The following is a 63792-nucleotide window of genomic DNA, read 5'->3' on the forward strand; positions in this document are numbered from 1 at the left end:
TCGTCGCCATAGCTTCCCAAAGAACATCCCCCGAGTCTTTATAAATTTCCTGTGTGTGCTCTTTCGTTTTATTTTGACAAAAATAACTATATTTTCTTGTCATAAAGTAGTTTTTGTATAGCAGTTTGTGAAATCCTTTCACTCGTGTCTTGTAGAGTCTCTCTGATGAATGTGGAGGTCTCAGTAAGGATTCCTGGTCGGACTATTGCGTTTTTCGTGTTGAAGTCATATTTGACACCCGAGTATATAATATAAACACTGAACTCATATTTGTCTGAAATATTCTGAGATGGTTGTATATTTGAAAAATTGAGCAAGTAAAGTTAGTTAACAAGTATAATTTTCTATTTCTAGCAAGTTCGAGTCTGGCCCAAGTCACTTCAACTTGCTTACAAAACTGATGGACGAACGTGTGAATGATGAGGCATTTTCTCACTGTAGCTTACCTGTAGGAAGGTGCACGTATGATATGGTGCTGCATCCGTCCGACTGGTTCGTTGAGATCGGCTCATCGGCAGACGTCAACTTTTCCCTTTAAACTTCTCAATATTGGCCCGTGGTATGCTGGGGTGAAGGGCTACCAAGTTTGTTCAAATGAATAACCTTGACCTATCACCGATGCCAAATGGGTCAAATATACTAAAAGGACTTCTTCCCAAACAACAAAGAGTATAGGCCATGTTCTGGGGTCAAGGGCTATTAAGTTTATTGAAATGAATGATCTTGATCTACCATCAAGCTCACTTAGGTCAAATATGCTCCAATATTCAAATGACTTATCAATAAACAACAGCCCCAATTACCCGACATTTAGCCTATAGCATGATGGGGTCAAGGGCTGTCAAGTTTCTTGAAAGGAATCATCTTTATCCATTTTCACTGGAGTCAAATCTGCTTCTCAATAATCAAGAGGCCAAGGGCGGTGATAACTGGCCCGTAACATACTGTAATGAAAGTTACCCATTTTGTTCAAATAACCTTGAGATAGTTTCAAGGTCACGGAGGTTAAATGTAATAATGTCTTTAAGTGACGATATCCCAATAAACAAAATACCCTCAGACCTGATTTTGGTCCAGTGGTATGCTTGAATGAAGGGTTACAAAATGTATTTAAATGAATTATTTATGTCAGCCCTTATATTAGTAATTACCTTGTAGCTTAGTATCTGCATATATGACCTAGATTTGCATTAGAAGCAGGTGGAAGAAACAGGACCATTGGGTCTCTTGTCTGTGAAAAAGTAATGAAATAATTGATTCAATAACAAGAGATCCCAGCTTCCACCATTAAATGATCCTCATTGGTTAAATATCAGACTGTCTTCTCTCTAATTTTCTCTTATTTCTTGTTTTCCTCTTATCAATCTGATATCATAAACAAGTGGAAGAAACACGTAAAGTTTGAGAAACATCCCTCCAGTACTTTTCAAGAAATAGTGATAGCAAATTTCAATTCTCGAAAAAAAAAAAGAAAAGAAAAAAAAGATGGTCACCTGTCAGCCATTTTGTTTCTCTGATCAAAAATCTAACTTCAATATGTACACCTAGAAACTAAGGGGAACTACACATGAAGTTTGAGGAATATGCCTCCAGAACTTTTCAAGAAATAGTGATAACAATCTTAATTCATCAAAATTCAAGATGGCAAATTGTGACCGTTTTGCTTCTCAGATGAAAAATTTAAATTCAATTGGTACAACTAAGGACCAAGGTGAATCTGTGCATGAATTTTGAGGAATATCCCTCCAGAACTTTTCAGGAAAAAGCGATAACTTCAATTCTCAAAATCAAAGATGGCCGCCTGTCGGCCATTTTGCTTTTTTTTTTTAAAATCAAAAACCTAAATTCAAATGACACAAGAAAGGACCAAGGGAAACCTTAACATGAAGTTTGAGGAATATCCCTCCAGTACTTTTCGAGAAAATAGGCATCACATTCTCAACATCCAATATGGCCGCACTGACCAGCTGTCTGCACTCTATGCCTGGTGGGTTTTCATTATAAGTTGTTTTAAGGTTTTAAACATATTTAACTCCTATGACTTTCATCCATTTGTAAAAGTTTATTAGCCCTTCATTCAAGCATGCTAGTGGCCCAATAGCATCACCCTTGATCCCTTCATCAATGAAAACTTGATTTAAATATCAAACGTGATACATAAATGTATCTGTGACCTTGAAAGCAAGTTAAGTTTAGTCATTTGAGCAATTTGATAATGTTCCATGCCAGTATTATTCTGGCCCATTATAAAGATACTGGACCTTTTGGTTTAAAGAGAAGATGTTTGAATATTTTCACAAGGAAATGTAAACCTGAAGGAAGATTATCCACACCTGTAGGTCAATCCAATAGTTACGGACAAGAACATTTAACTCTAATAACACAAGAACACAGTATATCTACATAATAAGTTTAATATGTGAAAAAGCACCAATCTTTGGCCATTAAGCACTAACTCATAAAGTATGAAATTGTGAAGAACAAATGATATCAGATACATATCTTCATTTAGAACTAATCAAAATAATTAACCAAAACCAAGAATTACATGCATGTAATCACATATATCTTCCTTAATTTGTTCTATAGTAATTTCTGAATCAAGAACCAAATTAGGTAAACATAATTACACATGTTATTCTGACATCATCGTATTTTATATTCTGGTATAAATAGTTGATTAATCAAAATTGGGAATACTACAGATATATATGTACATGTCTGGCAGGAGTGGAAAAATGCACGGGCAGACAGGGGTTCGAACCCGGGACCTCTGACCACTGGCCGATGCTATACCAATTGTGCGACCTGGTCACAAATGATCGACCAAGTCCAGCTCCGCTACACATGTAGGTACATATAGATACTAAATTATGTGAACACCTATTAATCACTGTAAAGTTACTTATTCCAGCAGTACTCTTTTAAGCAGCTTTCACTCAGGAACCATTGCGCTATTTATAGCACTATCAACACGATCTGTTTCCATAGAAACTACATTTTCGGTAATTCAATCACAGTCATCAATGCACTTCCTTGTGAAATTTTGTGAAATTTTGTTAAATATGCTAAAAGAGCATGCCAAATAAAGCAAGTTTACAGTATAAAAGTATAGAATTTTTAAGTCACCAATGTAAATTAATAGTTGATAAAACATCAAAACATAGTTATTTAAGCGGTAATCTTGTTTTAGTGTTTTTATGCTGAAAGCATTTCACTTAATTATGATTGCACTATTAGCCCTTTCTATATATACTATTTTCATCAATGCCCTTAATTATCAAAAATGTGTAAAAAATTGAGTGCACCAATAAGTCTTTCTACAGTATAAAGGTAGACATAGGCAGGTAGACCAATTAAGACTAGATGTTTTTGAGATAATCATATAGTATTATTTTCAATGAGTTTACTATGTAAATCTAACAGAAAAAGGCTACACTAAAGGCAGCATAATTATTAAGCTAGCTGGCATATCTTGACATCACTAACATTTGACCTCCTCTCTATCTCGGCCATCCTGAATTTTGTTGCTATTTGTGAATGAGATTCTTTGATAAAAATAATTCATCAAACTTTAACAGAAAGCTTTGAAGAAAATGAAAAAGTTTAAAATATGACTAGATACTACTTGAGCACTACATTTGGTGAAACTGATAGATCAAAAATTTCTGATAAAGAAAATAGTACTGTATTTAGTGAAGAGGACTGTTATGAAATAAGAACTTTTCTACAAAATGGTAATATAAAGTCAATATTGTGTTTCACAGACCTCTATTTCATGTGCGCTTCATTAAATTTGCCTTTGTCCAGTTGGCATTCATCAGCCCATAACTTCCAAATGAAAGCAGTTCAATGCTTATATCTAAATTTGACAACGAATTTGAAAGACTATATCCAGGAATTTTACTCTGATAATGAATGAACAAATTATTATCGTCAAAGACAGAACAGCCTTTTCAACAATATCTTTCGTTATCGCCGACGTGACAATTATGATGTCACTATAATAATGACGTCATGATAAAGATTTGGAAGTTATGGACTCTACTTCCAAGTGAGCTTGGTAAAGTTATATAGTGGGGCTGTAGTGTAAATGTTAATACTGCATATGATTATAATCTGACCAATGAGACTACAGGAAGTAATGGCATTTTCCAATATGAGGAATTAACAGAATCTTTTGACAAATCTTAACACAGATCAATTTTTAATAATCATAATTAGATATTTTATACACTTTGTTAAAAAAATTTCAGGATAAAATTTGTATAATGAATAATTTTGAAGACAACTACTCAATAGTTTTACTTTAAGATAAATAAACAAGTATGTATATATATATGCATCAATGTGGATAAGTAATTCTTGAGTTCACGACAAACCAGAAAATATTGTCTTTCGTGTCGATCAACAGTCCTCTTGCAGCAGTACACTATGCTTCAGCTAGTCTGAAGTATTTATGAAAAATCCCGAACAAACAAATCCCTTCGTCCCCACTCTCCATATTTCTAGCATGTTTCCATTTTATGGAATTGACAATAAAAATCATCGCTTTTCAAGTTTGATCCATATTTCTTCCTCTGGATGAGTGACCAGTCCATGAACGGGGTTGACCACCTGACCGTCAACTAATTTGATTTTGAATTTTCTTAGCAAGGTCACCAGACAGACTGTTGCCTCTGCATATGCAAATCGATATCCTGGGCAAACACGTTTTCCGGCAAATCCAAATGGCTGGAACGACAAGGGCGGTCTATTCTTTATGTTTTCAGGACTGAAGCGATCCGGGTCAAATCTGAAATACAAAATTTTTGTAATAAACAACAAAGAAGATTAAAACACAAGTGTTACTAAACTTTTTGATTCCATGCTTGTTACTGTGAGTTACTTTACAAAGGTAATCCAGGAAAATAGAAATTATTAAATATATCCAAGAAAACAAAAACTGAGAGTGAATACATGGGAACCCATCTTTCAAGTATATCTAAGACCTGGAATTTCTCTATAGGTAAGCTTTTTTTTTTACCTCCATTTTTTTTGGAAGATGAAATGCTTACTTAATACAAAATATACCATTATATTTACATTCTGTGTTGCATTTGGCTATATGTCGTTAGTAAACCAAATTGTATTCATGAGACTGTATACTACAATTTACAGTGATTCGGTCAGTGTAGGAATACAGCTTCAGGTATAGGTTAAAACAATGGTCCCCAGTTACATTCGGCCTAGAGAGCTTTCGAATGCTAGCATTTATCTACATAAACCACTACAAAAAAGCAACGCAAGTTATGAGAGTAAAATTTAATAATAAAAAAAATGAAGTTGACCGACTCCACACAAAATTATTATAAGCTCTATATTCCTGATCTAGGCCTATAGGAAGGAATCAAATTGTCACTGTCGTCACACAGGGGCTCGTCGAATTGTCAGAAATGCTAGACACGACAACATTTAAAGTCCAGCATTTATATAAAAAAAATCTTGCGAATAATCGGCAGTATCGACATGGTTTCTGGTTGTGTATGCATACTGAATTATAGTTATGTGGTTATTCACTGATGTCAAAGGCCTACCTTACTCCAAAATCGAGCCCCTGTGAAGTTGAACATCGTCTGCTAAGTTAGCAACACTGATGTGGCCGGTTAGACTGGATTCTGTTTCTAATAAAATATTCTGAGAATCGTTTTCACCTACTGTCAAGACGACGTTCATTTCGAATTTAAGAGATGATATTCCTCTGAAAATAACGTAAATCCAGTCGATAGAAACATAAGTGTTTCCGAGGAATCAAGTCTGTCCTGTGCAATACCCCTTCAACGCTGCATCACTTCTAAATGTTAACCGTATATCATTGCGCCGAAAAACGGCTTTATTTTTAAACAATCAGAAATTATGCAAATGTGAACAATTTGAAGATATCTACAAACGTTTATAAAATATAATATAAAGCCAAATTGTGCAAAAAACATTTCATGTGATTGCTATTGATAACGACATGAGGGACTATATTATTCCTTCTGGAAATTTCGGTTGTTCCGGTATTTGAACTTGATGATGTCAGTGATGGGAGAAGCGGCAAATTTAAACGCGTCTTAAGCTACAGTAAATAAGATAAAATTATGAATGTAAATATAAGCATTGAACTGTTACCAAACGGGCGACATTCTATTTATCTGTCACCCAAATTGTATTCATATCGACTGTATACTACCATTTGGTAACAGTTCAATGCTTAAATAGCTCACTCTTATAATGACATGTCCACATTGGATTTTGATAATGTCAAATTTCAACAAAACAACTTTAAACTTTCATAATTCTTTTATAACTGCAAATAATTTATTTTGAAAACTCTGTTCAGAAAGCATTTTCATTATCCAAGGATTATAACAATCATTTATTATCTTGTGCAGGTATTTTTTATGAATAGATCCCCTAGAACTGTGAATCAATTGTTTAAGGTAATCAGACTACATATGCAAAAACTGATCACTTACTTATTTGGCAGGGGCCAATACTTTTCATTACTCAGTGATACTCCTAAGGCGTGGATCACAGGCGTCTGTGGAGAGTTGAAAAATTAACAACATCATAAGTCCATAAGACATGTTTCTGATAAATCAAGGTTTGACAATTACAGGTGGTGAGCTCAGTCTAACAAAAACAGACCTCAGAGGCATTTCTTTGTTTCTGATGATAAAGAACCTCATCAGTACAAACTGGTTCATTTATTTTGAAATGTGAATTGGGTGAATTTAGTCAGCTTGTCATTCCATGAAAGCCAGAATATTTTTCAGAAGGGGATATCATTGTAGTAGCTGGTCGCTACCTCAACTAATTGTATTCTGGAGGCAGTGTGCCTTGCCTGACCGTAACAGAACAGGACCGTCTGTTGTATCAGCTTCTACCAGTAACACAAACAAGTTAGGCAGGGACTGAACTGTTGACTCGCCTTAGATCTTCAGCTGAGGTTGCATTGACTAAATGCTCTGTCAACTGAGAGGGGGCTCTGACAGCTCAGTCAATACCAGTGCTAGCCACGTAATCTGCTGTCATGGTTGTGTTCTTGGGCAAGACACTTTACCCTGAATGATCTTGATGACATGCGATGGGCCTCCCATATATTGCTAAGTGAGGTAGTCACCAACTACTACAAGGAAACCCCAACTCAAAATGAACCTGGCTGTTGTGTGATAAACACAGCAAACAAACAGACCAACTTAGACATCACTGCCCCAATTTGGTTGTAGAAGCATTACCAAATAACAACTAATAAAATTAAAACCATGAAATTGAAATTGGCAGCGAGAGCTAAATCCCTGTTGAGTTTAGGCAAATCATCAATTATCAGTTTAACATAAGGATGTAAAATACAATAAATCCTTAAACATTTCCTATCACTTCAAATCTTACATTCTTTGGAATCTTGTGTCCTCCAAGTTCCGAATCAAAATCTTGAAACCGAGCAGCATATGGGGCGATAACAGCACATCGTAATGTCTCTTCTACAATCTGTCGTATATAGCTACAAAATAACAAATTAGTATAACTCGCCGTGAATAGAAGTTTGCAATGTCTCATCTATAATCTGTTGTATATAGCTACAAAACAAGAGGCCCAGAGGGCCTGTATCGCTCACCTGGTTTCATGAGATATGAAACAAGAATGATGCTTAAGTATATTTGTCGCTGGTATTGCTATGTCAATGTATATCATAAGCATTTTATATGGGTACATGTACATTGGTTTTATTTTAATACTAAAAATGCCAAAAAGTGCATTAATCCATGAAATGAAATTGACTTTTGGCGCGACCCCATAGGGATGCTACCACACAAATGTGAGTGATATCCATTGCTTAGTTTCAGAGAAGAACTTGTTTAGACCAATTGACCCCTTTTGACCCTGCCCTCTGCCCCCTGGGGGGTCAGCTCCTTCCTTTATGCAATTTTGAATCCCTACCCCAATAGGATTCTACCAGTCAAACCATTGCTAAGTTTCAGAGAATAAGTTGTTTCAATCAATTTAGCCAAATTGACCCCTTTTGGCCCCACCCCTAAGCCCCCTGGCGGCCCGGGTCAACCCCAACATTTTTACAATTTTGAGTCCCCACCCCATAACCATGCTACCCCATACAAATGTGAGTAATATCCATTGCTTAATTTCAGTTAAACAAATTGACCAATTTTGGCCCCTCCCCTCAGGCCCCTGGGGGGTCCGCCCCACCATTTGTACAATTTTGAATCCCCACCCCAGAGATCGATGCTACCAGGCAAATATGAGCGACAGCCATTGCTTAGTTTCAGAGCAGAAGTAGTTTATATCAATTCTGCAAAACTGACCCCTTTTTGCCCCGCCCCTCAGCCGGCAGGGGGGTCGGCCCCGTCATTTGTACAATTTCAAATTCCTACCCCAAGGTGATGCTACCATTAAAATATGAGAGATATACATTGCTTGGTTCCAGAGGAGAAGTCAATTATATGATTATAGCCCGATTGACCACATTTGGCCCTGCCCCTCAGGCCCCTGGGGGGTCAGCCCCATCATTTGTACAATTTTGAATCCCCACCCCATAGTGATGCTACCAGGCAAATATGAGCGATAGCCATTCGTTGGTTTCAGAGAAGTCGTTTATATCAATAGCGCCAAATTGACCCCTTTTGGCCCCGCCCCAGAGACCCCTGGGGGGTCAGCCCCATCATTTGTACAATTTTGAATCCCCTCCCCATAGTGATGCTACCAGGCAAATATGAGCGATAGCCATTTGTTGGTTTCAGAGAAGAAGTCGTTTATATCAATAGCGCCAAATTGACCCCTTTTGGCCCCGCCCCAGAGGCCCCTGGGGGGTCAGCCCCATCATTTGTACAATTTTGAGTCCCCTACCCATAGGGATGCTTCTGACCAAATTTGTTCAAATTCTGATCAGCGGTTATGAAGAAGAAGTCAAATAAGTCAATTGCTGACGGATGGACGGATGGCCGGACGACAGACAGACGGACGGACGGACGACGGACGCCACGGTATGGCATAAGCTCACCTTGGTCCTTCGGACCAGGTGAGCTAATAACAAATCAGTATAATAACTCATTGTGAATAGAAGATCATATCAAAATCTGACACATTTCTATGCTTCATATCAAATTTCATTCAATAATCCTTCTTCACGCATTTCAATAGATAAGTCTTGATTGTAATTCTGGGAATGATTCTAATTAATAATCATAGAAAACTTAAAAATTGTGATAGGATGCATTGTTATGATGCATACGGGGGTACATACAGAATCATAAGAAATGTCTATTGCACACCTATACCCATGCAACCACATTGAGTGTCTGGGTAAAGTGGTAAACAAACTAGGTGTGTGAGGAAAGAGAAACATGAGGCCCAATGGGCTTGTATCACTCGCCTGGCATCAATCCAAGAAGTTCCATTCAGGTGAAACATTTACATATATTTGTGAAGTATTATGAGTTAGGTTTGTTAAGTAGAAGTAATTAACCTGAGATTTTTCTCACTGGTTTGGGATGGGGCCCTTTGTCTCATTCTGGGGAGAAAATTGGTGAATTGGGAAAGACTTTTTCAGGAGTAAACTGCAAATTTTGGGAATTTGGCTTAAATACGAAATAATTTCAATTGGAAATGGGGCCCATTAACAGTCTGTCAGAAAAAATTCTGTTGACAGTTGATTGTTGTGGCTTGTAACTAACGGGAGACTGTCTGTGTTGGTATGATCTACATCGTAACCAGACTTAGGGGAGACTGTCTATGTCAGTATGATCTACATCGTAACCAGACTTACGGGAGACTGTCTGTGTCGGTATGATCTACATCGTAACTAGACTTACGAGAGACTGTCTATGTCAGTATGATCTACATCGTAACCAGACTTACGGGAGACTGTTTATGTCAGTATGATCTACATCGTAACCAGACTTACGGGAAACTGTCTATGTTGGTATGATCTACATCGTAACCAGACTTACAGGAGACTGTCTGTGTTGGTATGATCTACATCATAACCAGACTTACGGGAGACTGTCTATATCGGTATGATCTACAACGTAACCAGACTTACGGGAGACTGTCTGTGTCGGTATGATCTACATCGTAACCAGACTTACCGGAGACTGTCTATGTCAGTATGATCTACATCGTAACCAGACTTACGGGAGACTGTCTATGTCAGTATGATGTACATCATAACCAGACTTACGGGAGACTGTCTATGTCAGTATGATCTACATCGTAACCAGACTTAGGGGAGACTGTCTGTGTTGGTATGATCTACATCGTAACCAGACTTACAGGAGACTGTCTGTGTCGGTATGATCTACATCGTAACCAGACTTACAGGAGACTGTCTGTGTCGGTATGATCTACATCGTAACCAGACTTACGGGGGACTGTCTGTGTCGGTATGATCTACATCGTAACCAGACTTACAGGAGACTGTCTATATCGGTATGATCTACATTGTAACCAGACTTACGGGAGACTGTCTATGTCAGTATGATGTACATCATAACCAGACTTACGGGAGACTGTCTATGTCAGTATGATCTACATCGTAACCAGACTTAGGGGAGACTGTCTATGTCGGTATGATCTACATCGTAACCAGACTTACGAGAGACTGTCTGTGTCGGTATGATCTACATCGTAACCAGACTTACGGGAGACTGTCTGTGTCGGTATGATCTACATCGTAACCAGACTTACGGGAGACTGTCTATATCGGTATGATCTACATCGTAACCAGACTTACGGGAGACTGTCTATGTCAGTATGATCTACATCGTAACCAGACTTACGGGAGACTGTCTATGTCAGTATGATCTACATCGTAACCAGACTTACGGGAGACTGTCGATGTTGGTATGATCGACTTCCTGGTTTCGGAGTTCCTTTTTGATTTCCTGGAACGCTTTCTCCTGTACCTCGGGGTGGGTAGCCAGGAAATAGAAACCCCAGGTAAGTACTGAAAAAAAATAAGGAGTAATTGCATTTGTCAGTATAATGAAACAACTATACATACCAAATTCCATAAAGATTGGACAATATCTACATGTTTTAGCAATCAGACGCTTTCATTTCATTTACTTGCCAACCAAACTTTTCGAAGCTGTTGCTACCATGTTCATTGCTCAAAAAAACCCTATGTAACTACTCTTGGAAAAATCATGCATCATTTCCTATGTACCTACTTCTGGCAAAACTAGAACTGTCGCCAGGATGGCTGACTGATACCCCCGCAATCTACACCTACCATTGTTGTCATTTTATCACCTAAAGATACACAAACCGACTATTGTTGCCATTTTATCAACTAGAGACACACAAGCCTACCATTGTCGTCATTTTATCACCTAGACACACAAACCTTCCATTGTCATCATTTTTTTTGCCAGATTCACTTAAAGATACACACAAACCTACCATTGCCTGTTGTGTGAAAACCTCCGACAGTGTAAGTGATGGCATCACTAGTAATTAGCTCGTCGTCACCACCGGAATGTTTAATTACAAAGTCTATAAGTAGTTCCTTGCCCTGGATTGGTGGATCGTCACGACGATGTTTTACAACCTTTGCAATAAGAGACTGAGCGTTCTTAAGTGCTGCAAAAAATAAAACAATACATGTCATGACAAAGGCCCATACATGGTCAACTGAAGTCTGATGTGTATATATCAATGACAGAGACGTAATGCCTCATGCGACCTAAATAAATCTCATAATACTTTAAATCTAAACATCTGGTATTACTTTCTTTCTTTGAAAACGCTACATGTATCGGCACATTTCTACACATTTACTTACTCAGAATTTCTATTTATTTATATGTACAGTCAAACTTCGATGTTTCGAAGTTCAAGGGACTAACAGAAAAACTTCGAAACAGCGGGACTTCGAATTATTCATGGTTGACAATAGATCGATGTTTTCTTGATAATGACCATATCTGTTAACGTTACATGTCCTCAGTGTCTTCGTGTTGATCGTCGCCTGTCAGGCTCACATCGAAAAGTTTAGTTAATTTATACCTCAAACACAACAAAATAAAAATTCTTTTCATTAATTATACCTAAGCATTTTATTAATTAAACAAAATATGTATCGGTTACAAAACACTTATATCGCGTTTAACAGATAAAGCAAAAGAAGTACAATGCACACTTACGTAAGTCGTTAGGCTTTTCTGCTAAAGATACGTGCGTTTACGTTATGTGCATATAAAATACGGAATGCCAATCGGTTGGAGAATGCATGATTGAATGACAAATAATCGATTTACTTGGATATTTATGTATAAGTTTGAAACGTGACACCTTGAATATGAATGAAGCTATCGCTAATTGTTTGTGTTTAAAATTGGTCCGGTTGTTTTATGGTTCCGTAAAATTTATTCACCGACCGCTGATTTCAATGGCGGCGGAGATTATCAGAGACGACTACCGAAATGTTTTACCGGAGTGATTAAATGTCATGAATTCTAAATACACCTTTTATCTATCAATTTGGTCTGATTATTAATTAACCCCATGACCGGGAGTGACAACACACGCTATCGTTATCCCTATTGTCAGTCAGGGCATTTGGGGGAGAGGTGTGAAATCTTTCCGCAGGGGTCACGACAAACACCCGTCCAGTGGTCAGTACAGGTAAATTTTTTGTTCGAATCATGAGATGTCAATTACCTATAATATCATAGCTAACGGGTCATGAAAAAAGTTCGATACATCGAAAACTTCGATTTATAAAAATTCGAATCATACATAGGTTCGTTAGTAGTGTTATATAGTGAGAAAATTCGGGACCAAGCAAAAAGTTCGATACAGCGAGAAATTCGAATCAACGAAGTTCGAATCATCGAGGTTTGACTGTATATAAATACATATATATTATCTGATTTCTACCTAAAATTCTTGCTAAACTGTTTTTCCAAATTAAATATGAAATGGTAACTTTGGATATCCCCGGAGTGTGTATCTTAATCAAGCATACCAGGTATTGCTAAAGCAGTACAAGGCCCCTACCAGCCCCTCCTGCTATTACACTGTAATGATTTTTGAAGAAACATGGATTTTCTAAATTTAATGGCGATGACCTTGACATTGACCCAAAAACCATGAAACATAAACTTGATATATTATGGTCCTTTGCAATTGTGTAAAATTTGAGCAAAATTCCTCAAAGGAATGAAGCCATTAGAGTGCTAGCTGTCAAAAAATAGTAACAGTGACCTTGACCCCACAGCCCTGAAACCTGAACTTGAGATATTATATGTGTGAGGTTTGTCCAAAATACCTCAAGGAATGAAGCTACCAGAGTTTATAACAGTGATCAGATTACACATATAACGAGTTATAGCTTTATTTACCTTCCTCAAATGCCTTTGCCCTTGGACTGCCCTCCTCCGGTTCATTTTCTGTCAATCGTCTCTCCATCTCTGACCAGACCTGTACACACATGTCCAACATATGACCCAGATCTGCTCACATATTTATGCATTTTCTTATTATAATATTACAATTTTGAGTAATTATGATCAATTGAAAACAAGAATACACAATTGTTTAAATATATGGTATTTTGCACCATAACCATCATTAAAAGCTTTGAGCTTCTGACTAAATCTTTTCAATTTAAATGGATAAATAATTGTATCCTAACGATTTTACTCTAGACTCGAGCTCCACTATGCATGCAGTTTTGGGTCTTATAAACAATCATTACTATATATGATAACGACCCTGTTATTATCTAATTTTTGTCATTTGTAAGTGTTAGGTAGATATCTTTCTATTAAATGGATGCCATTTTACAATATGCTACTTAGGATGTACAATGTCATTAATGTAAATGTAGTCATTCTCAATTTTCAAGGTGTTCTATTATAATATTTAGTCTCAACTTAACATACTTCATTTTATATAGTGAAATATAGAAATTTATCAACCTAAAAAAACGTATATTTTCACTGCTCATCGCTGCAGTTTTGCAGTGAAATATATTAAGTTTTCCGTTTTTGACCAATGAAAGTGTACCTTTCTATTCACCTCGATGAAACTTTCCGGTTTTTCCAATCGAACAGCAGATAGATAAAATGGTTATTTTGCTGTATTTATGAAACTTTCAGACTAGATTTTGACAAACACTCACTTGACGGTAGCTAGTCATGCACATGCAGATTCTCTTATAACAGCAGAAAATGCATTGATCAGTCCTTTCAAAATGGCGCCGTCACGTTGACGTGGAGTAACGTCACAAATAGATGACGTCAATACTGTTTCCCGCACTTTTTGACACCATTAATTTTTCCATGTTTTTAATTTTGATTTAAGTTTATGAAATGCAATAAAAAGAAAATTAAATTGAATGGTTTCCCGTTAAATATAACATATATTTCACCCGTATCACAGAATACTTCGTTATTTTTCACTCTTGCTTGACACTCGGGAAAATATTGATATTCTGTCATACTCGTGAAATACATGTAATATTAAACCGAAAACCATTCATCCTCTATATAGTCTCTGCTAAAGTTACAACACTATTAGGTCCACATCAAAGCTAAACTTACAACATCATAACAGTGCTGAAACTCTAGGATGTCTTTATCATCAGAAAATGTTTCTCCAAACATTGTGAGGAGGGATATCTTCAGAGAGTACGCTAACATGTGGATCGACAGTGGAACGTGTTCTTCCTTGACCAGGGATGACCACTTCTTAGTCAGCGCGTCCGAAACCTTAACACAGGAAAAGTATTTTAATACAATTTTTTTTATATATATCTAGATAGACACAACCAATTCAAGAAATTGGGGTTTTAACAAAAGTTTACATCAATTCCTATAGGAATTCTGTACCTTTTAAGTGCCTTTTTTGTAACTTTTTAGTACCTGGTACCTAGAAAAAGTTATAACTTTTTAAAAACTTTTTAGTACCTAGAAAAAGTTATAACTTTTTTGTACCTTTTTCATACCTTTTTTGTAACTTTTCAGTACCTAATAAAAGTTAAAAAAATTTTGTAGCTTTTTTTGGTATGGGTATGTATATAAAGTATAACTAAAACAGATTCAGTTCACATTTGCAAATGGTTCAAAAAAATATTTATTTTACATTCATAGATTTTCAGTCATGATGTCACCATGATCATCAATAGAATAAATATAAATGCATCTAAGATGTCAAGAGATATCCTGTACAAAACAATTTTTATTTCCAAAGTAGTCTAAAAATGACCTTTGACTTTCAACCTTGACTGATGATTACCAAAATCTAATCATTTCTTAGCCAAATAATCCCAAATATCATCAACATGTACAATGATTTGGGCTTTTGCTGTCCTTTTCACATATTTTGTTGACTTGTTTCAAATACACTCAAAATACTTTTTTTTCAAATCTGACAGTATCTATTTACTGTCTGCCATTTTGTTTGATATGATTATCACAGAGTGATAGACAGTCCATCTGTGATTGGTTAAGATAACGATGACTCAGGAAATTCTCTGTTACTATTTATAGCCCAAGTAACTGGACTGCAATGCACAGTTGGAACAGGTGAGAAGAAGTTGTTTAAAGGTAAAGTTGGTGCCGGTCAGTCAGACACCCTCAACGAGCTAGTCAGAAAGATACAGCACCCTGGCATGAGTGCAACTTCAGGCAGGTGAGCTAAACACAAAGCAAATTCTTCTAGTACCGAAATAAGTTCAAAGGGCCAAAAGGTCAAATTTTGGAACAGTTGTATGACTTGGGACATGGAGGTAATCTATAGACGCCCCTCCTTTTGTTTGTTATACTATAGAATACATTTACCAGTACTTCTGGTTCTCACTTACATCCTGGTAGGTTTGGTAGTAACTTTTTATCGTGTCGTGGGAGAATGCTCCATCATACACATGGCGTCTTGTTCTTCCATCACTTTTGTTAGCAAACTGAAGTGACTTTGGGCCGATCAGAGGCTCAAACATTTTGAACAAGCTTGCTGGAAATAAAAAAACAAACTTGTCACACAATGTTTAATTTTTACATGCTCAATTTTCACAAAGATACAACTTGCAAAGGATATTTCAGACAAAGAGGATTTTGATTTTGACTTCGTAAGATTGAAGTATAAGTCCCTTTACCTGTACTTTCTGTGAGTACATGTACAGTGCATATTATTGTCAGGTATCAAAAAATAAACATGGCTTGTTTCAACAAGATTCCAAACTGAGACCTTCAAATTCCTCAAAGAGACTCTATTTGAAAGGGCAACCATGGAACAAGTGAAAGGATATAAGACCAACTGTGCATAACAAAACTACAACATAATGAAAAAATAAAGTTATTTTTCTCAAAAAATGACAAAATGCAAAGCCAGACTCACGAGGTCTATCAAAGACTCCCTGATGTTCTTTGAAGAGTTCTGGTGAAGAGATACTGACGATATATTCTCGGCCGATCCAGAATGAGACTATGGAACCAAACTGCTTATGTAAGTCCAACAAGAACTCGTGAAGACTTCCGGCCCGTTTGATGTCTGACATGTTTCCATCTCTGTAGAAAGTAAATAGATATATATTATATAATCATATACAAGATATACACTATAGACATTAACATAAATCCAATCGTACAAGTTAGCTTTTGCTGAATTGTTTTGTGCCTTATTTTTTTTTCAAATACACATTTTTGTGTGTGTTTATATCATCAACCAAACAATAGGCCTAAAAGGCATGCATTGCTCAACTGGCCATTTCAGAAACCATTCGATTTCATGATGAGTCGAATGTATTAGAAATGTGTTTTGGGTCCTGCGAATGCCTTACAGTATATTAAATGGTAGAAGGGATTAATAGAATCTTTCACGTACACCCCAGGATGTTATGATATATAGAGGGATCTAATTCCCTGGAGAAGGGTGGGGGATATACAAGATATATGGATTTCAATGCTCAGGACAATATTTTAACCTTGACAAACACAGGGGTTGGCAAGTTTAATTTGACAATTATGAGCTAATCCCCAGGACCAAGATCACTCCGTCTGAGCCTAAATTAAATAAAGGGTCTCAAGGAAAATTACTACTTTTTTACCCTGACGGATCTATCGCATGTATTGCAATGTTTTCATGTCAGAATGCAAGACATTACTGATATGACTGATATTATTGAATTGTCAATTTCAATGTATATCAAAATGTCATGACATATATCATACAATAGTTGTTAATGAGAAATCAGGGCATCCAGCTGAACATAGCTTTATTTTATATCTAGACACAACAGCAATATCACATGTTCAAGGCTGAATTAGGACTGATAGGTATATATGTATATGAGATATAAAATTTATCCCAACACCTACAGTACATCAGTTACTGTAATATCTATGCATATACATGTATTAGATGCAGAGACAGGCAGATAGTCCACAGGCTATGCATGATATACAATAATTATACATGTAATACAACAAGTTGTAACAAGTGCTGAGATTTTAGAGATAGATCACATGCATGTACATGCATATGTCTAATGCAGTAGAATTAATCCAGACAAGCCAAAACTGAGTTAATTATGCATTTGTTTACTTGTCGTACTTTTAAAAGCATATTCATACCGGCATGGGTACAGAATACATTTAGAAAACATAGATGATTTACAAAATAAAATTCATTTTGAATAATTAATGGTGGTTGAATGGTAAAATCCAGGATAGCTATAATTAAGACATGCATGTTTAAATTTATTGTTAGAATTTTATGATTTTAAAAACACCCCTAAAATAAGACAACCTCTCTTTTTGTGCAAATCTTTTTTTATATAGTTATCAAATTATTAAATATTTACTGGTAACTTACGCATGTGTTGTAGGCTCCAAACCAGGAATGGTACTCGGCTTAGCAGATCCCTGTAATCACAAACAGATAGTTAATAGATCTGTCCCTTTAATCCCAAGAGATAGATCTGAATTAGAAAGTCAAAAAACACTCCCGAGGGTTTAGCACAGCTGGAGCCCTTCACATACAATACCTAGTCATGTCTTACCTATATGCATTTCACTGTTGATAAATGCTATTTTTCAGTGTTGTGAAATAAGCCCACCTCTTTTATTAATTACTTGGAGTCAAAATTGCTATGGAGCTATAGTCGACCCTCTACAGGCTTATTACAGGGTATATACACTCATTGCATTTCATATTCTCATCTTGGGAAAGACTTCATTTGAATGTTGTCATTCATAACAAAATCTTAGAGATGACATTGTGGTTTATATCTGAGGATTCTAATAAGTTATTAAAACGATTTTCTGCCCCAATCGGCTATGTACCAAGCTTATAGCTTATGATTTACCACCATGAAATAAAGGGAAGAAACTCTTGACAAATCGGAATGACTAATAGCAAGAATACAGCATCAATCCTTAGGGCCTCTAGAGCTCCCTAGTGTAAAAGTCACAGGGCAAAGTTATATGAACACATGTTTAGCTTACTACATCAAATTAGTTACCAGTAATTAATATGCAAAAATTAAGAAGTGTATAACCTGTGGACAGAGGCTTATTTGTGGATAACTATATGGTATACACTTTTGTATAGCTCAAACTCACAATTTTGGACTGTTTCCCAGAATCCAGGTGGACATAGTACAGCTTAAGCTATTTGACATGCTGAAATTTTATTTCCAGTGCAAGTCGCGAATATTAAAATTGCAAATCATATAATAGTGGTTAAATATTGTTTAAGTGTCAATCATACAAGCTGAATAATAAATAAGTCCTGTACTTCAAACTAATAAGCCCTTATCCTTAATACTTTAACTTGGATATAATTATCTTTATCTAGAAATGTGCAGATGAACAGTTTTAAAATTCATTGCTTCTCAGTAAACAGTTAACCCATTAAATTTTCATATTGGTGTGGTGAGGCAGTAACGTCGACAGGTACTTACCACTTAACTATTAAACTGTTTTAAAATTGTAGAAAAATAGATGATCTGCAGAAATGCTAGTCTTGTGGTGGATGAGGAAACGAAATAGCATATTAATGAAAAGTTATGGTCATACAATTAATTCACACAAAACAACAGACAAATTGAATAACAAGTGTTATCTAAATGGTTTGACTTTTTGGCTGAAGAGTTAGAGCTGTGGCCTATCACATAAGAGACCTGGGTTTGATTCCTGTCATGTAGCATGTACGACGGTAATCTGGCACTTAACGAGAATCAGATGTGTTTTCCATGCTCTTTCACAATTAAGTGCTAAAGTTTAGCGACTCATCCGATAGCTTTCAATCAGTTCCATATTTAATAAATTGTAACAGACAGCTGATGAATTGGTTGATATCGATGATAATGATACTATTGTTTTCTAAACTAATATGTTCAGGTTGGGGAAAAAATACCAACTTGCATACAATAGGGGAAATCGTGTATTATACGCGAGTTGGAGTGTAGGGATTTAATTGTCACTAAAAATAGCCAAATTCTATCAAACAATAAATTTTGAAATATATTAGTTAAAGGCAATTTAATTTTTCACCTGGTAAATAATATTTTACAAAATATGTTTACTGAAAGCATTGTCTATCCAGAAACTTGATGTAACTTTACTAGAAATGTATTGCAACAAATTTTGGTACTTTCCAAAGTACACATAATTTTTATTATTGCATTTTTATGATGTTTCAAGACAAAATGAATCCAATTTTTGTAAAAATTTAACTATTTCGAATGACTTTCGTTATTTTTAGCAACAAAACTTAACTTCTGTTGGCGTATGATAGGCAAGGGTGCGTATCACATACGCAAGTTGTTGGTTTTCCCTAACTTGATGTTTATAATGTATTTTTTTAACGAAAGCCGTATTAATTACAATTAAGGCTTTCAGGTAAGTAACAGAGTTACACAGTGAGGTGAATCGTCTTAAGGTTACTAGCTATATATAGAGATAGGTATATATATATATACAGTATATATATATATAGCTAATGAGTGTCCAGCCAGTTTTCACCCGCCCGTGACCACCTTGAAGACTTGCTGGACGACCTACCAGCGGAGAACCTCCCAGGCATTGACTGGAAAAATATGCAACTCAAACCAAATTGTGCTAATCAAGCTATCCATACAGATTTCCTCAGCCTTTTAGACGACACTGGACTTACCCAGCTGGTAACTGATCCCACCCGAAATGAAAACACTCTTGATCTCCTCATCACCAATTCATCCACCCTCTTCCAACGTTTAGAAATCATGCCCGGTATCTCAGATCACGATATTGTTTTCGCTGAAATGCAGTGTACCCCTAGAAAAATAGCCCAGAAACCCCGCCAAATTCCACTCTATAGAAAAGCAAACTGGGACCAAATTAAAGTTAAATTGAACTCTACATTTGTATCTCTCCCAAACGGGGACCAGAATGATGTTAACTATCTCTGGAATCACTTCAAAAACACTGTCTCTGAATGCATAAGGGAATTTATTCCACATCGAAACGCCAAAAGCAAAGATGGAAACCCATGGATAACACCCAAAATTACGCGCCTGATCAGCACCAAATTTAGACTTTACAAAAAAATGAAAAAATCAGGACGCACAGAAGATAGAGACAAATACAAATTACGGTAAACCTCCGGTTAGTTCGAACAAAATTAAATAAATATTGACGAACCTGTTCGAATTATTCGAAATTATGCTTCAGAACATATGCGCGAGTTCGAACTATTCGAGACAATATCGGCGAAAATCTCTGCCGAGTAAAATCATTAGACACAAACACATCCATCGTAAATCTGATACGTAACAACGGCGGCCTGAGCAATGGCACATTTATAAGTAAGTAAAATGTTAGTTTTTTTATTTAATTCAATATTAATTGATCGTTAAATGTTCTTCATTTCGCGATAATTATGATGGTTTTTGCGCGAAGCCGCTCGCGGATCGGGCAATGCTTATACAGTAGCCCCAACACGTTTCATTTGTGACACAAAAGTTAAACATTTGTACAGTATAATCTTTGCATGATTATATTTTTTATCTGAGAAACTATCAATTTATTATTGTAATAAATGGTCTCTTAAATACATCAAAAGCAGTCTTCATAACCTGTTGCGTTTACGAAACCACTACTGTAAAATAGGCGATATGTGTTGGTAAAATTAGGTCAGAACATCATCATGTCTGCTTTTAAATATGCCCAGTCGTATTATCTACAAAACATAGTTGATACCTGCAAAATTATCCTTCACTAATTGAGACACCTGCATGGATTGTTTTGACTGGATATGAATGCTCTTCACGTCACTCGGCACGATCGGGCAGCCGATCCTTTCAACTTTACCGCAAGCGACACCTCGCGTGGCCTGCTTACCCAGCGTGAGGTCGCAGGTTTTCAGGTAATAGATCTACCTTGATTGGCAATACTTAAGAGATTGTCCAGTCACAATTAAATAATCATAATGCTTAGTTAACACTAGTTATATGTGAAAATACACGGACGATTCCTTAGTTTGCCATACACAGCGCGAATACAAATATCGCATGTTATTTATACATTGTCGGGGCCTAAATTTTGCAATCAGCTGTCTCGTGCGTGGTGTATTTTGCAATGTAACAAAAACTGAATTAAAGCTAAAATATGTGGCATATATTAAATCACAGACGCTCTAATGATCACGCATACAATCTTATAACCTAAACGTGCTTGTTGATCAAATTTAAATCTTGTTATTTTTTCTGGGCCGGTCATCGGGGCCGGGTCGTCGCGATCTTTCAATTGAGTTTGCCGATAAAAAAACCTTACTTTACGTTCTTCATTTGACAAGTTCGAACTATCCGAAATGGTGTCAGTTATAAACAGCCAGAGTTCGAACTATTACTAGCTAAAAAATTACTGTTTTTCTAGAAAAAAATGTGTGTTCGAACTATCCGCGTGTTCGAATTAATCGGAGGTTTACCGTACTAAAGAGCAACACACAAAAACTCATTAGGCAGTCATATTGGAAATATATTGAAGATGTTGTCTCCCCCCCTATTTCTTCTTCTGGCGAAAACGACTACTCACCAATGAAACGCTTCTGGACATACATTAAACACAAAAAAGCAAACTATTCAGGTGTCCCCTCTTTAAAAAGTGATGGGAAACTAATAACTGATCCCTCAACAAAGGCAGACATCTTAAATAAACAATTTCAGTCTGTGTTTACACCATCAGAACACTTCTCAGATGCACAGCTCACACAAAAATATAACCTGGGCCTTCCAACATTTCCACCCATTGAAGACATCACCATCACTGTAGAGGGTGTAAAGAAACTCCTCCTAAACCTTAAACCCGCAAAGGCCCCAGGCCCAGACGGTATCAAACCAAAATTTTTGAAAGAACTTGCAACAGAAATAGCTCCAATACTGGCACACATTTCCAACAGTCTCTAAATACTGGCGTAGTCCCTCTTGACTGGCGTACAGCACATGTTTCTCCTATATATAAAAAAGGTTCAAAGTATGATGCAGAAAATTATAGACCTATTTCTCTAACATGTATTTGCAGCAAACTCCTTGAGCACATTATTGTCAGCAGCATAATGTCTCACGCAGACCAACATAATATCTTATACCCTTTCCAACATGGTTTTCGGCAATTTCGATCTTGTGAAACCCAACTCCTAGAGTTTGTGGAAGACATTACAAAAACTATTGACAAAAATAAATGTACCGACGCCCTCATCCTTGATTTCTCGAAAGCATTCGACAAAGTCAGCCACAAGCTCCTATCTCACAAATTGAAACAGTATGGTATTGTGGGTAATACACACCGCTGGATTGGAAATTTTCTAGAAAACAGACGCCAGTCAGTAGTCCTCGAAGGCGAACATTCTTCACTTGTACCAGTAGAGTCAGGGGTACCCCAGGGGTCGGTCCTTGGACCAAGTCTGTTTCTATTTTATATAAACGACATGCCCCAAGGTTTATCCTCCTCTATCAGACTTTTCGCTGACGACACTATTGTTTATATCACTGTCTCCTCAGACAGGGATGCACAAACATTGCAGTCTGACCTAGACAAACTGGCAGCCTGGGAATCTAAGTGGAAAATGGCATTCCATCCTAAAAAATGTAATGTCCTCTCCGTTACCCAACGTAGAAACCCAGTGCAACATGAGTACTATCTCCATGGCCATTGTCTAGAACATGTGGATAAAGCTAAGTACTTGGGAGTTACCATCCAACAAAATCTTAATTGGGGCCCCCACATACAAAACATCTGCAATAAAGCCAACAAAACACTAGGTTTTCTAAAACGAAACTTAAACATCAATTCCATTTCTGTGAAACAGCAAGCATATAAATCATTAGTTCGGCCTTCAGTAGAATATGCTTGTACAATTTGGGACCCACATCTAAAAAACGACATTGACAAACTAGAAATGGTCCAACGACGAGCCGCCCGCTTTGTGACACACAGGTATCACAACACATCCAGTGTTGGCGATATGCTCCAAAGACTAGGCTGGCGTAGTCTTTCAGACAGGCGTAGGGATGCCAGACTCACTATGCTGTATAAAATCACACACAGCCTTGTTGCCATCAACAAAGACAATCATCTCACCACTCAAAACCGTCAAACTCGACTATCACACTCCTTTTCCTATCAAATCCCGCACTGCCGCACCACCTGTCGTAAAGAATCTTTCTTTCCAAACACCATATCCGAATGGAACAAACTCCCTCCTGATCTCATCTCTGCAAACACTATTACTGCCTTCAAATCCCAGCTCTCTTCCTACAAATATTAATTTCGTCCTCAATGTACATAGTTTTAACCTGATAATTTAGTGCTACTTCTTATTTTTCCCTTTAAGCATAGCGCAGATCATTGACAGCATCTTCATAATGTTGAAGGAGGTCAACAATCGGTAGAAGTAGAAGTAGAAGTGAGAAAACTAGCTGGGCTACGGTAGGTGAGTAAATCCAGAACTGAGAAAATTTTGTATCAGGGGTTCTACAGCATTACTAAAGTACATCTCTGGGGCACTACATTACTTACCGGGTAGAGATATATCAACAATCCGAGCAATGCCACCAAAAATGTCACTGCAAATATAGCAAAATCCAACATGATGATAAAGTTTCGACACGAGCTGCAAGCTGGCAGAAAAATCAGCTACGTGCTTTGTTGTCGTCTCGGTCTGTCAGAAGCTTCCAAGTCCCGGTGAAAGACAAGCTTCTCATCGGAGCATTCGGGGGTCATTTCAAAATTCAATATCTGCGGACCATCTCAAAAGGTATATCTGCAAGGGAGTACAGCCATTAAATTCAAGAACAAAATGTCTTAAAATGGCAAATACTATCAAACAATGATAATATATAATACATGTTCTTTGTAACATGAGAAAAATGTATATAGCAGGAATGAAAAACGTACATGTTAGAAGTATGTTTTCAGTCTAAGTACTTACAATGTACGTTAGATGTTGACTATTTTCAACAAGAGATTAAACGTGTGTGTATCGCTTACTTGGAGTTAATCCGAGATGTGGTTCCCAAGCACATGCTACAACAAATAGTTATTCATGGAGAAGTTGTTAAAAAATTTAGCATACATGTATTTGACCCATGTGCCATAGAAATTGACAAAGGTCATTCCACGTAACAAACTTGGTAGCCCTTCAACCCAGCATACATGTACATGACCACTGACCAGAAGTCTTCGCTCTTAGCCTGTTCGGTTTCAGAAGTTGATTCAAGGTTTTAAACATATTTGACCCCTGTTGAAAATAAGCATGCTCATGACATTAGAACATGAGTATGCTTATTTTCAAGGTCACAAGGGTCAAATATTGCTCATGACCTAAAGTCATAAGGCATGAGCCTTGACCTCTTGGTCAATACGAGAAATCGTTTAAAACATTTCAAATTTGACATACATTGTATGTGACTTTGAAAACAGGTTCAGCAATTTGAGCAACTTGATAGTGTTGCATGCCAGTATTATACTGGTCCATTATAAAGATACTGGACCTTTTTGTTAATTAGAAGATGTTTTTGATTATTTATAACAAATTTGACCCGTGTGCATTGAAAGTAGGTCAAGGTCAGTCAGTTGAACAAATTTGGTAACCCTTCATTTCAGCATGCTACCGACACAATATCATAAATCTGGACCTCTTGGTCAATGCGAAAAATCGTTTAAATATCTTAACACTGTTGACCCTAACCCGAAGGTTTGTGATGTTTTATTCGCCTTGTAAAATAGTATAGCCGGCCAAAATCATATTTTAAAAAGGCCGATAAAGCATCAGAAACCTTCGAATTAATTTGACCCCTATGACATTGACAGTAAGTTAAGGTAATTTATCTAACCAAACTTGTGTTAGCTCTTTATCCAAGTATGCTACAGGTCCAATCCAATGACCTGGGTCTCTTGGTTATTGCAACATTTTAACAAATTTGACCCCAACAATCATTTGATCAAACTTGGCAGCTTTCATAAGTAGCATGAAATGTCGCCCTTTACCTCATGTTTAATGAGAAAAGTCGTTGGATTACTGTAACAAAGAGGTATGGCGCATATAACCTTGTTTCGACCAAACAGTGACCATTTCCAAAATCAATAAATAACTGTTAAGAACTGAGTTTTTGAATACAAACCTAAAAATCTATAACATATAATTTTTTTTTTTTTTTGCGGAAAAAAAAAATTGTTAATTACAATCTCAATTTCATTTAATGACCGTAGAGTTGCATCATGGGGCTACTTGTAACTTTTGAGGGTGGAGGGTGGTTAGGGGTTGGGGGTTATTGGCGGGGAGAGGGTTTCCCCGCATTGCAATCATTTTTTTTACACAGAGCGCATCGGAAAACCAATTTTTTACAGTGTCTTATTTTACTCTGTATACCTATAGACAACTCAAATCATATTCCTAAAAAATGGCCCTCGGGCTCCCATGCGCTGGTATCGAAAACTTGCGAAAAAAACCGTAGTTGATGAAATAATTTAATTCAGCATTCACTAGATTGACTATAACTGATAACATAAACTTACCCTTCAATAAGTCCGCATAACACATATGGTAAAACCATCGCTAACTGTGATACATTGTAATTTTTGTTTGCACGCTGAGGAATTTCAACCCCTTGGGCCCTATGTTTGGGACAATAAGACTTTAACAAGAAATATCTTTAAAAAAGATAAACGGCATAGTTTTAATGCTGGTGATCATAATGTAAATCTAAAGCATTTCAGCACTGATAACAAAATGATGAATCATATTTGGTGATAATAAGACTGCATTTGAATCAGGAATATAATTTTATTAATGTGTCATTTGAAAAGATACACCCACTTATTTAGCCCTCCACCTCTGGGTTGCGAATTCGAAACCTTCGTGGGTCAGTTGCCAGGTACTGACCGTAGGCCGGTGGTTTTTCTCCGGGTACTCCGGCTTTCCTCCACCTCCAAAACCTGGCACGTCCTTAAATGACCCTGGCTGTTAATATGACGTTAAACAAAAACAAACCAAACCAAATTTAGAACGAATATTCATACCCTGTATACACTGCTCTGACGACGACCATCTGTCAGAAATTGTCCGTCCGTCGCCCAGAGCTACGTTATCGCAGCTACCACTTATTCAGCTTGCCTTCAGTCTTAACTTGTTTCGTTTTTAACTGCATATCTACATTTTGCATCTACCGCTACATTGACCAATCACATACTTTATCTTGACTAGTAACGCCACTTGTCGCGTCATATCCGGGGCCAAAACAATATCATACGGCTATGCAGAAAACAAAATTCACTTTTATTATATACATATACATATATAACCGATTTACATTGTATCGTTCAAAGTAAAATGTAAACTACCATTGTAGGCAAGAGACATACATGTATGGGTAGCGTAAAACTCCTATTTAATAGGTCAATTTTACTTTATTTTATATGGTATTTATTAACTACATACACGCTACGCGCCAATGAAGTATTGCGATCAATTTTGGTGCCGTGGGAATCACTGGAGTCACGTGATATTTTACCTGGATTTTAGTCCAGACTATCGATGTACGTGGCCAAGGTCAGGATGGCCTTTGTGACTCAAGCAACTCAATAACAGTCATTTGAACAGACTTCGGTAGACTTTAACCCAGCATGTTGTTGGCCCGTAAGAACTGCACCCACTGCCCCTATTGCATAATAGTTAGGTGGCGACCTAATTTGAGATAGTATCTTTTCTCTCATATCTCGCCATGTTGGATAGAGTTTGCCCATGTAAGATAGCTATGTAAGATAAATCTATCTTACATAGCATTTCACGCGCGCGGATTAATCTGCGTTCAAGGGGGACAACTCTCACAACGTCGTCTGCTTGTGTTCACATCCGACAGTCCTTATCGTCGGTGTCGGTTTTGAAACGTTGGACTTAACTATAAAAATACATACATTCTTAGATAAATATATATCATATCAGCAGTAAATCAATAGGGCTACACGGTTAAACGATTAGACATTTCATCTGAGCGAACATATAACTCCGTTACTGTAACAAACAGTTAGACTACGCCTAACGTTACAGGCCTGTTGTAACAGTTACAGTACAATACAGACTTGCCTACCCGACAGATTTGTCATTTGTCATTAAAAACATGTAAACACACACAATCACCTGGCAATGACAGGAAGTAAAATAAAAGCCATACATAAAAAAAATATAAAAAAGAAAATGTCAAACGTCACAACCTATGAAATGGTTCCGTTTGCGTCAGCAGGGGGCCCTGGAATTTGTTTACTCTACGGTACTGTCAGTAACAGTTAGGCCTACTCAGTAACCTGTGTATTTGGAAGTTGGGAATTGGCTCTTAAATGAACGAACATTCGGTAAAAATGACACCCCTCGATGTTCATGTAAGAAATATTTATTTCAATTGTAACTCAGAGTCTATATTTGTGTAGAGTAACCATGAAAACTAACTGTCATCCTAGCCTTTCAATATGATCATCGTTAGCCTATCGACTGACCTACCTTCGTCATTCCATCAAGACAACCGGTTAAACACATATAATCCTATGTCACAGAAAAGATCGAATACTCGTATAGAGTCACTGTTCGCTGGTTCACACACGAAGTTGCCAAAATCACAGTGAATTTAAAATTACCAGCCACGAAACATCGCCGCGTCATGGCGATCGAGATCGACATCACTCTCATTGAACTATGAATGGAATTCCAATGACAGTCGTGACGTCATGCAGTGACGTAGTATTTTATAAAAAAAAATTTGACTTGACATTTAAAAGTACAGTGTGTTCTGTGAAATGATTAAATATGTCGAGGTGCAAATCAAATTATATGTGAAGTTGGGAAACTCATTTCAGCGTTGGCTTTCAGTATTGTTGATAGAACTTCTTTTTCTCGGATGTTGACAATTTGATCACGGCCACGTAAAAGTCGGTCAAGTTACGGTAATTTTTATCGGCGAATTGTTCATTCGTTCATCACTTAACCACAAAATGAATGAAATTTGTGTGCAAACATTGTTTGCCAAAAATAGGGTATGATCTTTCAGAATATCACAAGTATATTTAGTAAAAACGTCAAATAAAGAAATTAAAAAATTGAAGAAAATGGATGGCTGAGGGACACTTTCGCCAGAAATTCGGTAATGATATGAGAGAAAAAGACTCTTTCATTATGTGTGTATGTAGGATAGGGATATTCCACCCTCGGGATCACAAAATGTGGTAAAACCCTCGGCAAGCCTCGGGTTTCACCACATTTTGTGACCCCTCGGGTGGAATGTCCCTATCCTACATATACACATATGAAAGAGTCTTATATTCTCTTCTTTTAAGCAAATTTGTCCTTGTTAATGTCTCTTTTGACACTGCCTCACTTTAGTTGAGCGACCGTTTCTATGAGGGAGTCTTTAGGTTCTGTCCCCTGGTCGATATATACATACCAGAATCTGTGAAAATTGGTAGTTTCTTCTCCTGCTTATATATAATATAGCGCTCAGCATTTTGGGAGTGAGAACATTGGTTTGTCCGTTTTCAGTATAATGTGACCGGGTTGGGTTTCCTGCAGGATGTTTTCGGCAGTATGTTTCAATGAGGTAGCACTATAAAGTCGGCATCAGTTGCGCGCTATTACAAGGAGACACAAAAAAAAAAAAAAAAAAAAGAATATGCCACAATCTCATGGGGGACCATCCATAAACGACTATAGCTGTTTAACAATACAACGCGCAGCATGGTAACCATAGCTTTGTGTTTGTCTATTTTCTAAATAATCACAGTATACCTGCCATAGGATGGATGAGACACCGCTGGTATTACCATACATCACATAAGTCGCCCACGATTGATGTCATCCAGTGATTCCAGTGATCATGATGTGGTGTTGCTATTTCATGTATCATCTATAAAGTTAGTTTCACAAAATTCATTCACTGAAATAGCAGTTATGTGACTATTTTTGAAGCACATGCAAAGTGTACGGTTTTTAAAGAGTCTTATTATATGATCGGTATGTAACCCTATCACTCATTGGTCCAAATGAGATCACATGACATCCTTAGAAGAAATGATTTATAGCATCTCCCCGAAGTCAATATAACGTTTCGCCAGGTCCTTGGAATGTTATATTGACCTTTGCACAAAATAGAAACAAATAAAAAATAATTCTGAGAGTATTTCCCTTATTCTTTTAATAACCGTTTTTCCATACAGACGACCCATACGGTATTTACTTTTTGTACATGTATGCCTCCAGAAGAACGCACAGACAGCCTTTTCAAAGTCACTAAGTATTACATTCCTTAAAAGATTATGAACATCATCATCAACAGCTAATTGTCACAAGGTGCATGGCTGTATGGAGGACCAACACATGACGTACATTATTAACAAATATAGCAATTTCATCGAAATTGAAGCCTCTAGTACATTTTCATTTTTGAAAGACCTACCTGCTACTAATAAAAATCAAAATATATTGCATGCAATATCTAGTTATTTTGCAACAAAAAAGTAACAAAATTAGAAAGCATACAAATAGGTTGTACAAAGGATGTTCGACAATATGCTACAATAAGTGAACCTTACATCATTCCAAAGCAGACAACACCTAAGTCCTATTCTTCTACATAATGGTAGAAGGGCAGATACCAGCATTACGACCTTACCATTCAGAGGATCCGAGAATTGGGATAAAAACTTTCTAAACTGTGAAACATCCGACATTGTTACATTGGTGAGCCATAACAGTAAATAAGTTACATTCAGTCTGCTGCAAAAACCGAACAGTACAGACTCATTCTTTTCTCGCACCACAATTGAAAGGAACCACTTGTAAAACAGCACTGTCTCTAGCGTCCAATTCAAGCTCACCCTGGCGTGACACTGGGATTCAATTTCTATGGCAAGCCAAGTTGTCATTTATTCGCGGATCAATGTTGATCCAGTATTTTACCAAATTATATAAGATATCTTATATGTTTGAGATATCTTATATTTTTATTAGATATCTTTAAATATTATGTTTTGTATGTTGAGGACAGGGAATATACAATGTATGATGTAAAGTGCAACGTCCCTCACCCGCCAGAGATGTACAGATTCGATATTGAAGTTGTCGCCTACTGAAGAAACTAACAGCATAAGGGTTCGAGAGACTCAGATTGATAAAGACAACGAAACCGTTGTCACCATCATAGTCCTCATTTTGAGAATGTGACTTAACCCGGATATGACCCCGAATTGTATGGCAGATAATGTCGACGGAGCAGAAGACGCTTGCTCTTCGGAACACCTAGTCTTATTCTGCCATTACTTTTAAAGTGTCCAAATACAAATCTATTATGTTTGTTTCTATTTCCCCTTCGTTTTATTATTTTTTTTTGTGTTTGTTAGAGATATGGTTTCGTTCTTACAGTATATCGGCATTCTTTATTTGTTGTGATAGGTTGGAATGTTATCGCAAGCCATGTTGTCATTTATTCACGGGGTAACGTTGATCCAGGATTTTACCACATTATATAAGATATCTTATATAGTCATATACGATTTTTATATACTTTAAAAGATATCTTATATACTTTATAAGATATCTTATGTGATAAATTAGATATATACTTTTCTTTATAAGATATCTTATATGATAAATTAGATATATACTTTTCTTTATAAGATATCTTATATAATATATAAGATGTCTCAAAAAATATAAGATATCTGATATGTTATATGAGATATCTTACATATTATATAAAATATCTTATAAAGTTAATTATGTAAGATATCTTATATAATTCGATTAAAAGATATCTTATAAAGAGGGAGATTTGAATTTGAGATAATGTTAACCCTCCTCCACTCGATGAAGGAGCCGAGATTAAGCTGAAACTACATACATTGGTTGGAAAGAGATTTATGATAGCTATATATTCATGTTTGCTCAAACTCGACATCTGCTCCGTGCCTAGCCGATCGTGGTCGAGCCTTCCAACAAAACGGAAGTTACCTTACAGAGGGAGCAGTCATTTTCGAACGTTTAGGTTTTCCTTTCTCACGAGAGTCTCGTTCTTTATAAGATATCTTGTTAATTTTTCTTTACAATATATCTTATACATTATATAAGATATGTTTTATCTTTTATGAGATATCTTATATACTTTATAAGATATCTTATAAAGAAAAGTTTATAAGAAATCTTATAAAAGATATAAGTTACCTTATAAAAGATATCTTATAAAAGTTATGATATTTTATAAAAGATATAAGATATATTATATCTTTTATGAGATATCTTATATATTATATGATATCTTATAAAGTTTAAGTAAGATATCTTATAAACATAAAAGATATGTGATATATTATATAAGATATCTGATATAATTTGGTAAAATACTGGATCAACATTGCTCCGCGAATAAATGACAACTTGACTTGCCATATAATGTAGTGCGATAAATGTATATGTGACCGTAGGCAAATTTTATATACATTTTTCTAGTGCGGACTTAGATAACCAAAGAAAGTCTGTGTTAATACCCAGCAGCGATCATTTCGGAGAACATATAAGTGAAATGTTGCTTTGTCTAGAATAGATAAATATGAAAAATATGTTATTACTGTGCTTCAATTAAGAAAGGAGTATAGATTGTACCAATCTCATCTTTCACATTTCTAAAACACAGGATTGTAGTAACGTTTTCCAGATAAAGCTACCTACCACACAAACAAAATGAGTATAATATACTTTTCTTTTCTTTATCCAGACAAAAACCAGATGCAGCTATTAAAGCATTTCGAGCCTTTCTCACAAGCTTAAAATCATACTGCCATAGAACATGTAAAATAATAGCAAGTTATTCAAATCAAATCACCCGGTACATTGGCCGTCCGCATGCCTCAACGCACATGACTTCAAAATGTTGTGATATTTGGGTTAGGTATATACAAGAAAATAATAAGTGTTGATATACTAAATACAGTATATAGATATTAATATTAATTGTAAGTATTTACTACCGGTTTATGACATTCCTTCTTCACGTTACATCGTTGGATAAGGGAATCATGTGATGGCTTTGAAGGGCTATAAATCGCTACTCTGGTGCAATTGAACAGATATGAATACACAATTGAGACATCATAAAAATCTAGTTGATGATATGATTGCAAAAACGTTAAACGGGAATCTGCTCTAGGTTAACATACACTAGCTTGAATCATGGTCAAGTATACTTGTTTTAGTGTTCGATACATTTTGGAAGCCACCTAGTTTTGTTGACCATATTGCTAAATCATGAAATGTGTGTATACCAGTAGCAGTCAAAGACGTCGGCCAGTCTAAAACGCCCATACATTTCTATCAATATGACCACACATTCGAGCAATAAATATTAAAAAAGTTAAAAACAAAAATGTATCCTGAAGAGAGCCTTTCAATTAAAATAATTATATACGTGAATCTTGGCCTGCTTTTTTTGGAAAAAGTAATATATCAAACTAATATTGCATATCATTAATCCGCCATATGGTTATTATGCTTTGTCAAATAAAGAATTTTGATGCCTATCTACTTTTGATAATCATAATTAAATATTTTACACATTTTGAAAATATATCGGTCAGAAGAGATTTTTTACATTAAATAATTTAAAAGACATTTTAAGTATACTCTGATTGGAATATATAATAATTGCAAAAACACTTTGTGTCAATCAATATATACCATGTACACTCCTCATATATATGTAGATCATTATAGCAGTACATTATGCTCACGGTACGAAATGTCTGTTACATAAAACACAAAAATCTCCCTTCATCATCACTTTCTATTTAAAGCCTGTTTTCATTAGATGCTATTGACCTATACAAATCATCGCTTTTCAATGTTGACCCATATTTCCTCCTCTGGGTGAGTGGCCAGTCCATAAACGGGGTTAGCCACGTGATCACCCACTAATTTGATTTTGAATTTACTTAGCAAGGTCACCAGACAGACTGTTGCCCCTGCATAGGCAAACCGATATCCAGGGCAGACACGCCTTCCGGCAAATCCAAATGGCTGGAACGACATAGGTGGTCTATTCTTTATGTTTTCTGGGCTGAAGCGGTCCGGGTCAAATCTAGAATGTAAAATCTTTACAATGTTTACAGAAAAAATAAGATTTTGATACCGATGTATTAATCAACTTCTTACCTGTAAAAAATACTACGATATCAATGTTCCAAAGACCCCGGCAAAAATAAGGATCTACCATTGAAAGTTATGGTCATAGAGCCATTATACATAATGTCTAAAATTTTGTTTCGTTACCAAGGAAAAATAGATTTGCTTACACATATTTTTTGTCTTTCTTAATTTTGTAAAAAAAAACCTCTCTGAGATAAGAAATATTCATACGTGTTTTCATAATTTCTACAACGTTGGTGTCGGATTGAAAGACTGCAGTAATGTCAGATTTTTCTATCTACATGTATATCAAAGGAAATAACTTAGATTTGGACCATCAGTAGGCAATTCAAGTATCAATATCTTTGGGTTTTTTTTACAATTCATTTTACAAAACAAAAAAAGCTTTACAACTCTTAAAAAGTACATAAAACATATTTGAGGTTATATGTAGCTGTAAAAGACAATCTGATTTAATCATTAGTTTTATTTTTGTAAAATGTGAAAATATCTTTATTTCAGTTGAATGATCTGTGGAAATTGCCATGGAATATCCTGTCCTTGGGGTCCTTATATAAACTTTAAATAAAAAATTGCCGTCTTTGTCACAGGATAGTACAGTAAGTCTAAATATTATGAATTAATAAGATACATGTCATTCTTTGACCAACAGATGAACTGGTATCGTAAATTTTGCAAAATAAACAGTCAAATCGAAACCATACTCTCATTGATCCTCGAAAAGCCATGATTTGAAGAAAGGTTAGATTCGCTTTCTGGCCTTTCTTTGAATGATATTGCAGTTTTGACATATCTGTCAAAGAGCGTCTTGATGGCAATCAGACAAACTTACTCATTTGGGAGGGGCCAATACTTCTCGTTCTTCAGCGCTACTCCCAAGGCTTGGATCACAGGCGTCTGTGGAGAGAGATTTAAATAATTACATTCAAAGTGGACAAGGCGTGCTTTTGATATGCATTTTGTATCAAGATCTGACAATTATAGGCATTATGATACATTTTTTTGGGTATTTCAATCGGCAGAAGATCTAAGGTGTGTGGTTTAACCTTTTATCAAAGGCTTTTTGTTTTTCGGTTGATGAAGGGTTTGATTTCTAACTGGTTTATCTTTATTTATATTTCTTTTTTATTTTCTAGATTTGTCGCAACTGAACAACTATCGTCATTGTAGTCCTTGTAGTTGTAGTAGAAAGTGGCTTCTTCACTAAACAATATACTAGAGGCACGTTGCATCCTATCCAGTAAGATATTGGGGTAAAGTGTCCTGCTCAAAGAGACACCACAGTCTGTTTCAACTTTTTTGGTTCATGAAAAGTTGCCAGATTATGCAGCTGACAACTGATTAGATGACTGGAATTAAACAACTATCAATACTATTGCCAGTGTGAGATAATACCTTTGTCAGTTGGGTAAGGCAAATAATAATATCTGTTCAAAATATTTATGTAAAGCACAGCCTTTTCTTAAATATTCTCTTTCCTCTGATTAATCTTACATTCTTTGGTATCTTGTGCCCTCCGAGTTCCGAATCAAAAACGAGCGGCATACGGGGCGATGGTGGCACATCTTAGCGTCTCATTCACAATCTGTCGCATATAGCTACAAAATCATTAATACGAATTCAAATCACTGAATCGTCAATCAATACAATCCTTTATTTTGTAATGCATTTCTTGGGCACTTTTTAATTCGTATTGCAATCGTTAATGTTGTCGTAAATACAAAGGGGTGAACCAAAACCGATATGAAGCTGACACTATTTGGTTTTATTAGGTTCCGCACCGTAAGTGGCGAGGGTTTCTTTTCTTCGAGTTGCGAGTTGCGAGTTGGAACATGCGAGTTGCGAGTTGCGAAATGCGAGTTGCGAGTTACAAAATGCGAGTTGCGAGTTGCAAAATGCGAGTTGCGAGTTACAAAATGCGAGTTGCGAGTTGCAAAATGCGAGTTGCGAGTTGCAAAATGCGAGTTGCGAGTTGCAAAATGCGAGTTACGAGTTACAAAATGCGAGTTGCGAGTTGCAAAATGCGAGTTGCGAGTTGCAAAATGCGAGTTGCGAGTTGCAAAATGCGAGTTGCGAGTTACAAAATGCGAGTTGCGAGTTGCAAAATGCGAGTTACAAAATGCCATTATTAATGTTTCTTTAAAAAAAGTGTTGGTCTTTAAAACATACATCCCCAGAAAGCATGTGATTGTCATCGTAGGCTTCATTTTATCGCTAAAACTTATAAACTGGTAATAAACAAATGGGCAGAGCTATGTGCCAAAACAAACTAAAATCCTATTTTTAAAGAGTGGTCATCCGATGCCCTGGTATCTAAAATTGAAAAAAAAAGTAGGTGATAAAATATTTCAATTTTCGCATTAACCAGACTGACTAAAATTGATTACATGAGCCTCTCCTAGATATAAGTCCGTATAGCTCATATGGTAGAACCATCGCTTTAGTGACCCGAAGGTTCTGGGTTCGAATCAACAAAATTAATTTTATTCACATGTTGTTATGTTTTAAAGAATAATACAATTTAATTTTTCTTGGTCATTTCTAAAAGATTTTTTTTCAACATTTAATGCATATTTAATATTGATTTATTTTAAAATTAAGTACATGTATTTAGTTCTGTGTCTGATTATATTCGGCAGTTATTACGAGAAAAGTTTGCTAATATATTGAAATATATGCTAAGGCAAGTTCACGTATACACGGAATGTAAACAACGGCCATGTGTGTAGTTTATGTGTAGTGTAGTATAGTATACGTTTTTGTAGTTTGGTTGTTTCCGGCTTCGTGAAAAATCTCCCGATAAAAATATGTGCGACGAGTGATTTTTATACACTGATGTCTCAAGGATTTCCCCAGTCAAGCGTCGAGGACAGCGGTCATTTTAATGTAAGGAGAGGCTGAATGAGCACCTTGGATTGCCATGAACACATGTGTTCCTCTTCCTTAAAGGATGCTTGTGACCTAATTGGGTCAACACCCGCTCACGTAATCTTTCAAATGAATTGATTTACAAAGAAAGTGAACGAGACAATAAGTACAACTACTGTTCGCCCCATCCAATGGTAAGGTGTGACAATCTTTTGTTAACTGATACAATAGAAAATTCTACTTTCACTTAACAATAATTAATTCCGGCTTGTGGAAGTCATTTCGACTCATTACATGTCAAATCAAAATTCCTGACATGATACAACAGATACAACCATGATACTAACTCTGTGATAGACTTTTTTACTGTAACGTTATGTTGAATTCAGTAACCGAAGTAATACAGATATAAGTAGACTTTATGACTACTGATTATTAAAAAAACATTTCTATGTTTTTCTACGTATATATGTGAAAGTACACAAGAAAACAATGTCGGTTGCACAAAGTTTTAGCGATAAAATGAAGCCTACGATGACAATCACATGCTTTCTGGGGATGTATGTTTTAAAGACCAACACTTTTTTTAAAGAAACATTAATAATGGCATTTTGTAACTCGCAACTCGCATTTTGCAACTCGCAACTCGCATTTTGTAACTCGCAACTCGCATTTTGCAACTCGCAACTCGCATTTTGCAACTCGCAACTCGCATTTTGTAACTCGCAACTCGCATTTTGCAACTCGCAACTCGCATTTTGTAACTCGCAACTCGCATTTTGCAACTCGCAACTCGCATTTTGTAACTCGCAACTCGCATTTTGCAACTCGCAACTCGCATTTTCTAACTCGCAACTCGCATTTTCAAAGAAACCCTCGATTCATCTTATCTTTACCGAAAGTGGTATACAGAGAAAGAAAATATGTATTCAACAATTGCCTTCGGAGGTGCTATATACGGTAATAATAAAAACTATATAAAAATATCAGCGTTCTTCCTTTGGATTTCCTAAAATATACAGTAATTATCATCTTTAAGAGTTGCTTTCCTCCGTTTCACTCCGAAAGTGCCAGTCTTCTTTCAAACCTGTCCAGTCACCCATTGTTAATTACATGGACACCTGTGCTTACTGTTTTCTTTGAGATTATCATTTTAAACAGTGAAGTGTATCCCCTAACCGAACTTCCCACTGTGCGACTTCTTCAGGAAGACCGGTCATATACACATGTACACATTACCTGTATGTTACCAGAAACATGGACACAAACACACATCAGTGACGACTGACCGAGTTTGGCTGGGTGGACCCGGTCAGACGCTGGAGCTGTCACCTGTACACGTGTACCGTTACCTGTATGTTACACCAGTAAACACACTTACCTTTGCAGAATATCACGCCTATATGTCTGTATAAGCATAGCTAAGGCCATGATAAAACATTTATGTTATAAGCAATTACACTGTCGTTATACTTATTAAAAATTATGTCAATTACTTTTATCAGAGACTTGTATAGGTATATGCAAAGCCAATAAAATGAAAATAAAATAAGAACTATATGAGAATTCTGCTGATAAAAGCGGGTCCTCTATATACTCCCTACACGTATATATACATACAATATGTATATATATATTTATCAAAAATCAACACATATGCTCGACCGCTAGTACGGACGGAGACGGCGTTTATTCAAAAATCGTAAGTAAAGTACATTGGACACGTCTCAATGTTTCTCCTTCTCATTCCCTCTCACAGGTTGTCGCATTAAAATCCTAAAAAACCAAGCGCGCCACCCAAACTGAAACCTATTTATAGGAGAATAGAAGGTGTGCCAGCCCGACAATGCTTAAGTTTTTTTGTTTTTTTTTCAGCTGGGATTTCTAACCATTTAGCGACACCCAAACATGCCTCTATAAATGCAATATATCTACTGTATGCAAAATTTCCATTTTGCCGTACTACATGTGCGACGTTCTGAGCTAGAATGACTACCCAACCTATACCCGATCTACACCTAACCCATGGCCCTATCTGATTGGCTATTGCCAACGCACGAGGCAGACAACCTGTCAACATATACTCCGTGTATTCTCCGAAACCGGGAAAAAGATATACTTTTAGCAGACTCTTAGCAGCAAATAAATGCAATGTATCATTGGTTACTAGAACGTGAAGTAAATTATCTTATGTCCTTATATGGAAATCAGTTAAACCTGAAAAATAGGGAGTCGACATGTGACAAAAACTCTATGCACAATCCTGAACACAATTTACTATTAATCGAGGATATGCAGGATATACAACTCGGATTCGGATATTTTGCAATTTTAAGAAATAACTGCGGCCTTCGTTATTTATTTAAATACAAAATATCCGAATCCGAGTTGTATATCTTACAACAATACACGAATCATCGTTAATCGTTTCTGAATTATTAGATACAACTCATAGCGTCAATAGCTTTTAATTATTGAACATAAAGACATAAAATGATTCATCCTCAAGATAATTTCATTCGTATCAAGAACAGAGACAGTGTAAACATCGGTTCTGTACAGGCGAGCAATAGGTGAAACACTATAGGTAGAAGTTATCTTAATCTGAAAAATATCCTCTAGATTTTCACATCCGCATGTTGTATTCTCGGAAAACTTTTGTCTTTTGCTCTTAATTTGAAAATTCATATTTTCATTTTGTTAATATGGAGAAAGAGCAATCGTTAGCGGCACGGTAACAAACACAATTGATACAAAGTACATTTTGTATATAAAATCCAGCAGAAGATTTAGGCAGTAAAATGGTATACACCGTCCATATTTTCAAACTATCACGCAAATCCTGGCTATACATTTTGATAAAATAGAATAAATTATTGATGTAACAAGAGTTCAATTCATTGTAATTGATGTATTTTCTGAAACGTTATTGTTTCTCAGTAAAGGTACAGTCCATATCCTGTTCAGTCCTGAAGCGATATTTGTTGTATTTTGTCTGTATGAAACAATAAAAGTTAACACTAAATAAAAGGTGGAAAATGCATGAAAAAAAAAATTACACTTCTGGCACGGTGCTAGTAAATGTACATGTATGTTTCATAGAAAATGACTAGCGACGACGACTGCCATTTCCTAGTTACAAATAGTAGTTTACTAACTACGATGTACGGTAAACCTCCGATTAGTTCGAACAAAATTAAATAAATATTGACGAACCGGTTCGAATTATTCGAAATTATGCTTCAGAAAATAAGCGCGAGTTCGAACTATTCGAGTCAATATCGGCGAAAATCACGGCAGAGTGAAATCATTAGACACAAACACATCCATCGTAAATGTGATACGTAACAACGGCGGCCTGAACAATGGCGCATTGATAAATAAGTAAAATAATAGAATTTTATTTAATTCAATGTTAATTGATCGTTAAACGTTCTTCATTTCGCGATAATTATGATGGTTATTGCGCGAAGCCGCTCGGTTAATGCGTAGCTTCAGTAGGCCCCAAAACAGTACAGTACACGTTGCATTTGTGACACAAAAGTTAAACATTTGTACAGTATAATCTTTGCATGGTTATATATTCTATCTGAATCAGAAACTATCGCTATATTATTGTAATAAATGGTCTCTTCAATATATCAATATATACGATGACAATCACATGCTTTCTGGGGATGTATGTTTTAAAGACCAACACTTTTTTTAAAGAAACATAAATAAGGCATTTGTAACTCGCAACTCGCATTTTGCAACTCGCAACTCGCATTTTGTAGCTCGCAACTCGCATTTTGCAACTCGCAACTCGCATTTTGCAACTCGCAACTCGCATTTTGCAACTCGCAACTCGCATTTTGTAACTCGCAACTCGCATTTTGCAACTCGCAACTCGCATTTTCCAACTCGCAACTCGCATTTTGTAACTCGCAACTCGCATTTTCCAACTCGCAACTCGCATTTTGTAACTCGCAACTCGCATTTTGCAACTCGCAACTCGCATTTTGTAACTCGCAACTCGCATTTTGCAACTCGCAACTCGCATTTTCCAACTCGCAACTCGCATTTTGTAACTCGCAACTGACAAAAAGTGAACCTCTAAGTGGCCTGTAATAATGAATGTGTCCGTCCTCCCTTCTGTCTGTCCATCCGCACTTTCGTTTTCTGAGATTATCTCAAAATTTAGTGCATTAGGCGTTTAAAGGTTCCTTGTGTCACGGACAATGTCTTTGTTCCTAAAAATAGCGCAAGGAATACTTATCATAGAATAAGGCACATGGTACTTTACGTTGATGAAATGCAACATACAGATTGGCAATATAGAAACACGAAGTCTTAAAATTGATGTCAAATTAAAAAGTCAATGTCATAAGGTCAAGGCCAAATTTTGTATCTTTTCACATTTGACTTTTGACCCCAGGTCAGTTTCATAGCTTTTCTCTAATGAACATTTTGTTCAGTAATTACGAAGAAAACAGTGTATGGAATGATATCATAAGTCAACCTCCATAAGGTCCTGATCAAAGGTAAAGGTCTCAAGGCCCGATAGGTTAAATGTGAAAGCCTAATGTTGTAATTCTTTACTTATGAACAAGGTCAAATTTAGTATTTTGTCACCGGTGAACATACTGTTATGACTTTCTACTGCAAAATTGGTCAGAATAAAAAAAAGGTATGATCTACATCTTAAAGAGACTTACAGGAGACTTTCGATGTTGGTATGATCCACTTCCTGGTTTCGGAGTTCCTTTTTGATTTCCTGGAACGCTTTCTCCTGTACCTCGGGGTGAGTAGCCAGGAAATAGAACCCCCAGGTAAGTACTGAAACAATAACAGCAAAGTAAGCAGAGCTTAACATAAATACATAGACATATGTCCTACTTCTCATTGATAAAAGGAATATGATCAAAGGTTCAAACATACATCGCCATCTCTCATTAATACAAATTTGCTGGTGCTAGCATTCATGTAATTATACCATATTTTCGCATCAAAGTTTGTGGAGACCTTGATAGTGTGATTAAATTATGTGAATATAAAATAAATATGTTTGCGTTCATAATATATCATGTACAAGCACTTCCTCTTTACCTACACACGGATATAATATGTTTATTCTTACTAATAAAATCTGTGTAAAGTTTTAAAAATGTTGTGTACGATCGACATTTGAAGTGAAAACTGCTGACGTCATTCACACTGTAGAGACAAAAACACTATCTTGGACGTATTGCTTAATTCATAGACACGCACACAACTACCAATGACGTCATTCCCACTCAAAAGCACACATAAAAACACCTGTGACTTCAGTCTAACCTAGAAACAAATATGAATATACCGATGACGTCATTCTCACTGTTGAGATACGTACAAACGTATCGCAGTTGTTATGGTCGCCAGAGAGACACACACAAACCTGTATTTGCCTTCATTATAACCAGATAGAAACATACTGTCCTACCGTTGGCTGTCGTATGGAATCCTCCTACAGCGAAAGTGATGGCATCACTTATGATAAGTTCATCGTCACCACCGGAGAGTTTAATTATGGAGTCTATGACCAGTTCCTTTCCTTGGATCGGGGGATTGTCTCGGCGCTGTTTTATAACCTTCGTAATAAGACACTGAGCGGTTTTGAGTCCTTGAAAAAAAAATATGTATATATATATATTAAACAAATATATATATATATATCTAGTAATAATGATAAAAAACACAAACCGGAAATTCACACTAGCGCTTTCAACATGCTTTGAGAGCAAGCTCTTCAGGTGTAATGAAAGGATTTATTTGTGACGTCATCACTGTGTGTTATGGTTACGTCAAAACAACATAGATTGATGACGTCATAAAAGACAATGATCAAAATACACATCAATACAAAATTGATGAGGTCAAAATAAAAAGATACACAATTAGAAATTATGTAATGGAAAACAACTGCTTTTACAGTAACATTGATTTGAAATTACACAGAACTACATGAATTAAGACTTGGTTTTAATAGATTAATAAACATATTTTCTTTTGATTCTCTTTCTATAGCATCTGAGCTAGACATTTGGTATATAGTTAAAACATAAAACTCACTTTTAGAACATTGGTACATATGTTTACTAACTGTTAAAAATCTTAGATTGTCTGTTCTTATTTGCTGTCTATGTACTGTCATACGTTTTCTAATTTCGTTGCCCGTCTGGCCAATGTAAAATTCTGAACATTTTTTGCAAATCGTAGCATAGATAACATTTTTAGATATACAATTCATATTTGCTTTGATTTGAAATTTAAATCCATTTTTGAACGTAAAATTGGAACATTCTATGATACTTTTACATGTACCACATCTAGGTCTACCACATTTAGATATACATGGAATTTGCTGTTCAGAATCAAACTTTGAACGGCATAATAAACGTTTCAAATTTCTTGGTTGTCGCTTACAATTTGTGATTTTATTTCTGTCTAATACCTGTTTCATCTTGTCGCTATTCTTAAGAAAATCCTCACAACTTCTAATGATTGGAAAAATGTTAAAATTGTTTGGATTGTATGTAGAAACAAAAGGTAAAATGTCTGTGTTCTTTTGGCTTGCCACATGGGAAGTGAAAGGTCCCTTTTCCTTAGCTTTCTTTATTCCATTCAAAATTATCTCAGTAGGGTAATGCTGTTGTTTCAAAAACACAACTAAATCACAAAGTCGTTCCTCTAATCTGTTATTATCACTCACAATAGTAACTAATTTAGATGTAAGATTAAATGGTACATTGAGTTTTGTATGTTTAGGATGACTAGAATAAAAATCTAAATGATTATGGGAATCTGTTGGTTTACAATATAGATCAGTAGTAATAATGTTATCTTTCAATTCTACTAAAACATCCAGAAATGAGAATGCATTGCCATTCATGTAGTTCTGTGTAATTCCAAATCAATGTTACTGTAAAAGCAGTTGTTTTCCATTACCATAATTTCTAATTGTGTATCTTTTTATTTTGACGTCATCAATTTTGTATTGATGTGTATTTTGATCATTATCTTTTATGACGTCATCAATCTATGTTGTTTTGACGTAACCATGACACACAGTGATGACGTCACAAATAAATCCTTTCATTACACCTGAAGAGTTTGCTCTCAAAGCATGTTGAAAGCGCTAGTGTGAATTTCTGGTTTGTGCTTTTTTATTATTATTACTATGTATATCCATCACAAGGACATTATATATTTTTAATTATATATATCTATATACAGAAAAAGAGGCGAATGCCTGTATCTTAAATTTGTCCGATAATCATCACTCTATATTGTCGTTTATTTTTCAATGTCACATTTAATGGCACATTTGTACAAACTTTAATTCCTCAACATGTCTTTCATGAGCCCCAATGATACAGAGGTCATATGCATTTAAATGTTTTTCAATGCCTGTGCCGTAGACCAATTCAGGAACCCCGGTTGCACTAGACTAACACACTACCGAATGAGCTAAAGGGAAATTCTCCATAGTCAGCAGGAAGCAGCTAGAATTTATCTGGATTACATTTGCAAGGGAAATTGTAATACAGGTTATTCGATTACAAATATCATAACCGCATCAGTTTGTTTTTTTCTACCTTCGTTAAATGCGTTTGCCCTTTCACTGCCCTCCTCCGGTACATTTTCTGTTAATCGTCTCTCCATGTCTGACCAGACCTGTAAGTATATATATCAACAGATAAAAAGTTCTGATGATGCATTTAATGTAACTATCAACACCGTAGTCTTGATTTAACTTACAACATCGGCAGTATCAGGCAACCTTACAACATCGTAATATAAGCTAAACTTACAACATCGTTATCTCGGCTAAGCTTATAAGATCATTGTCTTGACTAAAAGTACAACAACGTAGTTTCGGCTAAACTCAAAAATTCGTATTCCCGGCTAAAATTTCAACATCCTAGTTTCGGCTAAAATTACAACAACGGTGGTCTGGATTATTTAAAACATCGCAGTTACCACTAAGCTTTCAACGTCGTAATCTCGACTAAACATTCAACATCGGTGGTCTGGATTATTTAAAACATCGCAGTTACCATTAAGCTTTCAACGTCGTAATCTCGACTAAATTTAACATACACCATCGGTGGTCTGGACTAAACTTACGACATCGTAGTCGCGGATATACTTACTACTTGGAAGCAATGTTGAAACTTCACTATGTCATCATCATCAGAAAAAGTTTCTCCAAACATTGTGATAAGTGCTACCTTCAGAGAGTACGCAAACATGTGCGTTGACAATGGAACACGTTCTTCCTCGACTATGAACTTCTTAGCCAGCTCGTCAGACACCTTAACACAGGAAGAGTATTTTAGTATGAATTTGTGTAACCCCCCCCCCCCCCCCCCCCCCCAAAAAAAAAAACAACAACAAAATACAAAAAAGAGATTTTATACCCACATTGTAAAATATCACACTTGATAATAAGTAAGGGGGATTGGGTTTTATTTTAAAAACAATTAAAAAATAAAATAAATTAATAACAGGCTTTGGTAACATTCAGTAGTTATGCTTCACATACCATATTATAATGCAAGTTGTAATGTATATACATGTATAAGAATATTCATATATAAGATATTGTCTCTGTGAGATTTATTTTGAGATGATAACGTTTCTTTATTAGACGGTTTTTTTCTTTCTAATTTACATCTTTAATGATCTTCTGTGCATAATTAAATTATGTGCTCGGTTGAGCTGAAACTTAGTACGGTATTTTTGAAATATTGATCTAATATTTACTAGTTTAAATATTGACTTATAAAATATTTCTAAGAAAAAAAGAAAGAAAGAAAGGAATGAGAAAGAAAGAAAGAAAGAAAAAACGTTCTTCTTACATCCTGATAGGTTTGGTAGTAACTTTTTATCGTGTCGTAAGAGAATGCTCCACCATACACATGCCGTCTTGTTCGTCCATCAGTTTTGTTAGCAAAAAGAATGGACTTGGGCCCGACAAAAGGCTCGAATATTTTGAACAAGCTTGCTGGAAATGAAGAATTAGGTCTTTTTTATGAAATATATAATCATTGTTTGTCCGACTTGTCCAAAAACAATTGCATAGGATATCTTAGATAAACTAGATTGGTTTTTGTAACACACACTTATCTCCTTCGGTCTAGTCCTGGGCTGGGATGTATATCAAAGTACAAAACTTTTCTTTTTCTGCGAGTAAACAAACACACTCACGAGGTTTATCAAAGACTCCCTGGTGTTCTTTGAAGAGTTCTGGTGACGAGATACTGACAATATATTACCGGCCAATCCAGAATGAGACCATGGAACCGAATTTCTTGTGTAGGTCCAACAAGAACTCGTGAAGACTTCCGGCCCGTTTGATGTCTGACATATTACCGTATCTGCAGAGAGCATATAAACTGTGTTAAACTGGCATTGACTTTGGTGTTCATCATATCCTAAAAGTTATCAAAAGTATGTAAGTAATATTTGGTCTTAAAGTTTGCTTACTATTTTAGAACAAGTCTTTTTACATATTGTAAAATAATAAACAGATCAATCAGCCAAATGGGTCTGTATCGGTAACCTGGACATGTCAGAAACTTTTTAATAGAAATAAGAATGCCTTCCAATGTCTACTGGGTTTTCCCTTTCGTATAAACAGCAAGTAGGAAACAATCAAAATAAATTGGAGTTCAACAGACGTCGATACTGTATTTTGGACCTGAACTGAACGTCGCCTGACAAAATTATTTGAACATCACCAACATGATGCAAATTTAACCAAGAAAATTAAATTTCTGGTATCGCCTAAGTCTTCAACTATGCTAGAACCAAAACTATTTAGTATATGTCCTAGTTGCATACTAATTGATCTAGATCATCTGGACTGAGATGAGAATGAAATATAGTATAGTCAACGGAAGGATAGTATGTCTAATTTGTAAATGAATATATTACATGTATACCAAAACCGATGTAGACAGGATTATTTCTTAATTAAGACAGATGAAATCACTATTTCGATTGTCATTACTATGCTTTTTGTATCATTAAACCAATAACTTGTAAAATGAATAAAAAAGTAACTGAAACAAAGCACAGTAGTATTCCTTAGATGACTACCAACTCCTTCATAGTTATCAAAAATATTGTTGAACAATAAAACTGATTACAATGATGAAAATCGTTTTACGAATACTTTTTTCTTTTTTTTTTTGGAAAATTAGAAACTTTTCCATTTAGACTTAGATAAATTCCTGAGCTATGTGTTCACATACTAACATTTTTGAACCATTTTTTCATATTTGCAATATTCTTAAATAATGGATTGGATTCCTCTGTAATACACATGTATTGCACACCTAGAAAATATGTCGAGGTATCTTATTTTGTTATAGAGAGCGCAGCTCGAACGGGCGAAGCCCGTTCGCGTAGCGAACTTAATGGTAGAGATGTCTCGGAAACCCCCCCCCCCCCCCCCCCCCATTTCCCCCAATATACTTAGAGTTCAAAAACTTTCTCAGTAACCGGAAACAGGAAGTCACGACAATATCCAGTGTTGCGCAAGACTGTATTCAAAGTCACATTCGCGGGAGATTACAAAATATCAAGATTTTAAAAATATGCAAATGTTTGACTTCACACTAGTTAGAATTTGTTAATAAAATTTATCACGAACAAGTTCTTAATTTTTTATATTCAAAACGTAACGGTATAATTTTCAACGAAAATATTTCCGGTGTTTTACGAGTGCAGCTCCGGTCCGTTCGAGTTGCATACAAGTTTACCAAATATAGCACATAAAATAAAGAGGACTTCCGAATTTTTTTGTTGTCGTCTGCTGCTCATCTACGAGATCTGCTGTCCCGTCACCTTGTCATCGCTTAATCAGTCTATTTTAAGACTTATTCTACGAATAGTTTTTGTATTAAGTTATCTAAATAATAATTCTTGTTGATATATTTATTACAAACCAGTGTATAGATCTGTTGGCAATATATTCATTTTGTAACGTGGGATTTACTATTCTAGTACACTAGATTATGTGTGCTTGTTTCTCGAATTCCGTGGGCACCGGTATTGCTGCGCTCTCACATAGGCCATGCCTAAAATTATATTATCGAAATATTGTTTCGTTTCATCGAAATCCTGTTTCGTTTTATCGAAATAATATTCCGTTTTAACGAAATCATCTTTCGTTTAATCGAAAAAATATTCCGTTAAAACGAATTTGTATTCCGATATAACAAAATAAAACAAGTGTGTGGCACGTCAGTCAAGAAGCTTCGTAGCATTGCCTATATCATTCTACTATTTCCTGTGGAGATTTATAAAATCAACATTTCATTGATGCAAATGTGTTTTTTTTTAAAACCTTTTCCTGGATAAACGCAGTGCAAAAATACTCTATTCAATATTAGCTTGTTACATGTAATTCTAATATACCAGATTGTTATTCCGAGAATTGAATTTAAGTCTATCTGTTCTATTTGTCATCAATGTGTTAACAATGTCGTGATTCATGGCTGTGCCATCTATGCTGCTGGGGAAGCTACTTTGGCCTATCATGAGAGAACATCGATTCTCTCATATCGCGCCATGTTGAATAGAGTTTGCCCATGTAAGATAGGTATGTAAGATAAATCTATCTTACATAGCATTTCACGCGCGCGGAGTAATCTACGTTCAAGGGGGACAACTCTTACAACGTCTCGTGCTTGTATTTACATTTGACAGTCCTTAGATTTATTATATCGTCGGTGTCGGTTGAAACGTTGGATTTAACTATAAAAATACACACATTCTGAGATAAATATATATATCATATCAGCTATAAACTAATAGGGCTACACGGTTAAACGATTAGACATTTCATCTGAGCGAAAATATAACTTCGTTACTGTATAACATAGTAGACTAGGCCTACAGGCCTATTGTAACAGTTACAGTAAAGACTGGCCTACCCTACAGGTTTGTCATTTGCCATTAAAAACATGCAAACACACACAATCACCTGGCAACGATAGGAAGTTGAATAAAAGCCATAAATAAACAAAAGTTTATAAAAAAGAAAATGTCAAACATCATAACCGATGAAATGGTTCCGTTTCCGTCAGCACAGGGGCCTGGATTGTTCACTCTACTGTCAGTAGGCCTACTGAACTTGGTAATATAACCCGTGCATTTGGAACATTCGGTACAAATGACACCCCTCGATATTCATATAAAGAAATATTTATTATATTTTTAACACAGAGTCTAGGACCTACTGTATATTTGTGTAGAGTAACCAGGAAAACTAACTGTTATCCTAGCCTTTCATCGTTATCGATGGACCTACCTTCGTCATTCTATCAAGAAAACTGGTTAAACACATATAATCCTATGTCACAGAAAGGATCGAATACTCGTATCGAGTCACTGTTCGCTGGTTCACACGTGAATTTAAAATTACCACCCGAGAAACATCGCCGCGTCATGGCGATCGAGATCAACATCACTCTCAATAGCCTTGAACTACATTTGTATGAATGGAATTCCAATGACAGTCGTGACGTGACGTCACGTAGTGACGGTGTACATTTTTTTTGTATTTTATAAAAAAAAATGTGGCTTGACAATACAAAGTACAGTGTGTTCCGTGAAATGAACAAATATGTCGAGGGGCAAATCAAATCATAAGTAAAATTGGAAAAAATCATTTCAGCATTGGATTTTTCAAAGTATTGTCGATAGAACTTCTTTTTCTCGGATGTTGACAATTTGATCATGGCCACAACAAAAGTCGGTCAAGTTACGGCAATTTTTATCGGCGAATTGTTCATTTGTTTTTCACTTAAGCACAGAAGGAATGAAATTTGTGTGCAAACACAGTTTGCCAAAATCGGGTATGATCTTTCAGAATATCATAAATATTTTTAGTAAAAACGTCAAATAAAAAAAATAAAAAAATGAAGAAAATGGATGGCTGAGGGACCCTTTCTCCAGAAATTTGGTAGTGGTATGAGAGAAAAAGACTCTTTCATTATGTGTGTATGTAGGATAGGGATATTCCACCCTCGGGATCACAAAATGTGGTAAAACCCTCGGCAAGCCTCGGGTTTCACCACATTTTGTGACCCCTCGGGTGGAATATCCCTATCCTACATACACACATATGAAAGAGTCTTATAGTAACTGTTATTTGCAACGCTCTCAATGACATTTCTCCGAAGGTTCATAAGTCTGTGAAATGAGACAAAGTCCAGTACTATACGTTTATTTAGCAATACATTAAAAAAGACAAAAATTACTTCAGACATTCAATTTACAATGGTTTTAGTTCGTGCTGCATAGCGTTAAATATCACAAAAAAAAAAAAAAAAAAAAAATCGGTTAACAAAACCCATATCATTAAAGCATCTTAATATAAAATGATTTGTCACAGTAGATCTAAAAATGTCTGTTTCCCTGAAGAATTCGCACTACAACAATTATGATAATGCACAAATGCCTTCCGGGTATATCTATTTTAGGAGTAATATATCATATTTCTGAAGCAATATCACGACCTTCATCAGACCTTGTCAAGGAGACCTTTTTTTTTGCGTGAAAAATGTCAGATACTGTAATTTTAGATTGTTCATAAACGGCAACCCAATTCCGATTTCTGTCTATTTGTTGAACATACGAGAAAATATCGCCCTGTTCCCTAAACATTTATTTTTACTTACTCTGGTGTTGAAGGTTTCAGACCAGGAATAGTACTCGGTTTAGCAGATCCCTGAAATTACAAACATATTCAAAGCATACCAATGAAATGATGTTTTCCTATTCTAGAGCAGTTTTCATAGTATTTACTTAGGATATCTCACAGAAAAAAAAAAAAAAAAAACAACTCAAAAATTCAAAGTAAGGGAGAGATAATCTTCAGGCGAATGACATATTTTCCTACATTGGCAGAACTGATCGGCTATCTCAATTTTTGTTTTCCGTCTGAAATATAACTACCAATAAATAGTTACTCTTGGACGATTAAAGATAAGCAAATTTATAAATCCTCTATACATGAAATATAAATCCTAGGAAGTCAGGACGCCTGATTCGCAAGGTCTTTCTGTGGTAAATAGCCTTCTACATAAATGAATCCTGACATTGACAACCAAAACTAGTATTGATATGCTACACATTTTCAAAATGTATTTATTCGACTCTATCAATCAATTTTGTTTTCTGAGGTCTTTCCTACATTTTCCCTTTTCTTTTTTTGAGGTCAATCTTTGGGCTATATTAAGGGCATGGCGACTTCCGACACTCATCTTCCGAATCCGATGTATTGACGGCAGTAGAAGATATCGAACATGGTTGGACGGACAAAAAAAAAAAAAAAAAAACAACAGAAAAGAGCAGAAGGTCGATTTTAACAATCGACAATTGATTGTTAAAACGGTTATCGGCCCATCAACATTTTTGGTCATGTCGGGCCTAACGAAGTACACATAGAACTTCAAACACGAAAATCAAGCCTTTGAAAATATACACTTTATGAAATGAATGGCAATCTAATTGTATCATCTAAAACTACATTTAAAAAGAATTGTAACAAATACCCTAATTGCCTGATCGTAAGAGGCAATATAATGTCTCAATTTTGACCATGCATTGAGCCTTTGCCCTTGTGAGGAATGCTTGGGGTTCTTTCCCCTGGCTGAAACATACCAGAGTAAATAAAAATGGTAGTTTCTGCTCCTGCATGGAGCTCAGCATTTAAGGTGTTGGACGATTGGTTTGCCAGTTGGCATTGTAATGTGAAAGGAATATTATTCTGTTGGTATGCACCAATGAGCATAAACACAAATATACCGCAGCCACGCAAACACTGAAAGAATCTCGTACACATTGGAGGCAGTCCTTTGATGATCTTAGCTGTTAAATTGGCGTGTAACAATACAAAACCAAACCAAATCATACAAACCACATTCTTCAGATACTTGAAAATGCTGTAATTATCCATTGATTCTTTTACGGATATGATGAAAATTATTACACTCTATCATGGAACAGAAAACGGTTCGTTGCAAACCACGCAAACAGGCTGATCATCTCCCTTAAAGATTTATTTATGTTTTAGAAATGTGTGGCCAAGCAAATTCAGACGAGACGCCATTCAAAAATGATACCTTTGATGAAAAGTAGTTTTTAGTTCATGTTTTCAGTTCCACAAACAATGAAACAAAAGTTTTCAATTATATTGAGTTATATTAATATCAGAGAGATCATGAGCAATCAGTCTGGGCATAATGGTGCGTTTTTCGTTCCCGAAAATTGCAGCATGTCCATAAACCCAGCACAGTGTGTGATTTCTCAGACATATAGTGTAAGCATGTTTGAAAAACGACTATTTTGTGTATCACGGTTATCGAGATACTGCATAATAGACAATAAGCGAAAATGTAATGTTTGCTTAAAACTTTTGAATAATGGCCTGTCTGTTTCAAATTAGTATCTGTATACTTAGATAGCGTATCCTTATACTTAAAATATGTATTCGTTAACTTAAAATACGTATCCACATGCTGCAAATACAGTGTACGTATCTGCATACGTATGCATATCCGTATACCGACTATTGATCCTATAACCCAATGTTTCACAAAAGTGTTCAAATTAAAAGGCATATGAACTTGACATCAATATTCCTCTGTACAGATACTTGAAAATGTCGTTCAATTTCTTAGGAAAGCTTATCTATGTCACTCAGAAAGACATGAAGAGACCTGGTATGAAGGAATATCTGGAATTTGTAGTCAACATCATTCTCGACAACTGTAGTTTTATCCTTAGTTTTCTGTTTGGAAGCTAGAATTGTGGGTCAATGATCACAAGGTCATTTCATGGCGGTCCATGATTGTCTTTTTAAACTCTACTGTTTTTCCTTTTTCTCAATAATTTCCTTTTGCAAGACCTGCACTTTCCATGTCAAACTATTCAGGTTAATTTCAATATTGTCTATTTTCTTCATATCTGTTTTGTATTCTGTTTAGACTTACATCTGATATATTCTGTACTGATCATAAGTTTGCTTGAATTTCCGTTAGATAGATGTGTTATTTTTACATCAAAACCAGTAAACATTGAGCACTGTTTCAAGGCAAGCCAACTGAGCACTTATCCTAGGAGATTTGTCGTTTATGTATTTCATCAAGTTAAATTAAGATATCTTACATGATAAATAAAATATCCTGTATAACTTAAATCTTCGTAACTGTATAAAATATCTGATATAGAACGAGATTGACTTCATTTTAATAATTTGTCAAATCTCCTATATATGATATCCTTTAAAAGTTAATGATATTGTAACTAATACGGTTATGTAACGAACAAGATACCATATGTAGAATCCAAATGATTTTATTTTATATAAGATATTTTATACAAGACATATCATACGTTATATAAAGTATCACTTTGTGACAAATTGAATTAACATTGCTCCTTGAACAAATGTCAAGTTGGCTTGCCATCTATGTTTTTGCTTTAGTAACGTATTTCACAAAGGACGAACTTTTTTTTTGCAATGTATGTTATGAATAGCCATGAGAGATACATGCAAACTGGTAACATAAAACTATATAGCTTTGACCCTGACAACAGAGGTAAGGCAAAATAGGTAAGCCGAAAATTAACTAGAGCGTGATTTTCCTTGCTAAGGTAATCTATGGAAATGATATAAAGTCTCATAAACTCAAATTGGCTGTTTGATTTCATTTCAGAATATCTTATTGTGCAGATTTAGCACAAAGGGAATCAGGAAACAGGCGGAGCCTATACTAACTATCTCCCTTTAATGCTAACAGTACAAGCACATCAATATATACATTGATTATAAAAAAGAGAAATGTTTTGCTAATGGATATAGAATACACTCACAGATTATATAACAAGGTCTCTCTATTATTGCAAAATTAATGACATCTCGACAAGTTTAAAATTCATAATTATCAATCAACCTGTCGACAATATTGCCGTTTGATGATATACAAACTAGTAATCTGGTATACACTTAACTTAGTCTGATCCAGATTGTAGAGAGTGGACTTAAATTAAAACAAAACATATTTGATTTGGACAGGAGCCTTGGGATTTTTTTATTCATTTGTTTTAGTTCGCCATATTACAAAACAGTTATTGCCTTTTGTTTTCGGTGTACACGAGACACGGACCTGGTCAAGAGTTTGTTCACCTCGGGCTGTGGCCTCAATGAACAAACTCTTGACCAGGTCCGTATAGTCTCGTGTACACCGAAAACAAAAGTCAATGATTGTATACTATCGCTCTTATAGATGTCAAAGTAGGAAATAAAAAGGGAGGCTTTAAAGATAACTTTCATTACAACATACCGTATACGGTAAAAAACAAGGTACCAGAAATTCGCACAAATATTTTGGAATTTCATTGAATTGTTTTTTTTATTAATGAAATACACTCTCTGGGACAAATTGCTTGCAATGCATGCATACATTTGCCCTGAATGTTGTAAATCTACGAAATCAAGTTTTGAATGAATTTGCGGATCAAGTCATCAAACTGAATGATGATGCCTATCTTGAAGAGATAAATCTCTGAAAACCTGTGTATTACAGTTCCATAGTGTCAATTATGAACGTCTCTAACGTATGTTATCAGATGATTTCCTGTTATGAATAGAAACTATAGGTTTATTAAAGACTACAAAAGACTACACGTAATCAATGCAAATTATTGTCTAATTAACAGGTACAAATGCACTTTGTATGTCATTTTAGACCGTATTCACTACTTACATTGTACAAACATTAACTACACACATTACTTACCGGGTAGAAATGTTTCAACAATACGAGTAATGTCACCAAAAAAGTCACAGCAAATATTGCAAAATCCAACATGATGATTTCACGTCACCTGCAACTTCGGACTGGTTTAAAATTAGTAAGCCGACACCTCAGGTCTAGATAAAGTCCATTCACCATAGCACATGTGTATACAGCGTGTCCAAGCTGCACATTGAGGACAGTGGACATGGGGTCTCTATTCTGAAGAGTTATAAAGTAGGCCAGGTAATTGTGTTTGTTGCGCTCCAAATACTATCTTAATTTTTTTAATATAGTGCACGAAAGGCAGCGATATTTCAGCTATCTTTTACCACCATGAATGTAGCTGAATACTGAATGGTTATTAATAATTTGACAAGTCGGAGCAAATTTTAACATTCCACTTGAAGAAAGCCCTTTCTTCATTACCAAACAATTTTTATTCATGTAATCTCATAGTACATTATGAGTCATGTTTCTAGTGGCTGTATATGTTCAGAATTAGAAATGTTTAATATCGTGTTTTTATTTGGACACGGGGTCTTTTAACATGTGAGCAAAGGGCTGTCTATACAAATTAAAATGTCTGCTCCTTCTTTCCAATATTGCCAAAGCGACAAATTTGTTTCTGTTGTTTCTTAAACTTACAAACTTTTATCTATGTATTTATGAAAAATTCAAGTTCCAAATATTCTTACAAATAAAAGATATACACCGAATGATAGATAAGATATCATATCGGCTTGCATACATATTTTGCTTTAAAACTAGTGATATTTCGGTAAAAATTTGAAATCCCGTATTCCGATTCTTTTGTAAATGGCTTGTATCTCGAGAACACCAAAACTCGTGAATCTCTCGAGCTTTCAATAGAATCGAATAGTTTCTGACGAGAATTGGTTAACGTGATTGGTGAATTATTCTGTGAACCGACCCCCCCCCCCCCCCCCCCCCCAAACTTCGTTTTACTTGGGAAAAAAATAAAACACTTATTCATTAAAAATAAGAATTTCCTTGAACAAAAAATTCGGGAAGTCAGACGGAACCCAAAAACAATTTAAAAACATTTTTACGCAGTGGGTGATACAGGTTCATCCATATGCGTGCATTATACGGAAACGTACCCGCCAGATCTCGGTTGAACTAATGAGAAAGTGGTTAAGACCAACAAAGCCCTGAAAGCTTAATGTCATGATACTGTCCAAATTATGGATTGGAGATTGTCTGGTTTGAAAAATATTCCAAAGGGATCTCACGCCAGAGATGAAGTTCATCTGACTAACCATATTGGGATTCCCAAATACATAAGCAATACTGAAATATACTACAGAGATAGAGTGAGAGTACCAAGGCTTCAACAAAGGTAATGAGATTGTAGAAATTGAATAATATTTTCCCCCAAATTCAGACACTTTAACCTGTAAATAAAAGGCACTTCTGTCCACTATATACTGGACTATTTAAAATATCTAATTATAAACTAATTTTTGAATCCTAATTAATATAATTATTTAAACATTAGGATATACTTATCACATAATCGCTAGAAGGTTTGGTTATCTCGCCGCATATAAGTTGGTCTGTTAATTTGCAAAGCCTAGGTATATTCCCTGAATTGTTCAAGTTTATCAAAGATGACAGGATGTAATCACTTTGTTTGAGATAACAATTTTTTTTTATCTTCATGACGGATTACATAACTAATAGTAGTCCAGATATGATTGGATGTCATAATATTTGTTTCGAGATGTCACAAAAATCAGATACATTGTATATGTTATTAAACAAATCATTGTTAGAACGGATTTTAATTAATTTTTGACAGGAGGTCACAAGCCTATTGTCTGAGCATGCCTGATTTGTATGGTTAGTTCTATTGATACACTTTGTGTTCTTGGGTATATATAAAGGGCAGCTAAGGCCAAGCTAGCAGTGGATTCGTTATTCGTTATTGGGGATTCGAATAACGAATCCACTTCAGTTTTTTAATGTTTAAATGATATTTCTTTTTATTGACATTTCGCTGTTGGGATTCAAATAACGAATCCGCTGCAGCAGTGGATTTTGGATTCAGATTGGGGATTCGAATAACGCATCCGCTGCGATTGGGGATTCGAATAACGAATCCGCTGCCAATAACGAAGCCGCTGCTAGCAGCGGATTCAGAATTCAGTTTTTTATGTTCAATTAGTCTTTTTTTTCTTATAAAATATGATTGGGGATTCGAGTGTGGCTAATATTTGATGTTTTTGAAAAATATTAGCAGCACGAGTGAAACATGTTTGGTATTCCTGAAGATACTGTTAGATGTTCTGTTTATTACATGGTATGGCAGCTCAATCTCTCCAAGAATTCATTGCGGTCCCTTGTCAACGGTTCATAAATGTACGCCAAATCGTGACGTTATGAAAACGTGTTTTTTTCTGATATATTTCACTAGTGAAACATATAAGAAAAAGTGATATTTTTCACTTGTGAAAAATATCACTTTGATAGAATGAATAATTATCGATATTTCAATGGTAAAAATGTAATAAATAGTGTTACCCGTGTACGCCCGTCCCGTCTCGTCCCGTCCCGCTTCAATAGCATATCTAGTAAGTTGCTCAAGTAAACATTATGTTTGTTATGCAAACAAAGCTTGATAACAATCACATTTGTAGCTACATATACAACTAGCATATCTATACAACTGCAAATGCGATTTATATAAAACTTTATTTACATAACAAACATTATGTCTACTTGCGCAACTTACCCTTTTTACCGGATCAAACATCAAAGATGGCCACCACAGCCCCTGGTTGGCTGAAAACATATCCTGTTTGTTCTATCTGATCTGATCTAAAGGATGGGAGACATGATACCATGACAGCACTCATAATAAACAATAATAAAGAACAGAATTACGATTCAAGATGGCCGCTTAATAGAGGATTCTGATTGGTCGATATTTAAAATATCGTTCAACTTTCATGAAATTTGGTATTATATGCAGTCTGGTTATACAAGACAATGGCAGTATTTATTTAAAAAAAAATTGAAGCCATTTTCCGGCCCCTTATTGGTCAAAATTTAAATAATGTCCAAGTTTCGGGAACTAATTTTATGTGGAGGCGGGGCCATTTATGTCTTACAGACATTTCTAGTTCTTATAAAATATGATTGGAGATTCGAATAACGAATCCGCTGCCAGCGGATTGGGATTCAGTTGCATACATGTTCAATTGATAATTTTCCTTTTGATATATTATTGGAGATTCGAATAACAGCAGGTTAGTATAACAATATTCAATTTGTAGCATAAATATAATAAACAAGAGTATTTTACTGACAGAATTTTAAATTCCGTATACATGTTTGCATTCCAATCAAACCTTCAGCTATATCGAAATGATACTTGATCTCGTTAGCGATTACAACGGTCGGAATCCTTCTGGTCTTTATATATTTGTACCATAAAATGCTGGCGAAGACACATAGAACTTCTTGTAAAGAAACGATAAACCTCCCACAAGAAAGAAACTCTTGGCAGCAGATTCGAACTAGAATCCCATTATTGTTGATTGAATTACTGAGTAATGGTATAATTGAAATACCCGAAAAATACCATTTTCGTAATTTGTGATAAAATACGTCAATTAAAAATCAAGAACTGAATCCACAATATACTGCTGCAGCGGATTCGTTATTTGAATCCAAACGTCAAAATGTCAATAAAAAGAAATATCATTTAAAAATAAAAAGAACTGAATACCCAATTCGCTGCTGGCAGCGGATTTGTTATTTGAATCCCCAATCATATATTATAAGAAAAACTACGAAGTTGTATAGTAGTTGATAGATTTAAAGCGTATTTCAAATAAAGTTCAACAAAATATGAACAAGGAAAAAGATGTTCGCAGGAGGGAACCAAGATACATGCAAAACAAGACAATACAGCGAATTACATTTCCCTACTTGATGTAGGTCTTAAGTCAAAAGGTAGATCATGGTAACATAGTTTGGTACGAAACACACCGCCTCACCTGGGTGAAAACATATCCCGCGTATGACGTTCCAATGACAAATAGTGTATGATATAGAGACCGGAATATCAAAAGTGCAGAAGGTCGATCGACTAAGCGCAAGACTGGTAAGACAGAGGATATGTTGTCGACCCCTAGCAGCGATTATTATAATTAATGACCTCCAATACAGAAGGATGTATCTAGAATTATTTGAAGTTATGGTTGCAATGAAAATTTTAATGCATGCAATTACATTACAGATAACACAAGCACTTATAACGTTTACCTTTGTCAAATGACTTTGCCTTTGTACTTTCCAACTCCTGTGTCATATGGGCCAAAGAAGTAATTCAAACAGTGTAGACACTGAGGCTTCTTAAATTTTCGAGGCAATCCGCCCCTTTATAAAAACACAAAAAATACAAATACGCTCACAAAATATATATAAGAAGTACTGGAAATACAATAAAATACAATGAGAATAATGTTTAAATAACTGGAGAAACAACAATGAACCCTTCGGCAAACGTGGGCCGAAGGCGGATACTAGCGTGACTGTATCATGTTCAACACAAGAACGCTATGCGACCAACGGCAGAGATATTTTGAATTCCCCCGCACGTGAAAGTATATCGAAGAGTTCAAAGACGATTCGTCCCTAAATACTGCTAGTGGACGACATTGCATTAATATCATATTTCAGAATAAAAATGTTGCATTATCGTCTCTACAGTGATTGATTAAATCGTGTACAAAGTCTGAAATTTTTTGAAAAATATCTTTTAGATAATTAGAATTATAGAGAGTGGTGTGAAAAAAACTACTACGAATATTTATCAAGACTGAGAATATAAGAAATACGAATGCCGAAGTGTCCCTACAGCACGCTACGGTAAACAGACGGTTCGGCCCAAATCGGACCAAGATGCTGTTGCATGATGGCGGGAGGCGACTAAGAGCAACAATGAATTGATGCCCAAAAAAGTACAGCAATTATGAAAATAAAATTTTAACAAATTGAATAATTAACTACATGAATTGTCAAATATAATGGTCACATGGAGAATACACCCAGAAGAGGTCCTTCAACGTTCGTTCATACCCCGAGGGTAGCAGGTTTGGAGATTGGTAATCCAGTATCTTTCTCTGGAACGACGTTTCGTTTCATTCCAGGTAGGACAGTGATCAATGGCGACCACCTGCATATCCTTCCAACTATGACTAGGTAAATTGAAATGCCTTGCCACAGGAAAGTCTGGTCTGTTTTGCTTGATGGAGCAACGGTGATTGTTGATTCTGATGTTGAGCTTTGTGCTGGTTTCTCCAACATACTGCATTTTGCAAAAACACGGTGATTTACGACTGCATGGTGAATTCAAACGTTCCCAGAAATTACAATCAGAAATTAGCTGTTAAATGCATCTTAATATAAAGGAGTGTATTGATTGACAGTGACTTAATATCTAATTCATGATTTTGTAGCTATATGTGACAGATTGTGAATGAGACATTTTCAGGAGTTTGATTCGAAACTCGGAGGGCAGAAGATACCAAAGAATGCAAGATTGATCAAATGAAAGAAATGATTTAAGGAATAGCTGTACATGTATCTTTTGTCTTAACATAACTAACAAAGGGAATGTATTTAGATATAGTTAAACAAGTTTGAAAGGAGACCCTTCATCAACGGAAATGCAAAATACCTTTGTGTTAAACCAAAAACCTTAGATCTTCCAAAGATTACATTTGTCTAGTAGTCTCCTGATTGAACTATCCCATCAAAAGCACACCTTGTCCACTTAGGATGTAATTATTTAAATCATTTTCCACTGTGATCCAAGCCCTGGGAGTACCGCTGAAGAACGGGAAGAATTGGCCCCTCCCAAATAAGTAAGTAATCGGTTTGTCTTATTGCCATTTTAAGAAATTGTAAATTCCAAAACGAAAAAATGATTGTGGAAATCTTTCCTGACATTCTTAAAATTCCAAGGATTTCCTTCACTTACGCTCTCTGCACGGGATAACTTTGCCTTTGCAGTGCGAGGATGATTTCATGCAAGTACTCTGAAATCTTAAAGATGGAGGCCAACTTGAAAAATGATGCTTTTCAATTAGACATCTTTCGATTCAAAAGAACTAATGAACATACATTAAAGGAAATAGAAGACCACCGACAGTCAAAAGCCACAAAAAGATCAACAAGCTGGGGAGTCAAGACTTTCCAAGGTAAGAAGTAAGAAAATATAATAATGACGTCATAATAAAGATTTGGAAGTTATGGACTCATAACTTCCAAGTGAGCTTGGTAACGTTATATAGTGGGGCTGCAGTGTAAATGTAAATATATCAATTTGAATACGGTGGTGAGATGTAAAGAAAACCATCAAGGACATGTACGCAAGCCTGAAGTCCGTGCAGAGCTTCTGTTATCCAATGCAATGATGTCCTGAAGCTCTCGAAAAGATTGCAAGATATTGAAGCGTTTTATCAAAGTAATACTGCCCTTGCATTTAAGGCCTTGTAACTCACGATCACCTGGGTTTATGAGATTAAGTTTGAAGTCAAATGCAATATCGATTTTTTCCTCCATCAGAACACCTTTTCCAGCCTTACCAATAAGGACTATTGTATTATCTTCAAATGCATCCTCGACACTATAAGCCACCATTTCCTTTCTAATTTTCTGCATTAAAAGTGTTCGATTGTTTTTACAGAAGAAAAGTTGTCGGCCTATCTTTGGACCTAGATACTGTAAGGGAAACCCCTCTGTTAGGCCTGTTATAAGATATTCTTTCATGGTTTAAGAATAACCTGTAAGCCAGTTACTGAATACAGAAGTATTGATAGATAGGGTAAGTATTGTGGGTGAATGATAAATCGAAGACCTAGCAAAGTTATTTTAGAAATCTTGGATTGATGGTTTGCTCTCTAGTATTATCATCCTTTGTGAATGCTGTTGATTGTTGGCACGAAACTCCCCAACCCCACCCCCACCCCCACCCCAAACAACCTAAGACTTCAGTACCTTTCCATTTAGATATCGACTGGATTACCTAACGTTTTGACCCCTGCTCCCGTATTTCCAACCTAGTTCATATGGATAACTTTTATGGCAAAAATACAGAAAAAGAGTTACATAAATTCAGGTTCGCTCATGTCCAGTATCTTGGAATTTAAAGAAGGTGACAAACACGTCAAATACAAATATTGGTACATTTATTATATTATTAAAATGAATAATATCAGATACAATACATAACTTTGACTTCGTTATACAACTAAAATGCACTGGCAATATTTTGGGCGATATGAATAAATATATATAAATATTAGAAATAGTAGTTTTTGCCGTTTCTAACTCCAGTTACTTCCCTTGGATCGTGAACTATGATCGGCTGATAAATATTGTTTAGCATCTGTAGTTATTTAGTAAGGACTGGTTGGCCATCTGTTTCCTTCTTTACCTATTTCGTCTGCTTTTGAGAGTATCCCATCATACATCACGTCATTCGTGGTTGCGAGGGTAAACAATAACTTCATCAGACCTTTCCATGCCTCAAATACCAAAAACATCGCCAATAATGATAAGTGTATCATATTTAAATGCGTACCAATATTTTTGGAGGTACAGAAGACATCCTGTAGTGTATGTCTTGGTGACTGTGTACCATGTCTGTTCGCTCGGAGAGGTCAGAGAAAATGAGTCGGTGGCTGACGTTTCAGACAGCTTTTATACTTTCCGCCGGAACTGCATCAGCCAATCAGCGTCGAGCAATGACGTCATACTGTGGAGTCTGCAGTTCGCAGAATAACCATGTTTGCGGTGGGTTTACATGCATAAAACAAATATAAGTAACTTAATAACATCACAAAGGACCCAAGCATACTTCGTTTACAATATAAGGTAAAATATTAGGTCTAGAATCGTGTCTGAAACTAAGTTGACGAATCTCGCCATTTTGAACGGCATGCTCAACCGGCATAGCGTGGTATGGAAAGATATCGGAGATTTCTCTTATGAATGTTGTTTTACGTCAGGCTTAACTCATGTTATGATATATATAGATATTCTACGACTGGTAGACAAAAACAATAAGCAGCATACACGTCCAAATTAGATCACAATGTCAACAATAAAACGTTGCTATATATGGTCTTCATCGACCGTTAAATCTCGAAACCTATGATTGGCATTTGTCTCAATTACCTGTACGGTTGATGGCTGCAAGCTCAGAGAGCGTTTTGCTACCGATGGCTCTGCTTAAAGAGTTGTGCCGCTCAAATGGAAACATCAAGAAATTGAACACTGGACCAAATTTTCTTTCCCAAATAATATGATAGGCGATGCATGAAATATGTCACAGCACCCTGGAACAAAATATACACTTGAATCAAACAGTAATGCATTGTAATGACACTGTCATAACATAACATAGCAGAGAGATGAAAAGACCATCTTGAAGGTAATAAAGAATTTTCGTTTTAAAAACAATAACTACGTGTGGTGTTATGTAGCATATTAAGAGTACAAACAATGAAAGAAGACAATAATTTAGGACAGGATACAATGATTGACTACTTCTTCGAGGAACCATCAGGTAAGTATTTCCTTTTATCATCGGCGTGTCCTCCAGTGAATACGTCCATGAAATATTCTTGTTCGTGTCACTAGTGTAATATCATCGGGACTATTTTGCATTGATTATCTCCTTACTTGTAAAAAATATATATGATATAATAATCTTACATACAAATCAAAAGACCAACAACCCTGAGTCACACTTACATGGGCTCCTTTCGAATTTTCAGAAATGCAAGACACGACATCATTAAAAGGAAAGTATTTATAAAAAATAAAAGAATGGTGAGTATCGACATGGTTTCCGGTTGTGTATGTGTAGGCCTACTGGATATTAGTTTTGTCGTTATTCACTGATGCCAAAGGCCTACCTTACAAAATCGTGCCCCTGTGAAGTTGAAAATCGTCTGCTATGTTGGCGACACGGATGTGACCGGTTAGACTGGAATCTGTTTCGAACGAAATATCCGTGGAATCGTTTTCACCTACTGTCAAGACGACTTTCATTTATAATTTAAGAGCTGATATTCTTCGTAAAATAACGTAAATCCAGTCGATAGAAACAAAAGTGTTTCCGTGGAATCGAGTGTGCCCTGTGCAATGCCCGTTCAATGCTGCATCACTTCTAAATGTTAACCGTATATCATTGCGCAGAAAAACCGTTTCGATTTTAAATATCGTATATTCGTCATCAGGGACTATATTATTCCTTCTGGAAATTTCGGCTGGTCCGGTATTTGAACTTGATGACATCAGTGATAGGGTGAGGGGCAAATTTAAACGCATCATAACCTAC

General features: G+C 35.8%; 2 protein-coding genes and 1 pseudogene across 2 annotated transcripts in view; all 3 read right to left on the bottom strand.

The window, feature by feature from the left end:
- Positions 1 to 2396: 2396 nt before the first annotated feature.
- Positions 2397 to 24197, bottom strand: LOC117344201 (cytochrome P450 20A1-like). Its single transcript, XM_033906864.1, has 11 exons — positions 24042 to 24197; positions 17857 to 17906; positions 16381 to 16550; positions 15851 to 15996; positions 14589 to 14756; positions 13386 to 13464; positions 11443 to 11622; positions 10864 to 10984; positions 7417 to 7528; positions 6501 to 6565; positions 2397 to 4795 (listed from the first exon to the last, which is right to left on the bottom strand). The coding sequence occupies exons 1-11, from the start codon at positions 24111 to 24113 to the stop codon at positions 4546 to 4548; spliced, it is 1413 nt and encodes a 470-aa protein (XP_033762755.1). The 5' UTR covers positions 24114 to 24197; the 3' UTR covers positions 2397 to 4545.
- A 9187-nt stretch (positions 24198 to 33384) lies between these two features.
- On the bottom strand, positions 33385 to 54482 carry LOC117343333 (annotated as a pseudogene).
- Positions 54483 to 62775: 8293 nt separating this feature from the next.
- Positions 62776 to 63792, bottom strand: part of LOC117343334 — a 14904-nt gene continuing 13887 nt past the window's right edge. Inside the window, exon 6 of the mRNA XM_033905675.1 lies at positions 62776 to 62785. Within this exon, the coding sequence (XP_033761566.1) occupies positions 62776 to 62785 (10 nt within the window). The remainder of the gene's footprint in view (positions 62786 to 63792) is intronic.

The sequence above is a fragment of the Pecten maximus genome, chromosome 15 (assembly GCF_902652985.1).
Source record: "Pecten maximus chromosome 15, xPecMax1.1, whole genome shotgun sequence".
Classification (NCBI taxonomy): domain Eukaryota; kingdom Metazoa; phylum Mollusca; class Bivalvia; order Pectinida; family Pectinidae; genus Pecten; species Pecten maximus.

Coding starts and splice junctions, on each gene's coding strand:
- LOC117344201 (XM_033906864.1), bottom strand. CDS start 24,113: ATGTTGGATTTTGCTATATTTGCAGTGACATTTTTGGTGGCATTGCTC. Junction 15,997..16,380: donor GGGAGTCTTTGATAGACCTC/GTGAGTCTGGCT, acceptor TTTTATTTCCAG/CAAGCTTGTTCAAAATGTTT. Junction 6,566..7,416: donor GACACAAGATTCCAAAGAAT/GTAAGATTTGAA, acceptor AACTCTCCACAG/ACGCCTGTGATCCACGCCTT.